Genomic DNA, 65,408 nt, shown 5'->3' on the forward strand with positions numbered 1-65,408 from the left:
ATAATAGCTGTGTCTTACCAGTACTCACCTATGGGGCAGAAACCTGGAGGCTTACGAAAAGGGTTCTACTCAAATTGATGACGACGCAATGAACTATAGAAAGAAGAATGATAGGTCTAACGTTAAGGGATATGAAAAGAGCAGATTGGATGAGGGAAGAAACGCGCCCTAACGACTTTTTAGATGAAATAAAATAAAAGAAATGGGGGCCATGGGCAGGATATGTAATGAGGAGGGAAGATAACCTACGGTCATTAAGGGTTAGGGACAGGATTTCAAGGGAAGGGAAGCGTAACAGGGGGCGGCAGAAAGTTAGGTGGGCGGATGAGATTAAGAAGTTTGCAGGGACGACATGACCACAATTAGTACATGACCGAAGTTGTTGGAGAAGTATGGGAGAGGCCTTTGCCCTGCAGTGGGCGTTACTAGACTAATGATGATGATGATCGTCCCCCTACTTTATGTCCACTGAAAGACGAAGGCCTCTCCCTGCAAATCTACAATTACCCGTCCTGCGCCAACCCATTCCCACTAGCGCCCGCGAATTTCCTAATTTCATAACCTCACCTAGATTTTTAGCGTCCTCGACTGCACTTGCCTTCTTTTGGCACCCATTCTGTAACCCTTATGATGCACCAATGATCTAAACTACGCATTACATGACTTAGCCCGCTCCTTATTTCTCCCTTGATGTTTTTCTCCACATGACTTTCTTTTTGTGTGTTAACGTTACGCCTAAAATTCTTCATTCTATAGCTTTCTGCGCGGTCCTTAAGTTGTTTTCGAGCTTCATTGCGAGTCTCCAAGTTTGTGCTCCATATGTAAGGTCAGGAAGAATGCACTGGTTGTACACCTTTTCTTTTCAAAGATAATGGTGAGCTTCCAATCGGGATATCACCATTTCCGTCATCTGCGCTCCAACCCATTTCTATTCTGCAAATTTTATTCCCATGATCAGGGATTCTGTGAGTAATTTACATAGCTAAAGGTACTTCTAGGCAGACCATAGAGGCTGACTGTTGATCCTGAAATTTCGTTCCTTTGCCTGACGATTTACGATTATCTTTGTCTTCTGCATATTAATCTTCAACCCCACTCTTACACTTTCTCTGTTAAGGCCCTCAACCATTTGTTGTAACTCATCCCCAGTGTTTCTGAACAGTACATTTTCATGCGGAAATGAAAGATTGCTGAGGTATTCGCCGTTGATCCTCACTCCGAAGTCTTCCCACTTTAATAGCTTGAATACTTCCAAGCATGCAGTCAATAGCATTGAAGAGATTCTGTCTCCTTGTCTTATCGCCTCCTTTATGGGTATCTTGCTACTTTCCTCGTGGAGAATTAAGGTATCTGTGGAATCTCTGTGGATATCTTCCAACATAGGGATAACCGACCTGGACTCCTTGATTACGTAATGCTTCTATGACTGCTAGTATCTCTACTGAATCAAATGCCTTTTCGTAATCCATGAAAGCCACATAGAGAGGCTGACTGTACTCCGCGGATATTACGCTTGCCTTGTTTCACTGATTTTATACTGCGTTTACATTTTAATGCTTCCTCAGTCTTTTTCACGTTATATATTCTAATATCCCGCATTTTCTCTTTCTTGGTCGGTTTTGACTGTTCCGTGCGTTCTGTCTGATTTCTTGAATTGGACATTTTCATTGTTTGTCGTTTCTTTATAGGCCCTTTGTTACTTGTGAGAGCTTACCTCCTCCCTGCCTTGGTTCCTGACCTCCCACATCGATTGCTGCCTCTGAAGCCACCCTAGATACGGTTTCATTCATTACCTCTGCGTCATCATGTCTCTGTTCTAAGGCAGCATATTTGTTTGCAAGTACCAGCCGGGATTGGACCGTTTTTGCGCTCACTGCATCTAGGTTCGCCTGTTTCTTCTTGACCAATTTTATTATTTCGCTCTTCGTATTGAGTGTTAGCGTAACCTCACGTTACGCTAACACTTATATATCCTGCACTATGCTGGAATCAACTGGGGGAAGGAAATATATTTCTTGTTTCTCCAGTAGAGCTTTTCCAGGCCCACTTTCTGTTTCTATGCTTCCTGAAGAGGGTGTTCGTTATTCAGAGCTTATTGCTTGCCGCAATTTCTTCCAACACCTCTCCTCAAGTATTCCTAGAATTGATGCTATAGTTGTCGAGTGCTTCTTCATAAACCCGCTTTTTGCCTACTTTTGCATTGAAGTCGCCCATGACTGCAGTATACTGAGTTCGCACTTGTCTCGTCACTAATTCAACATCTTCATAAAACTATTTTATGTCATCATTACCGGGACTGGATGTTTAGGTCTATGCTTTTACTAGCTTTATTATAGACCTCCTATTTAGATTTAATACGTCTATTGCCACCCTCTCGTGAATGCTGTAGAATTCGTAAACGTTGCCCGCTTTGTCCTTATGGATTAGGATATGTATCCCGTATTGCGTCTTCTCAGGGTGTCCTTTATAGGGGAGAATGGGGCCGTTATTCAGCAGTGTGTAAGCCTCACCAGTTCTAACCTCCCTAAGGCCAATGATATCCCACACTATGACTGATAGCTCCTGAGAGTCCTGCTAATCTCCCGGCAAACTGATATTGGCACCGAAAATACATCTTCATGGGCACATTTCTGTAAAACTGCGTCATGGAAGCCTGAAGTGGTCTGCTTTTACCCTAACTGTGTCTAGGTTGGCCTATTTCTTCTTGACGAATTTTACTAAAAACGACTGCGTAGAAATACTAAATGTCCGGGGCGTACCTGCACAGATTGGGCGCATATTTCAATATAATCGATGCGGAAATGCGCATCGAAAAGCCAACATCCTTGGCTTGTCCTGTTCAAGAGCGTTGACCGATAGGAGCCACAGCCATTCTCGTTTGCCAATTTGAGGGTTGTATTGACCGAGAGAGGAACGGGTGGATGTGGAGGCGACCGCGCGGAAATTGTCACGTAGGGTTGAATGCGGTGAAAAATTTTAGACCGGCGGTGGCCGCAGACGCCCGGCGAAGGGTCGCCGAAGCAAGGTGCCTTTTGCAGAAGAGCTCTTTGTTTGGTTCATGGCTGTATACAATCTTGTAACAATGTTGATTTCTCCAACGAACAGACCGGTCATCTCTTACAGCTACGAAGATTTCCAACATGTTCTGAGCAGCAGCCCACGGAACAAACCTGCGTGGATAGATACCCGCGCAGTGACACATAATTCGTCCATCCGCCACAATGGCTAACAAAGGCATTGCTCCTAGAGCAGCACATAGTGACGCAGATTACCACACTGAAAACAACATAGAAATCGCAATGAGCTGCGCTTGAGGATGACAAAGGTCTATGGTCTGTAGAGTGGTTCAGTGGTACCTAGGAAACCACGAGGAACCCCCCAGAATAGTGCGACTATTTGGAGCTCCGAGAATAAGAACGCCGAGATGGGGAATCAGCGCTCCAGCCTGACTTTACTACTTCGTGAACAAAGCTGAAACTGTGTGGTAACTTCTCGGACGCCACCATCCGATCGTCAAAGAAGCTTTCAGTAAAATCCGTCGTTCTCACATACGGCTGCCCGCAATGTCAATTGAGCAGACCTCGTTAAGTGAGAACTATATTTTCGCACCTGAACCCAGACACGCCCACAATGCAGCGGGAGTAGCAGCCGCGACGTAGACTATTCGTAATCAGACAGCCACCTCGCCGATATTGACATAGAGGAAAGCAAAAGGCCAAAGAGGCATAGAAAGAACGTCACGGCTCGACAAATACGCTGTACAATAGTTAGCCATAGAGCGGTATTCAGCGTTGAAGATTCAGCTGGAAATGACTCGTAAATCACGGCACTGCCACGCGTGCGCGAGCTAATATTGGCGTGGTGACACATGAGAGCCCCCGCAGTGGCGTCTGCCTAAGCAGGCGTTTGGTGTGTTGCGACACGATGTACCCGAGCTCATGGGGGTTGGACCCTCCCGCGTCTAACCGTGCGCGGCTTAGCCGTGTCCGGGTAAAGGGGGATCCTAGAGGTTGAGCTGATGCTGGGTGTTCGGACCTTTAAGGGCCCCCGGCGGAGGCAACACACCTCTTTGGCCGCTGCTTCACGTAGACGGCACCCCCGGATTGACCCACCCGGCGGAAATCGGTAGTTGCCTTTTCCTGTCTCTCTCTCCCTACTGCCTTCATCTTTCCCTTACTTTCCAACTTTCCTGTCTTCTTCTGACTTCCCCTTTGCTTCTAATTTTTCCAGGCAGCAAGGGTTAACCTTGCGTGAATAGCCTACCCAGGTCATTTCATATTTGGTTATAGTGGTAATGTACTGCTGGCGTTTGCAGGCCGTGTTTCACAGGTCCTGCAGCGTCCCCTTGTAGTACTCCACGGTGGGTGGCTGGCGTTACTGCCGAAATATCACATATCTTTATGGATAGCTCCTTTCCTCAACTCCCTGATCGCCCTCAGAAAAGATGGCGCACCGATGTAGTTTTTCAGTTTTTCGGATGGCATGTCCACAACTGTCCACGTTCCCATGTTGTTCACTCGGAAAAACCCGGCAAACCAGTGCGCACAGTTTCACCTTTCCTTGCATCGAAGACTTTAACTGATGTTTTGGAGCCGGTTATAAAGCGACCAGGAAGGCAAGCGGTGATCTCCTCCTGAAGCTCCGCGATAAGAAGCAATTCGAGAAACTGCCGAAACTAGGGTCATTTGGGGAGACCCAAGTAAGAGTAACCCCGCACTGTACTATGAACACCACCCGCGGCGTTGTGTCGGACGATGTGTCGGCGTCGTGTTGGAGCTCACTGAGGCTGAACTGTTGGAGGGCTTCAGCGAGGAAAATGTTATCAATGTCAGAAGAATAAAGATGAGGCGAGATGGTAAAGAGATCCAAACCAAGCACCTTATAATCACCTCTGGTTCAAGTGTCCTGCCCGAGTCAATCGAGGCCGGGTACATCAAGCTCCGTGTCAGGCCATACGTGGCCAATCCACTCCGATCTTTCAAATGCCAGCGCTTCGGCCACAGTTCGCAAAGCTGCTGAGGCCGCCAAACATGTGCGAATTGCAGTGCCCACGCACACACCTCTGAATCTTGTGAGAATGCTCTCCACTGTGTATACTGTGATAGGGAGCACGCCGCGTACTCGCGGTCGGGCCCATCCTGAAAAAAGGAAAGTAAATTGTAACAGTTAAAGTAAAGGAAAATATAAGTTTCAAAGAGGCACGCAGGCGGGTATCTTACCTGCCCAAGAAGACTTTTGCCGATGTGGCGCGTCAGGGGGCAGCGTCACAACGGCCTCCGGCGGCTGTCCGACCCACAAGCAGTGAGTCGGCAGTTACGCCATCTGCCCCTGTGGCGGTTGCAGCTAGCGCTGCTCCGTCAACCGAGGAGAAGGGTCCATCGTCCCCGAATGTGGGCGCAGCCGAGGCTGCCTCACCCTCCCAGGTCCCTTCCAGTGCTGGCAACGGCCGGCGCAGCCAAATCCCCCAGAGAGCCCCATCGACCTCCGGGCTGGTGGGCGCAGGGATCTTGCCCTCCAAGGCGGCACTCTCCCTTTGTAACTTCTCGCTCGCAAGAGCACGTGTCCAGCACCTCACAAGAGGCAATGGACACTACACCTATCCCCCCGGCGCGCCAAGCGCCTAAGGAGCGGCGAGGCTCCCTCGAACGCTCCAGAAAGGGCAAAACCCCAATTACAGGTCCTCTAAAGAGCTGTGTAATCTAATCTCTGAAATCTCTAATTAATACTTCTGTTTCTGTACACACAGCACCTATTTGACTTCCACTGTAGATACACAAATAATTCAATGCAACGTCAGAGGTCTTCTTAGAAACCTTGATGATGTGCAGGAACTCATCCACAAACACAATCCAAAAGTGCTGTGTTTACAGAAAACACATCTAAAACCAACGCAGTCAGGCTTTCTGACGCAATTCGCCATTTTTCGCATGGACCGTGACGATGCCAACACCTCGTTCGGCGGTGTAGCAATAATAGCTGATAAGTCCGTTGCATGCCGTGCTATGGAACTTCGAACACCTCTTGAGGCAGTTGCGGTTCGGGCCCTATTGTTTGGAAGACTAATTAGCATTGGTTTTATGTATATACCGCCTAACTTTCGGGTCCATCGAACAGAACTCGAGCGATTAATCGATGCCCTGCCAGACCCATACATACTGGTTGGGGACTTCAATGCACACAATACTCTTTGGCAGGATTCCCGATGCGAAGTGTGAGGTCGAATAATAGAACAAATCATGTTTTCTTCAGGCGCCTGCGTGCTAAAGAAGAAACAACCAACATTTTTCAACCTTGCACATACCACATACAGTTTCATAGACTTAAGCATAGCATCCACGACCTTAGTACCCCGTTTAGATTGGAAAGTTATTCAGAACCCTTATGGCAGTGACCATTTTCCGGTGATCCTCGAATATGCCATAGAACATGATCCTTGCCCACACGCCTCTCGATGGAAGATTGCATCTGCAGACTGGGAAAAATTTAAGACGCTGACGTATATGCCCCGAAACGCTCTTTACGATTTTAATATAAAAAACGCGGTTGCTTATTTTACCGCTTTTATGATTTACGCTACATTGAAGTGTATCCCACAAACGAACGGGACCCCGAAAAAAAGGCGGGTGCCATGGTGGAACGAGGAGGGCAGGAACGCACGGAAAAAAACAGAATAAGGCTTGGGACATGCTGCGCCACTCTCCAACAACTGAGAACCTTATTAACTTCAAACATATAAAGTTCCAAGGAAGACGAACACGGCGCACAGCTATAAGGGGAAGCTGAGAAAAATACGTCTCCGGCATTAACTCTTATAAAGAAGAAGACAAAGTATGGAGTTGGTTTAAGAAATTAGTAGGCCGCCAACCTTACCTCCTGCCTTTGGTCGATGTCCAAGGCAATAACCTTGAAGACCAGGCTAACGCCCTTGGACAGCATTCCGAGCATGTGTCCAGCTCCGAACATTATTCGGAGTCTTTCTACAAACTAAAACAATCTGCAGAAAGCAAGCCGATCAACAGAAAGTGTGGTGAAAACGAACCTTACAACCGTCTCTTCAGTGTTGTGGAAATCCGAGCATCATTAAGCACTTGTCAAAGCTCTGCTCCCGGAGCCGACCGAATTATGTATGAGATGATCAAGCATCTGGACTCTAATGCTCAAATGGCTCTGCTGTCCCTCTTTAACGCTATTTGGACAACTGGGTTCCTTCCACTGGCATGGAGAGAAGCTATCGTAGTAGTACCCATTCCAAAACAAGGTAAAGATGCTTCCTCAGTGGACAGCTACCGTCCCGTAGCTTTAAGAAAGTGTCTTTGCAAATTTTATGAAAAATTGATAAACCGCAGTCTCTTACATTTCCTTGAAGAAAACAAACTGCTCGATCCTTATCAATGCGGCTTTAGAGAAGGCCGTTCTACAACAGACAGTCTTGTTCGTATAGAAGCAACTATCCGCGACGCTTTTATAGACAGACAGTTTTTTCTGTCTGTCTTCCTCGACATGCAAAAAGCATATGATACAAGATGGTGGTTTGGAATATTACGAGATCTTTCAGAAATTGGTATCCGCGGGAATATGCTTAACATAATTGAAAGCTACCTATGAAATCGCACGTTCCGCGTTAGAGTTAGGAATGCTCTGTCCAGACCATATACACAGGAAACTGGGGTGCCGCAGGGGGGGCGTACTCAGCTGTACGCTCTTCATCATAAAAATGAACTCCTTACGTTCAGCAATACCGCACGGTGTGTTCTACTCCCTATATGTAGATAATATACAGACCAGTTTCAAGTCATGTAACCTCGCAATCTGTGAACGACACATACAAATTGGACTAAACAAAGTGTCTAAATGGGCCAGAGAAAATGGCTTTAAAATCAATCCCAATAAAAGCTCATGTGTGTTATTCACACGAAACAGAGGACTAACGAGAGATCCTAATATAGACTTAATGGACCGCGCATACCTGTAAACGCAGAACACAAATCTCTGGGCATTATTCTGGATAGAAAATTAACCTTTATTCCGCACCTAAGATACCTTAAAGGGATACGGACACAAAAATTGGTGGGCGGTTTTCTGCGCCAGAACAAAAGTTGAACTGTTAAAAATGACGAATACAACAAGCTGCTTTGAAAAAAAGAACGAGAAACACCTTTCTTTTGCGATTTTCTGTTGCGCCTTGCCTCCAAGCGGCCGCCGGGGGAAGCTGAAACTTGACGTCATGACACCCCCGCGTGCCCGCGCGGGCGCGGCCAAGGTCAGCCACAGCCGGCGCAGTCTTTCCGGAGTGTCGGTCCCTTGCAGCGTTTGTTTATCGCCGTCGGCTATGTTCGCACGTGGTCTGTCTGAAACATTATCCCCGTCAGCGCTCCATGCAGGTGGTGCATCTTACACGCGTGTTCGCACGGTCGTCGATCGGTATTGAAGCATTCTTCGTAGCGGAAGAAAATGCCCAGACATTACTGCGCCCACGGCTGTTATAACAGCATTATCGGTCGTGACACGCCGTCGAGCACGTTTCCCAAGACAAGAAGGTGCGTGAACTTTGCATGCGTGCCTGTCAGCCACCACACCCAGCATGGAGACTTCTAAAAAATGGCTTCATTTGCGCGGACCACTTCGTCAACGATGCTTATGCGACCAGCCCGGCTGTGCTCAAAAGCCTTGGCATGCCGCTCAAAAGGCTCCTGTTGAGGCAATACAATTCAAAGAGCGGGTGCTTAGTGATGCATTCGTAACTGTTAGCTGTGTTCGCCAACTTTTGTTGTTCTGGCAACAGACCCTCTCTCTTTCGGTGTGCATGTAGCCGCAGCGGTGACCGCAGGAGTGCCTGTTGAAAGAAGGCAAATTACCCTTTCATTGGCTGTGCAAGAACAGATATTCTCGGCTTGTGACAGAAATTGTTTACCCTGCGGATGCATGTGTTTATCACAAAACAAAATAGTCATGTGTGCACTTTCGCTGCGTCTAATATTGAACGACAGCATACGAGCGCTCTTCTAATTGATCAAATATACAAAGCACAGCCAGTGAATGAACGCCAGACAACAGCATACATTTGTAGTAATCTAAAATGCGCAGCACATTTATCTACATTGCCGTTTCACACGTTGCTTTCCAACCTCAAGCAAAAAATTACGGATTTTCATAGGTCTCTGCATAATCATACGTCGGGTTTCATGACCTGGTTGTTCGCGCAGAATTTCCCTGTTAAATGTCACAGCCAAAGACATTCCTTTGTCTATGGCCACAGAATCGATGTAGCTAAGTGATCTGGTCGACGGGACCCTAGCGCAGCCGCCCATCTCAACGAGTTCAACCAGTAAATGGCTTCTAATGGTGTGAATGTGAAAGTAGCCGTAAACACAAGGCTATGAAACGGCTGGAAAATTCTACACATGCCGTGCCTCGTTGCGTAAAAACGAAGTGTGCAGCGATCGAACGCCGACAGCGTAGGTAAGCACACAGCGACGAGCTACGCTACTTACGATTCAGCCGTAATAGCTCCCTTTCTACCTCAACGCGGGTCACGAAACTAAGCATTTTGCATCCTACGTAACATAATTTTAGGAACTGCTGCTGCTGCACTTCAAGTTTACTAGAAAAAGAAATTACCATTTTGCTGGCCCGGACTGCCTGTTGAAGGCCTCCTGCTCTACGTCGCCGCTTGACGCGGAACGCTCGTAACCGTAAGCGGTTATATTTCTTGCTAAGTTGGAACGGTCCCCGTCTGCAGACGTGTACTCATCGTTGGTAGAGGCACCAGAACTCGAATCCATGCTCGCGATTGCGGCGGCGGCGCGCCTCGAATGACCGTGGCCGGCCGGCTGGCTATCCGACGGGGGTGTCGTGACGTCACGCCTTCCAACTCGCTTGGGCCGGGCGGCGTTGCGTGCGCTCACAAAAACGCCAAAAATAAAGCCATCCGCTGAAAAATGAGCGAAGTGACTACTTGTTTTCGGTGTACTCGCACACTGAGGACTAATTTTCTGTATTATCGTAAAATGTTCAGATTTTGTGTCCGTATTCCTTTAAGCACAAATGCCTAAAAACAATGAACATACTGAAAATCTTGTCGCATGCAACAATGTCTACAAAAGCCTTATACGTACACGCCTGGACTACGGGGTAGTGGTTTACCAGTCTGCCACTCCAAGCGCTTTAAAGATTATTGACCCTATTCATCACTTAGGTATCCGCCTGCCTACCGGTGCCTACAGGACGAGTCTTGTAGAGAGTCTCTACATTGAAGCCAACGAGTGGTCGCTTCATCTTCAGAGGTCGTACTGCAGTTTCCTGTACTTTCTGAAAGTTAACGCGAACCGCGACCATCCGTGTTACGAAACCATAAATGACCTCGCATCTGCAACGCTGTTTGTTAATCGGCCTGCAGCTATAGAACCATTTTCTCTGCGCGTTAGAAAACTTTCTGAGGAAATGAAAGTTCCGGCGCGAGCAAAACCTTATGGTCCCAGCAAACCCACTGCCGCCATGGCAGTGGACGCATATAGAATGCAATACATTCTTCGTAGACGTTACAAAACGCGCTCGACAGGCACACATAAGAATGCATTTCTTAGAACTCCAGCACAAGTACCCGCACACGGAATTTTACACTGACGCTTCCAAGTCGCAGGCTGGCGTCGCCTATGCAGCTGTCGGCCCATCGTTCTCCGAATTCAGCGTTATGCACCCGGAAACTAGCATCTGCACTGCAGAGGCTTAAGCAATACTGTCTGCTGTTCAACAAATCAAGAAAACAAAGCTACAGAAAGCCATTGCATTTACAGACTCCCTATCTGTCGTAAAATCTCTGATGTCACTCAAGAACCTCAACAATCTCATACTCATTAATCTATATTCACTCCTGTGCAAATTATATTTGTGTATTAAACACGTCATAGTATGTTGGGTGCCTGGGCACAGGGGCATCGAGGGCAACACGCTGGCTCATGAAATTGCCAAATCCATTACAAAAAAAGCTAGCGACTCTTCCATAGGTATCGCACCTTCAGACCTAAAATTATTTTTGTGCAATAAACTTACAACGCATTGGCAACAGATGTGAGATACTGAAACTTCCAATAAACTCCATTTAATTAAGCCACACTTAGGAAACTCTGCACCAATAACAAAAACACGACGAACTTAAGTCATTCTCTGCCCCCTTAGGATAGGCTATACCTATGGCACCCACTCTTATCTATTGACGGGTAGCGAAACTCCAACGTGTTGTAAATGTGAAGAGACACTGACCGTCCTCCATGTCCTGCTGGAGTGTCGGGAAGCGGAATCTCAAAGGAAAAAGCACTTCCCTCTAGCGTACCGACAGCAGATCCCTTTACACCCTTGTATGTTGCTTGGTGCTGACCCGCTTTTTAACCCAAAAACAGTCTTTAACTTTTTACAGGATGTTGACGCATTACAAATACGAGGCTCACAAGTTTCGTAGCACGGCCTCTAATCAGAGGCTCCCACTGCGAAAACAGCGCTTTGTATAGCACTTGCCTCCGGGCCCTTTCACTTAAGGACCTCGTTGAGGCAGTAGTACTACTGACACATATATATTTTCAGTACCTCGCACCTTCATGGTATAACTTTTAGGTAAACAGCACACCTCACAAGCCATTGTCATTATGTTAACATGTTCACATCCTGCGTCTTGTCTTATGCTTCTATACAGCCACACTATCTCGTCATAGACAGCCACCATACCCTTTTGTTGTTATTTCTCTCACCGAGTACATAACACCATTGCTTGGCGCTCTTTGGCCATGACTGGCCCTTGCGCCACGAAACCCTATACATCATCATCATCACATGAGAACGGTCATATGAGGATGAGGCATTATACAAAAGTCTTTGGTGGAGCATTCAAGAAATTTTCATAAGACGTTGAAGCAACAGTACGGATCGAGCCAGCTGTTTGCTCGCTCGTTCAATAAGAAGCTGCAAAGGAACCGTAAAGGCTGTTTAGCTCGCGGTGACCCGCCGTGGTTGCTAAGTGGCTATGGTGTTGGGCTGCTGAGCACGAGGTCGCGGGATCGAATCCCGGCCTCGACGGCCGCATTTCGATGGGGGCGAAATGCGAAAACACCCGTGTGCTTAGATTTAGGTGCACTTTAAAGAACCCCAGGTGGTCAAAATTTCCGGAATCCTCCACTACGGCGTGCCTCATAATCAGAAAGTGGTTTTGGCACGTAAAACCCCAAATATTATTATTATTGCTCGCGGTGGTTGCCAAATGGTTGGTACATCTGTCGACGCTTCCTCACGTGCACGCTACATTGGGACTAGGCGGCGATAAAAACAGCCGCCCTCGAGGAGCTAAGGCTTTGCTAATCGGAATACCAAAGTGTGATTTACGGCGAGCCTATATACCTCTACCCCCAGTGCATTTGCCGTGTCCATTGGTAAAAATGTAAACCGGTCCAAGAGGTAGTGAACTACCGGGCATTCCCACGGTGGAGGGGGTGCAGTGTTCAAGCAGTGATAATATATAGTTATTAATATTAGTAAATATTATTAAATACAATAACTAAATAAAAGGTCCATGTATTTCGCGCATTTGTGCGTCCACAATTAGAAAGGGTACCGTGGGTCGATCCCGCAGATACCAGGCTAATCCTCGGTGGAGCTGTAGCCTGCAAGCCCTCTGCGCCTAGTAATGACGATAAATAATAAATTGACTGACGTAAATAAATAAATCAAGATGCGTTGTTTCAAGTCGATATTATACTGGAAGCGTTTGTGAATAGCACATGGACTGGCGAGCAGGAGGCATTGTAGTGTACGGAATGGTCAAAATGTATGTACAACTATACACCCTTGACATGCAAGAGGACAGTGCCACTTACATTGGGAATTTTTGTCGTACAGAAGAAAGACGGAGTTGTGATATCCACTGTACACATATGTACAGACCCACCCTAGTGTGATATTGGGAAGTTCATGGCCACGCACTATACATGGTTTAGAGGTGATGACACTACCCTTGTGATCAATGTTACAAATTTCGATGCACACATTTCAAGAACACAGAAGAAACAGCACGCTGAATGTGAGCTAGAGGAGTTTCGTTTCAAGTGCCGCACCAAGCCAAGTAACTGAACTTCTCGAAAAGCGTCATGTTTCAGTTTAACTTTAGCCAACATTGTGCCTAAGGTTGTAATCGAAGCATAAATGTACAGCATAATATTGCAAAGCTATCATCAATAGCATTACTTGATGAAAATAAGGAAACGTACCCTTGTCTAAGCATTTGTGATGCGCTGCAGCTTCGCAGGTCAGCCACCCCCACAGAGTGAAATGGCTCCTCAATTCTTTAACTTGGGTAAGCAAGAATTGGGAAGGCATTTGCCATTCACCTGTTTAGCTACCTCAAATGATATGGAGAAGCATGAGAGGCGTTCACTTTTAAGCAGCTTCTGCAAATCGCACCAACTTATTCACAAACGCTACGCTACTCGAAGCTGTTTCTCCACTTGACCTAACAGAGCATAGTATTTGCGGCGTGTACAATGTATGCACGGATCTTTCATGCAGCTCTGTTCTAAAATTTTTTGCATTAATTTATTGTATTTTAATAGACGCTATTGTTGTTTAGTTTGATGTAATTGTTTACTGTTTGTTGTGCGTATGGGTGTTTTTATGTGTTCTTGGTCTTAAAGAGCTCTATAATGACGCCTCTTCTTTTGAAATTTGCAACTGTTTCTTGATAGCAACACCACTATGCTCTTTGAAGATTCGGCGATTGCGGGTATTTGAAATGAATGCGCAAATAAAAAGCTTCATTATCATATCCTTGACTTTTGATTTGTATAGTTGCAAATCATGCATTGCGATGAATGAAGCGTTATTTCAAGAATGCCTAGTTAAATGCATGCAGCTGCAGTGTTTCTCTCAAAGCATTTATTTTTTTTTCTCAGGGAACAGATGGTTGACTTCCAAATGACTGAAGTAGAAGGACTGATGAGTGTCGATATCAAGACCATAGACGGCAGTACGATATTAATATTTTTTATAACTTTTTTGCTCCAAGAGTAACAAATTTGGATATTGTTGAAACATGTAGGCGGTTTAAAGTGTCATGTGGAGTGCTTATATCAGATATTTCTATATTATGTGCGCTTTCATAAAATTAAAAAAAATTCGTAGTTTATTGATCACTGTAGCCAATGGCGTGACATATACAGTTGTCTTGACCAGCGCAGAGCATATGTGAAGTTTGCGTTATTAGGTTACCTTCCAAAAATAAAAAGCTATCCATAATTTACTGAACTAACTGTAATATCAATATACCAGAACGCCCTACATATTACTAGCACCACTCAATGGAATTATATTCTTGTAGTGATGTATTCGGTCAAGATAATTTTTCATGGGGTGAACAACCTCCGACAGGTATGACAGAATTTAAATTGACAATGCTGCACTTCAGCGGCAATGCTCGCAACAGTCTGTGAATATGACGATGATTGCTTAACTATCTTGCAGAAACCCTAACGCACAAACGAACACCCAAAGGACGATGCAAGATCAGGACGCTCCTCCCCCTCTCCTAGTTATGCGTAGGCGAAAACATCAATCGCGCGGACTCTACTGCTCTCAGGGTCCTCCAAATCCATGTTATAATGATAACAGAATAACATGGTTAAAAAATGTCCTCTTCTCACCCCATATGACGGAAATTTTTTAAATGCAAATTGCTTGCGTCATGATGGTGTCAGCACTCCTGACTCCTGAACAAACATTTCGACGAAGCGAATGTTGCATTGAGAGGAAAGCCTGAGTTTACAGCTATTAATTTCGGCAGATGGTCGTAGTAAGCGACGACGCTCTGATTTACGAATACGTTATGGAGCTCAATTCGCAACGGAAGGAGTGTAAAAATGAAGTTGAGCAAATTTCAAGAAATTTGCGAGAGAGCAAATCAATAATTCAAGTGGTGTTGATCCTTATTTAGGATAGTGCATAACGAAATCATAGCTGTAAGTTAAACTTTTAGTCAGGCTTGACACATTGAAGCCCGAAAGCGTCTGAAATATAGCGTGAGCAGCGTGGGACCACATTTATTGAATGAGGGCTGCTGGATTCAACGCCAACAGAAGGGGGCTGCGCCCTACTATTGCGCCCTACAATCTACTTGATTGTGCGCAAGTTTCTCGCACATGATTTCATCGCGGTTCTGCAGTGCGCTACCTTCGCTGCTAGCTTGATTTAATCACGAAAACATATTCTTCTTTTCCAATTCTAAGCTGGTGCTCTCTGGTCATCACATTGGTGATGTGCCTAAAATTGAAAAGGAAACGACAACACTGGTAAAGCTATTCACACACAAAAAAAAAATTCCAAGCATGTTTTCAGCAATGGAGGGTAAAATGGAACCTGGGGAATGTGTCTAACAGGCAATATATTAAGGTGACGACATTGGTGTCAGAAAGTTTGTAATATAATTTTTTACGCGTAATGCGCGGAATTCGGGGTAACGTAACAAATTTTTGAGATTACATGTAGTGCTAAAATTACCTAGTGTTTCCTCCTGCAATATTTGCTTCAATGCAGATCACTTCACCATATTACAGTGTTATGCAGTTGCTTGTTTTGACAAAAATATAATTATTTATAGCAAAGGTATGCCACTTTGGGGGAATTTGTGAATGTTCGTACCGTTTATGTTTCGTCGTGGTTATAACGTGCATCCAGTATCCGCCGCTATTTATTTGTGTGTCGAACCACGTGCTGGTCGTAAGATGTATCACTTCATGGTGAGCTGAGAGCAACAAAAGACACTCATGTATGGAGTTCGAGAATAATTAGACGTTCTTAGGCATTTGTGAGGAGCCACCCCGCAGGGGCGTCTGCGTAAACAGGCGTTTGGTGTTTTGCGAGACCACGTACACGACCACACGACGGTTGGACCCTCCCGTGAGTAACCGTGCGCGGCTTAGCCGTGATCCTGGGGGTTGACCCGATGCCGCGTGTTCGGACCGTTAACGCCCCCCGGCGGAGGCAACACACTTCTTTCGCCTCTGCTTGACGTAGACGGCACCGTCGGACTGATCCACCCGGGGGAAATCGGTTGTTGCCTTTTCCTGTCTCCTTTCCCTCCAACCTTCGTCTTTCTCTCACTTACCATCCTTCCTGTCTCCTTCTCATTTCTTTATTATTTCCGATCTTCCTGGCAGCAAGGGTTAACCTTGCGTGAGATGCCAACCTGGGTTATGTCATAGGTTATAGTGGTGGCGTACAGCTGGCGTTTGTAGGCCCTGTTTTTACAGGCCCTGCAGCGTCCCCCTGTTGAGCTCCATGGTGGGTGGTTGGCGAAAAATATACTGTCACGTATGGCTAGTTCCTTCCCTCCACTACCTGATCGCTCCCTGAAGAGGAGGCGCACCGAAGAAATCTGAATTTTTTCGACGCCAAAAAAACTTTCCTGTGACTTCATGTCATCCATTCAGAAAAACAAGCACGAACAATCTCCTCTTTTTGTTGTTTCGAAATCCCTAACTCAGGCACTTGGACCAGGTTATAAAGCATCAAAGATGGCTAGCCGTGATCTCCTTCTGGAAATCCAGGACAAAAAGCAACACGCGAAATTGCCTAACATTGTATAATTTGGAGATGTCCCAGTGACAGTGACCCCACACCGCACGATGAACACAACCCGTGGTGTAGTTTGAGATGATCTGATGGAGCTTAAGGACGTTGAACTATTAGAAGGCTGGAGCGATAAAAACGTAATGAGTGTTAAGAGAATTCTGCTAAAGCGCGATGGAAAAGAGATTAAAACAAAACATCTCATTCTTACCTTTGGTTCAAGTGTGCTCGCTCAGAGTATTGAGGCAGGATATGTGAAGACCCGGGTGATACCATATGTCCCGAAGCCTCTGAGAGGTTTTAAAGGCCAGTTATTTGGCCACAGCCCATCCAAATGCCGCGGCCGCAAAACTTGGGCGAAATGCAGTGCTCAACAGCACTCCGCTGAATCGTGTCAAAAGACTCTCCACTCTGTGAACTGTGATGGGGAGCACGCCGCGTACTCGCGGTCGTCCCCATCCTGGAAAAAGAAAATGAAATTGTAACGATCAAAGTAAAGGAAATTATAAGCTTCGAGGAGGCACGCAGGCGGGTATCCTACAAGTCCAAGAACTCTTTTACCGATGTGACGCGCCACGGGTCAGCGACACAAAGGTTTCCGGTGGCTGTCCGACCCATAAACAGCGAGTCGGCAGTTACGCCAACTGCCCCCGCGGTGGTTGCAGCTAGCGCTGCTCTGCCAATCCAGCTGACGGGACCATCGACCCCGAAGGTGGGCGCAGCCAAGGCTGCCCCAGCCTCTCCAGCCCCTTCCAGCTCTGGCAACAGCCGGCGCAGCCAAATCCCTCAGGGAGTCCCATCGACCTCCGGACTGGTGGGCGCAAGGTTCTTGCCTTCCGAGGCAGGAATCTCTCGGAAAAGTTCTCACTCGCAAGAGCGCGTGTCCAGCGCATCACAAGAGGCAATGGACACTGCACCTATCCTCACGGCGACCCAAGAGCCTAAGGGGCGGCGAGGTTCCCTCGAACGCTCGAAAAAGGGCAAAACCCCCGTTACAGGGCCTGGAAAGAGCTCTGTAATCTAATCTCTGTAACACTACTTCTATTGTGGCACAGACAGCACTAATTTCCTTCCAATATGGATACTAAAATTATTCTATGGAACGTCGGAAGTCTTGTTAGAAACCTTAATGATGTACAAGAACTTATCCACAAGCACAGTTTTAAGGTACTGTGTTGACAGGAAACACACCTAAAATCAAAACATACAAACCTTCTCCGACAGTATATAACATTTCGCAAAGATCGCGATGATGCTCTCGCATCATCGGGCGGTGTTGCCATTGTTATCCATAAAAGCATTGCGTGTCAAGTTTTACCGCTACAAACGCCTCTTGAAGCAGTGGCGGTTCGAGCTTTTTTCCTAAACAACCTCATCAGCATTTTCTCGCTTTACATACCTCCCCGTTGAACAAACACGAATTACAGTCCTTTACGGATGAATTGTCAGAACCTTGTGTTGTTCTTCGCGATTTCAATGCGCACAGCTGCCTTTGGGGTGATTCTCGTATAGATGCACGAGGTCGTCTTGTTAAACAGTTCATTTTTTCTTCTAGTGCGTGCCTTCTGAAAAAGAAGGACCCACATATTACTGTCTTGCCAACAAAACCTTTTCTTCAATTGATCTCAGCATAGTTTCCCAGTCTATACTGCCTGAACTCGAATGCGAAGTTACGAACAATTCTTACGGAAGCGACCACTTTCCCATACTGCTAGAACACCTAAAGAAAAAGAATATCCACCCCAGGCTCCAAGGTGGAAGATCAATACAGCTGCCTGGGAGAAATTTCGAACTCTCACTAGTACCTCAAGGGTTGACATGTCTTCTTTTGGAATTGATGCTGCTGTGCAGTATTCACAGCCTTCAATATAGTTACCGCAGCTAAATGCATATCTGACTAAGTGGCTTGGCATGCAGACAGCGGGTCCGGTGGTAGAACGACGTATGTAAGACCGGTCGTAAGAAACGGAACAAAACGTGGGGGTTGCTACGCGCTTCTCCCACTGCAGAGAATCTTATCAACTTTGAGAAAGTAAAGTTCCAAGGCGGCAGAACCCGCCGACAGGCCAGAAGAGAAAGCTGGCAGAAGTTTTTATCCAGTATTAACTCGTTTGCAGATGACGCCAAAGTCTCGAACAGGGTGAATAGGATTAGAGGGCGACAGACATACTCACTCGCTCTGGTAAATACACAAAGCGATACTCTGCAAGATCATGCAGACTCACTTGGGGAGCATTTTGAGCGTGTGTCAAGTTCAAAGCAGTATTCGCAATCCTTTCTGAAATATAAACAAATAGAAGAATGTGAGCCACTCATAAGAAAATGTCGACAGAATGAACCGTACAACCGTCCTTTTAGTATTGCTAAGTTGAGAGCTGCCTTGAGCGCGTGCAAGAGCTCTCCACCGAGATCTGACAGAATCATGTATGAAGTGATCAAAAACTTAAACAATGACACCCAAGTTACACTACTCACAATTTTCAACACTATTTGGGCAGCAGGATACCTTCCAACTGCATGGAAAGAAGCCATTGTGGTCCCTTTTTTGAAACAAGGCAATGATCCTTCCTCAGGGGCAAGTTACCAGCCGATAGCCCTCACAAGTTGCCTTTGTAAGGTGTTTGAAAAAAAATGGATAATCGGCGACTCATTCATTTTCTTGAACAGAGCAAAATGCTTGATCCATTTCAGTTTCGCTTCAGAGAAGGACGCTCCAAAACTGATCATCTCTTACGTATTCAAGGAAATATCAGGGACGCATTTACACGCAAACAGCTCTTCTTATCAATATTTCTCGATATGGAAAAGGCGTACGAAACAACGTGGTGATACAGGATCTTGCGAGACTTATCGGAAATAGGCATTCGTAGAAATATGTTAAATATACTAGAAAGCTATTTGTCCAAACCTACCTTTGCGTTAAAATCGGCAATGTATTGTTGCCACCTTTTATACAAGAAACGGGTGTATTCCAGGGAGGCGTGCTCAGCTGCACGTTCGTTATTGTGAAGATGAAGAAGCTTCGCGCTTCAATACCGCCGGCCATCTTTTATTCTGTCTAGGTAGACGACATTCAAATAGCTTTTAAAACTTTTAACCTCGCAGTGTGCGAGAGACAGGTACAGCATGGCCTGAACAAAGTGTCAAAGTGGGCAGACAAAAATGGATTTAAGAATAATGCTACAAAATTTCTTGTGTTCTTTTTACAAGGAAGAGATGCCTGGTCCCGGATCCTTGCTTAGAACTGTGTGCCCAACAGATACCTTTAAACAAAGAGCACAAATTTCTAGGTGTTATGCTTGACTATAGACTCACTTTCGTCCCACACATTAAACATCTTAAAGAAAAATGTCTAAAAACAATGAATATAATGAGACATCTATCCCACACTACATGGGGTAGTGACAGGAAATGTTTAATGAATCTCTACAAGAGCCTGATTAGGTCACGATTAGATTATGGTGGCGTGGTATATAACTCTGCCGCCCCGAACGCGTCAAAGACCCTGTCCACCATCTACGTATCCGCTTAGCCACGGCCGCTTTCAGAACAAACCCGATTGAATGCTTAGATGCCGAATCGAATGACTGGTCACTCCACCTGCAGAGATCATACATCAGCTTTACATATTTCATTAAAGTGCGCTCTAATCTTGAACATCCATGCTTAATACCGTTGCCGACATGACGTGTGCTACACTTTTCCGCAATTGCCCCTCTATGACACAGCCTTTCTCGCAGCGTGTGAAGGAGCTTAGCGATGAAATGCATATCCCACTTCTCGACCATCGCTTAGTGCACCTAACCAAGCTCTTACCTCCTCGGGAGTTGCACGTGAGAGAATGTGACGTATCCTTTAGAAAAGTTACTAAGCGCGCTCCAGGGGCCGAAATTCCAATGCATTTCTTAAAACTTCAGTACAAGCACTCCTGCGCAGAGTTATGCGCATACGCTTCGAAGTCAAATGCCGGGGTGTCCTATGCAGCCGTCGGTCCATCCTTCTCGGAGTCCGATGTACTGCATTCCGAAACAAGTATCTTTACGGCCGAGGCCTACGCATTACTCTCTGCTGTGAAGCGTATAAAATCAAAAGTTCCAAAATCAGCGATATATACTGACTCTCTAAGCCTCGTGAAGGCCTTAATGTCACTGAGCAAACATAAAAATCCCGTACTTAATGAATGTCTTGTGGTCTTGTGAATGAATGGTCTTGTGTAAAGGGTACTCATCTAACCAGCATATCATAATATGCTGTGTACCTGGCCAGTGGGGGAATCGAAAGTAACGTTCTGGCGGACGAGATGGCCACGTCAAACACATCGCAAGCTGTTAACCCTACCGCTGATGTGCCTGTCACAGACCTCAGGTCTTTTTTACGAAAGAGACTGTGAAACCACTGGCAGTGCGCATGGGACGTGCGAACAAATAAGCTCCACGTGATAGTCACAGTTAGGATTCTGGCTCTCTGCAACAAGATCACGCCGAACTGATGTCCTATTCTGTCTTCTCAGAATAGCACACACATTTGGGACCCAGCATTTTCTACTTACTGAAAGTGAACCTACAACCAGTGGTAGATGCTGGGAGAGGCTGCCCGTCCTCGACGTACTCCTGGAGTGTCGGGAAGCCGAAACTGAGAGAAAGAAACATTTTCCCTTAGCATACCGGTAGTACATCGCCCTTCATCCTGTAATGTTACTCGGCCCAGAACCGCTCTTTGACACACACGAAGTCCTAGGTTTTCTGACAGATGTTGCGTTACATCTTATTAGCCCCATACATTCGTAGCGCCTCCTGTCCTCAGAGGATGCCGCTGTGATAGCTCTTTCGTATAGCACATGCCTCTAGGCTCTTGTCTTAAAAGGGCTCTGGTGAGGCAGCAGTGCTCCAACTAGTTTTACCATCTCATATATTTTCAATTTTGCATCATTCTTTGAAGGTGGCTTTTAATGCTCATAGAACACGTCAATTATCATCGACATGATCTTATTACAGATATATTTTACGCACTCTAGAACGACCATTTTTAATTACCCTTTACAGCCACGCCACAACAAGTTCAGGGAACTCATACCTACAGTGCAAACTCATCACTGCGGACCTGGAGCTCTTTGGCAATACCTGGCCCTTGCGCCAACAAAAACCATGCATTCTTTCATACACGCCGATGAACTTCGTTAGGCAATTGTAATTATTGCGCGAAGAGGACCATGAGCCGAGAACAAATATAACCGAGATTAGTTACACTCAATGCGTACAAGCTTTCCCAACTCTCAGTAATTCTATAAATAAATCCGCTACGCTATTGTGCTAAGGCTCTTTGGGAGCAGAAAGATAAATATTTCACATCACAGAATAGATTTGACACATGCCGCATTAAACAGCATTCACATACAACAGCAAAAAACTTTTCTCAGGGAGTCGTCGAAAACCTGAATCGCCCTTTGTGGAAGTCAGACTGCCATTCAAGTCTCAGTAAAAAACTATATTTTAAGCATTGTATTTTGGTGAAAGCTCAACTATGCTGCATGTTCCACCAGGAGACAATGGCTCAAAGCAGAACAATCTTTTGCGCACATCCTTCGTAAATGGCACATTAACGAGTGCAGAATATTTTTGTAGGATAATTAAAGAATTTTACATGTTTCCCATACTGTTATGGATCCATTGTTTGAGAATATTGTTTCGGTTAGATCACAGAATACGAATACAGCTTACAAGAGACTTGTTGGACTACTACTTGCTGAAGTTTTAAAGTGCTGCAAGTGTAGATTCTATTGAGATGGTTTTATTGTGTGTAAATTGAAAACACCTCTGGACTCTAACAATTTTTTTGCATTTTATTGCTAGTTGTGCCAGCAGAAGATGCACCTAAAGAGTTTCCTCACACTTATCTTGTGTTGATGGCGGATAAGGATTGTCTACTTGTTTCATATGCTATGACAAATAATGGTAAGATTTTTGCCCATCCATAAGCACAGTCAAGGTGAATGTTTTAGAGCCCACAAATGACCGATAAAATGCATAATCTAGTGGAACGTGTGCCATCTTACTGTGTATTGGATGGCGTGACCCATATTTCGCTACTTCTATTACACTAAGGTCTTTTCCGCGTAGAACCCAATTGTGCTCCTTTCGGGTACTTCAACTGCATTTAGGAGGGATTTAGAGGGAGTGGTTGCCATCGTGATATACTCCTTTAGCGAGGCCACAACTTCGACACCCCCTTGTCATTCCTGTACTGCGTTGGTAGAGCAGGGAGGTTTGTTCGCGCGAGACAGATAGCCTCTAGCCAAAATGTGGGCCCGCGTACACTGCTTTTTCCACAACGACAACCAAGCACTGAGAATGGCGGGTTTGACGCAGAACCACAAGTACGCAGGCCACGTATATAGTTCATAAACTTTAGCTCGCCTGCCAACAGTTGCTCCTATCTCCTTGGATGATGTTCTCAGAACACTTGTGCATCCTACTCCGAAGCGTTGAGCTGGTCATAGGATTTGACAAGCCTGGCAGCTTCTGCAATCTTTCGGGAGCTCAGATAACATTACGTTTAGAAATATGTCTTCGTGGTTTTTTAAAGCTTTAGAAGTTTGTAATGACCACATTATTTGCTTCCCTACGATCATATTCACTTGGCCGCTGCTCAGGAATATTTCCAGTCGTGACAATTTCAGTAAGAAACTCCATCCCACTTTTTCGGAAGACTGCATACGAGACCACTCAACACCTTGCAACGAACCTACAAAGCTTTTTCTGAAGTGCTCGTCGCCATTGGCCGGACATCTTTTCTAGTATTACGTCTGGCATCAAAACTGACAGAAATGTGTTCTTAAGAACAATTGAAGTTGAAGAGCGCTTTGTGAATATGGGCGTTTTCTTTTGTTTTCTTAATGAAGTATTGCACTTCGTTTTCTTTCTTACATTGTAGAATGGTACACCCTCGACAAACTGGCAATGCACTCGGCCAGAGTCAGCATACGCACTCGTTTTCAGCAATGACGCCTGTTATACTTATTGTGAAGCCAGCGTGAAACCTATTCTTACGGCGCAAGGCACTCCATTCACAAAAAAACGCTAACACTACAATAGTTTGTAAAGTAACTTCCAGCTAATCTTTATGCTGAATATAATGTTATAAAAATGACAAGCTAATAACAAAAAAGATTTCACAAAGGAAACGCCTTCTCAATAGAACCCCAGATTTTCATGGTTCACATAATGCGCCCGCATGTCTTCTTGCAGGCTCATGTAAATATCCATTACTCCACCATTTTTCTTCAATGCTTGCTAGCGGTACAGCTTGGCAACAAATTGAACCGATCTTTCATTCCTTTAAGTAGGGTGTGATGGAATCTTTTAGTCGTCTACGGAGTGCAATGCATAATGCATGCGTTGTACGAATGCTGCAAAGGTATACCGATCAGAGCTGGTGCCTTTTTATGATTCTAGGATATGTTTGATGTGCAGACTTACCCCCTCTTGCGCAACATTTGCCATCAGTAAAACAAAAGTTTTACAACACCAATATACATACATGGGAGAGCATCTCTCTAATTGTAATGCAGTCTACTTTTCCTCATATTGCCGAAGCGTATGCTCAACACCAGGTGGCATCATTACCTAATATTTAGACAGCTTTTGTTATACTAAACATCTTGGCTTCGGGGATTTAGTTCACGCTACCGATCAATTCCCTCTCTGGATCTATAGACATTTCGACGATATGTACGGATTTTGATGAAAAGATACAACAAAACGCACTGTTTGCGATACAAGATGAACGATGCGCGATAACTGAAGACTAACAATATTTCTCGCGCGATTGATAAATTTATACCACAGAAAGTATAGAAATTTTGTCAAGGTGACCTACACCTTTTTGTAGTCGTGTGCCGTTATGCTTTGCAAATGACCGCTGCAACAGAACATTGTTTACGTAGAGACCCGCTTTAGCCCCTATATTATGATAAGGCAAGTTGCAACTCTTATTCCGAAAGTTTGTTATCGTCAGCAAAATTCTTCACACATTTGACTGAGTTTCGATGAGTTTTAACAAAGGCGAACACAAACCACTCTTCGCTGCGAAGCAGTGAGCGAAATGCTAGTTGAACACAGCGCATGTGTTCTGAGAGAGATAATAAGCAAAATGACACTCCATGAAATGAGTATTATTTCCAAAAAATATTGCTACGCAAGGATGAAAGAAGAGAGGATGAAGGTCGCGAGACGCTGGCTGCTGCGTGTTGTTGGTCCTCAGACATCTCAACTACTCTCACTCATTTTGTATATATATTGTAAATAGAATCTTCTATACTCCCCACATCCCCGTAAAGTATTGGTGAAAGGCGCGGGCCGCCACGGCTGGAAACGGAGCTCCGCAGTGGACGTAGTATCACCGTCAGCACCATGAATGATGGTGAGCGCTCGGGATCAACGTCGTTGTTGCCCTCAAAGTCACCCTCCTCCGCTACGCTGCTGTCCGCTTTGGTTGTAGTTGTGCAACCCAAGGATCTTGGAACTTTCTGCGGGACCGACGCCACCGATGTTGAAGAGTGGGTGGCCATGTACGAACGCGTAAGTGGAATAAACAGACAGGACCCTACGCGTATCCTAGCTAAGCTGTTGTTCGACCTAAGAGGCACGAAAAAGGTGTGGTACGAAAACCACGAAGAGGAGTTTACCTGCTGGGAGGGATGCAAGAATAAATTTCCTGACTTGTTTGGCAAACCAGCGGGCCGTAAAATTGCCGCAAACCAGGAACTGATTTCCCGTGTCGAATCCCCCACAGAGCCCTATGTCTCGTACACCCAGGACGTGCTTGCACTTCGTCGTAAAGCCGATCACGACATGACAGAAGCTGAGAAGGTCGGTCACGTGCTTATGGGCCTTGCTGACGACGCTTTTAATCTGTTCATGTGCAAAAGCTGCTCTACAGTTAATGCAATTATTAAAAAGTTCCGACGATTCGAGCAAGCCAAAAGCCGATGCGTCTTGCAAACATTCGCCAGATTTCCCCAAACTGCCGCAACGTCGACGTGTGAAGAAGATCAGCCCGCACAACAGCATGAGTCGCCATCAGAGTACGTGGTGCGATTCGTTGGATTTGAACTGGACGCAATGGCGCCCGCATCATTCTGTTTGCGTAGCCCTGATGCTACCACATTTTCAGTTCCCCTCGTACAAGCCATCATTCGCCCGGAACTTGAAAACATTGGTTTACATTGTGCGTGTGCTCTCGTCGATCCCAAAGCTAACGAACATCCTTATACAATTTTCATTCCACCCCGTCGCTTCTCGCCGCATTATCGCAATCCGACTGACTGGAGGACTGCGAACGACCAGCCGATATGTTTCACCTGTCGCCACATTGATCACGTCGCCCGACACTGTCGCAAGTCATTGCCCTGTAACACCTCGCACGCCGACCAACCTTAGCCGTTTTGTGGAAGTGCCCACAATGTTTCGTCCACCGCGTATCCAACAGCGCCGACAACTCCGCTAGGAACGCGTGGTACAGCCGCTCACCATCGCCACGCGAACACCAGTTTCGTTGACCACAAACACATTGCCCATCATCCCGTTCGACGGAGCCAAGTTTGGCCACCCTATTTCGGAAAACTAAGAAATGCAGCCCTCAGAGGTGCTACTGCGCAGCTTACTACTGCAGCAAATTCTCTGTTTGAGCCCGCAAGGGGAAGTGTAATTGCCGTTATTATAGATGGCGTACCTGTCCAAGCATTCGTTGACACTGGAGCCCACTTATATATATAATGAGTTCTATCCTAAGCAGTCGCTTGAGAAAGGTACTCAGCCCAGCAGCTGCCCGAGGGCTTCGTGTGGCCCACGGCGGCGTGCTGGTTGTTCTTGTAAAGTGTACTGCGCGTTTAAGCATAGCCAGCCGCCCTACTCCTGTTCTCTTTGCTGTGATCAACAACTGCCCTCACGACCTTATACTTCGATTGGATTTTTATCCATTCATTCTACTCTCATCGACTGCGTGACCGGCGTTCTTTAGTTAGAACTCCCTCAGCTCGACGATGCTCCGTGCACTGCCCCACCGTATGTGTACTCGCTTTACGATGTGTGTCTATCACTTGAGGCAGTATCTTACGACCATATGACCACCCAATCACATGTTCCTGATGGTGAATATGTGCTTCGCTCCATGATTGACCTGCTTTCGTACCGGAATGTTGCTGTACCGCACACGCTGGTCACGCTTACTGATAACGACGCCGTTCTACCTGTTCTGAGTTTCAGCCTGCGCCCTCAAGTGATCCCGGGCGGCGTGATTCCGGGCGGCCAGTGTTTCCAGTGGCTCCAAATTTGACATTGAGAGTATGAATGCCCAGAGTGGTTTATTAGCACTGATATAAGTACGACATACATATGCATACTAATATACATGTATACTGTATCGTCCAACTGCCATGTTCTCAAAAGAGAGTGGCAGTATTGTAAATAAATAAAAATTAGCGCCAATTGCAGCACCGCTCTGTTTCCTCAACGCATGACTTCGGGAAATGATAGCCCCTGACCTCACTTCTGCACAGGCCATGGACGTACGTCTCCTGTTTGAATCGTACAGGTGACATCTTTTTTTTCGTTGACAGGTCATTAGGCCAAAGAAGTGTTCTTCTGCGCCATATAAACACCGAAGACACGAATCCTAGTCGTCGGCATCGCTATCTTGTATCGCATGCTGAACGTCGAGTCATCCAATCAGAAGTGAACAAAATGCTCCGCAAACGGGTCATCGAACCATCAGCCAGTCCTTGGGCTTCGCCCATCGTCCGTATGAAGTAGAAAAAGTATTCCTGGCGTTTTTTGCGTCGATCATTGCCTCTTAAACGAGGTCACGCGAAAAGGGGTCTACCCACTACCATGCATCGATGACGCCTTGGACTGCTGGCACCGAGCTAAATACTTATCGTCCAGTAATCTTCGATCCCGTTACTCGCAGAATTCAGTTGATGAAATGGACCACGAGAAGACGGCCGACATCACACCTGATGGCTTATATCAGTTCAAAGTCGTGCCGTTTGCCTATGCAATGCTCCTGCGACATGCAATGCTCCTGGACCACCTGTCTGTGTTACCTTGACGACGTTATTGTTTTTCTCCCATGCTCCGCAGCCACCTTACCCAACTCACTGTGATTCTTGCGGTCTTCCGAAAAGCCAGCCTCCAACTATACTCTGCGAAGTGTCGATTCGGGCACCGTCAGATTACCGTGTTGGGGCGCCTCGATGACGCATCTAGTGTCCAACCAGATCCAGAGAAAGCTCGCGCCGTACGCAGTTTCCCTGTGCCACGTTCTGCTTCTGACGCGCGCTGCTTCGTCGGTCTGTGTTCTTATTTGCGCCGTTTCGTCAAAAACTTCGCCGCCGTTGCTCGGCCTTTGACAGATCTCAAAAAGAACATGCCATTCTCATAGGACCCGGAGCAGGCTCAGGCGTTCGCCAGTCTCATCGGATTTCTGACCACCCCTCCCATACTTGCCAACTTTGATCCATCTGCACCGACCGAAGTCCGCACTGATGCAAGCGGCCATGTCATCGGTGCTGTTCTCCCCCAACAACAAAATGACACCGAAAGCGTGATAGCACACGCCAACCACCTATTGTCACCTGCCAAGAGAAATTACTCCATCACCGAGTGGGAGTGCTTGGCTCTAGTTTGGGTTGTCGCCAAATGCTGGCCATCTTTTGCGGCCGCACGTTTTCAGTTGTTAGACCACTACGCTCTGCCTTCCCTCCGGCACCGGATTGGACGGCTTGGTCACTGGGCTTTGCGGCTCCCGAAATTTTCATTTATTGTCACTCAAAAGACTGGACGCCTCCATGAGGATGCTTACTGCCTCTCTTGTCGCCCCATGGCTCCTCCTGATCCTGCTGCTCATGATCCGGTGACCTGCGTGATGACTTTTACTGACATGACCGACATGCACGCTGAACAACAACACGACGAATCCTTACCATCCATCATCGCCAGAGTGCAATCTGGCAACACTGACACCACGTGCCATATGTTCATGTGACATTGCGGCATCCTTACCGCTGCAATATCAACCCTGACGGCCCTGCGTTGCTCCTTGTCCTTCCTCGCCATCTGTAATCCGTCGCACTCGAACAGCTTGACGATGCACCGACGGCGGGAAACCTTCCACTTTTGCGTACATACGGCCGCGTACGACACCGGTTCTTCTCGCCGGGTCTCTACCGCTTAGTGCGACGTTATGTAGCAACTTGGCAATTGTGTCAGCGACGGAATCAACCTCCTATGCCATCTGTCGGACGACTATATCCAATTGAAGTTCCCTCTGAAACGTTCTTTCGCGTAGGCCTTGACTTGCTTGGCCCTTTTCGGACGATTACTACAGGGAATAAGTGGATCGCCGTCGGTACTGATTACGCGACAGGCTATGCGAAAACAAAGGCATCGCCGACTAGTTGTGCAAAAGACGTCTCCAATTTTCTCCTTCACGACGTCATTCTCCACCACGGTGCACCTCGACAGTTACTTACAGACCGCGGCCGCTCGTTCTTGTCTCGAGTTGTCGACGACCTCCTCCGCTCTTGTGCCACTTAGCACACGGTGTCCACCGCCTATCACACACAAGCGAGCGGGCTTACGGAACGTCTCAACCGAACCATCACAGAGATGGTGTCGATGCACGTCTCCAATAATCACCGTGACTGGGATGTTACGCTGGCCGTCGTGACGTCGCGTATAATTCATCCCGACAGGACACCGCAGAATATTCACTCTTTTATCTTTTGTATGGTCGCGACACTACGTTGCCGTTTGACACCAACCTCCCTCCTGTGCCACGTGTTGCTACTGAGTGCGCTCGTGAAATCAATCGCGCTCACATTCACGTCATGTCGCCTGATCTCGCTTATTCGCCTCGCAGCATCTGCACACATTACGACCACTGCTATCGCCATGTTCAGTTCGCCTCAGGTGCGTGGGTGCTGCTTTGGTCACCAAGTCGTCGGGTCGGCCTGTCCCAGAAGCTTCTCTCTTGCTACGCAGGGCCTTACGCAGGGCCAATGCCGTTTAGAGAACCGCGATATCTATTATTGATACTGAGCTAATAATTTTTAACCTTAGCACTTCTTTTTTTCTCGCACTATTGCTTTTTAACAATTCTTCTAACAACATTTAGGCCCTAAATAGAAATTCCTCTTCCAAAAGTGACTAGAATTTACCTTTCTCTCTCGAATGCAGCGAATTTCACTAAAATTGGTCCAGGAGTTATCTCAGAAAAGGGTTTCGGCGTTTTACATCAATTTGAGTATACCGCGTCGGAGTTAGGCCCAAGTTAAAGCTTCTTCTTAACGGCTTCGCTATAAAGAAAAAGAAAAGAAAAAGAAGAGCCTCAGCCGACAACACCGCCTCCCCAGATTTCGTCACGATGTCACCGTGACCATCGGCACGGCTCCATGAGCAAGCTGCTCACTTTTGTTATCTTCCTTGCCTTGGTGGCAGCGCTTCGTCTTGATGCCAGCGACGCCCTAAATCTGCATGATCATTGCGTCATGCGTTGCTTCTCTGACCACGCAAGCTTTCGGCGGCACACGCTCGCTGTTATATTGACAATAAGAATTTAAGCTGGTTGCCTTCGAAAAAACAGCCTGAATAAAAATCGAAAGCGGACTGGCCGGCCACAAAGAACATGCTCACGGGGCCATACTATTGATGACAGCACCACAACAGGTTAGGTGCACTCAGGTTGACTTTACAGGTTTGCAAGGAATGACTGACGGGCTAGGTGGTTCATCATCACAGAAATAACAGCGCTTCGTGTTGTTGGCGCAGTTCTTGTGCGGTTCCTCCTTTGTGTCCCGTCTTGAAGTGATGTTCTGTGGCTTTACAATGTTCTTTTTCTTTGTCAGTTGCCTCTTACAGGAGCATGTTTAGTCGAACTTTATTCGCTCGGCTGCATAATCTCGAGGACGGGCTCCAAGCTGCTCATTTTCTTTAGCCATGTAAGATCAATTACTGAAACGTTAACGTAGCTTTGTTAATTTCGCACACAATTTCTCAACTTACTCCTCATCCGGAGGTTACCAGTCTGAACACTCGAATGATAAATGAAGTCACCAGTGCTTGTATTGGTTTATTAGTTTTGTTTGGTGCAGTTAAATGTAGTCGGCATATTGGTGGTGTTGTAGGCTTCTTACTTTGTATGAAAACTTGGACAGGTTTTCTTGGCACAAATCAAGTTCATGAGCCTAAGAGGAATGTTTAGTTCAGGCCCATCTTTGACGCGCCTATTCACATATACGTAAAACGCAAAAACGCTTTTCTGAGACAACCCTTGGACCTATTTTAATGAACTTTATTGCTATTGAGAAAGTAAGTTAAATTCTAGCGACTGTTGATAGCGGAATTTCAATTTACGGTATGAATATTGTGAAAACAATTATAATAAATTCAAAATTTCGTAAATATACACCAACGAAGTTTATAAATTAATAGCTCTGCATCAAGAACAGAGATTACAGTTCTGTAAACAGCATCCATTAGATCATTCAAAGCGGACAAATTCTATATTTCAATTTATATCTTACGGTAAGTTGTTACGTTGTGTATTTGTGTTGTATACTGTATTTCCGTGTTACTGATTTTGTTGTAAATTTATGTGTAACATATGAATTTTGTCCACTTTATATGTACGCTTAGATACAATTCACAGAATTGTGATATCATATTTGATCGCTTTGTTACGGAGTTGTAAAATTGATAGCTTCGTTTTTTGAAAATTCTCAATTTCTGCCAATTTTTAATAAAATATTGATGACCTCAATCAAAAATTTGAAACCAATATTCACTAGCTTTTATCTTTCTGTTAAATGCAACACACGTCATCATGTTTGGCGAGGTGGTTGCTGAGAAAAACGAATTCTGCTTTTACATGAATTTAGAGGGGGGAACCCGAGTCAAAGCTTCCTCTGAAGCACATGTGTCCAACCACGATCTTCTGCCTTTACAATCGACAACTGTCAGAGCTACGGTACATCACAAAGGGTGTGCGAGAACATTGAGCGCGCTCCCGTTTAGCTTTCTGAGCGTTGGTGGCATCAGGCTTGGTGTCGTGCCATCATAAGAAATAAAAACAGCTGCCTAGGGGAAAGCACTGGAAATATTTTCTTTACTTTGTAACATATGGATCAGTGCGGGCATGTACGTTAGAACGAAAATTACTGAATTATTAGGATGACGGTTTCGCTGTATGTATTGTGGCTGTCTGATGTTGAGATCTAAAGAAAAAATACTGTGATTTTGTAACAAATAATGCTTACATGAAATGTGTACTTCGACACAGTAACCGTGGTGCAACTGGCCCCTGGACTTCAGGGATACATTGAACCACGATATGCTGGTTTGATAAATACCAGTGATTGGAATGTGCAGAGCTCTTGAGTTTTCTACATGTCGGCACCGCTGTGCAGTCTTAGGGGCCATTTTTTCCAGGAGCACTACGTTTCAGCTAATATTGAAAGCAACTGTATTCAATATTTGGGGGGGGGGGAGGGAGCTTTTTTTAGCGTCTAATCACGGTTCCAAAGTTATAGGTTAGCTTAAGAGGCGCCTGCGCGTGTTTTCTAATATCCGCTATGTTGTCACGGATTCAATAGCGAAGGTCCATTAGATTGCGCAAGTGCAGCGAATTCTCTATTTCATTTGAGGACCCGTGATTGCGCTGCAATGTGCGGACATCCCAATCTGATGAACCGATGTCTTGATCAGTAGATCAGGTCCAGAGGAAGCACTACAATGCGCGCAGCCATCGTTGTGCTTTGAGTGTTTTCCAGAGCAAGCTCACCTTCTGGAAGTGTTTTGTTCTTCACATCACTACAACGGGTGAGAGTATAGACGTTCTCCATCTTCATTGAGTGAATACTGGCAAACGGACTTTGACATTTTTGCGTGTGCGTTGACACATTTGCCGAAACAATATATTTTTCATAACTTACTTTTTAATTTAAGGGGCTGTAAAAGACAGCAACCCTTGTTAACAGGAGGTCTTAATAATGCACGGTATTTAAATACTTATTAGTCGGCTTTCACCTCACGGTAAGGAATTTCATTAACGATATCCTGATGATAATTAAAAGTCTATCCCCCTGACAACGTTTCATCTGAGTTCCCCTTTGCAAGCTGATACCGACTCGCAGGTGGTTCGTATCGGGGGCCCTTGACATATGTCCAACCGTCAAACAAAGAGTTATTCCGAATGTTTAATTTCAGGAAGGCGTGTTACCCTCTTGCCTTTCATTCCCGTTGGAAAACATGCCTAAGGCGAAACTCCTACGTGAAGAGCGTCGTTAATCCAAACAAACGAGCTACCATATCATCACTATACATCACTTGTCACCTATATCGCTGTCATTTAGGCTTAGCTAAGAAATATTACTAGATATTTACTTATTACTAAAGTAATCAATAATAACTAAATATGAATTTGTTTTCGACGTTATGACCGTCCGAAGACCAGCCTTTATCATAAGGAAATTTCTTCTAATATTTTACCAGTCACAAGACTGAGCTTTCATTTACACATATATATATACATATATATATATATATATATATATATATATATATATATATATATATATATATATATATATATATATATATATATATATATATATATATATATATGTGTGTGTGTGTGTGTGTGGACAAAGTTGATGTGATACCGTTCAAACGGTGTGTACCAATAAATTATTCCTACCAATTGGTGCCTGAATGGTATCCTGTGTACATCGACATCGACAATACGTTATCTGGTAGCCTAACAATCATGTAGTTAGTACGTCCCATAACCGCCACGCTTTTTCTCACGTACTCTAGACGTACCATGTACGTGACTTCAAGTCGTTGTCGTTTGGATCAGTTATAGATGTTGAAGAGACGTTCGTGGTTCGCAGGGATGGTGTCAGAACGCATCACACCAGAGCAAACATTTGCACAAATTGAATGTTGCATTGAGAGGAAAACTTGTGGTTGCAGCTGTTAATTTTAGCGGAGGGTCGTAGCCAGCGACGACTCTTAGATTTACGAATACGCTATCGAGCTGAAGTCGCAATGCAAGGAGTGCCAAAATGAAGTACAGCAAATGTCAAAAATTTTGCGGGAGAACAAAGCAATATTCTAAATGATGTTGATGCTTCTCTAGAATCGTGCACCTCTATATCATACCTTGAAGTCAAACATTTAATCAGCCTTTCGGCATTCAGACCCGGAAGCAAATGGAAGATTGTGTGTGCCACGTGGGACCAAATTTATTGAATGAGGGTTGCTGGATTTTTCACCATTCTAATGACGCTGCGCATTCTACTTGATTGTGCGTAACTTTTTCGCACGCAAATTCTAGACGGTTCTGCAGCACGTTACATTCACTGGCAGCATGGTTATGTAAAAAAAAACATTTTCTGTCTTGCCTAACTGTAAACTGGTGCTTACTGTTCGTCACATTGGTGATGTGCCTGAAATTTAAAGGAAACGACATCCCTGCTGAAGCGCTTCAGAAAATAGAACTTCCGAGGATGTTTTCAGCAATGCAGACGAAACAAAACCTGCGGAATGTGTCTAATAGGGAATATATTTATGCTGAGCTGACTGGTGTGAGAAAGTTCGTGATGGAATTTTCTAAGCGTACTACGCACAATTCGGCATCGACATAATTCATACTTGAAATCACATGCGGCACAAACTTAAATATTTTTCCCACTACCAAAATTTACTTCGATGCACGTGATTTCGCTTATTACAGCGTTAGGAAAGTGTTAGTTTGGCCAAACAAGAATTATTTTCGTAAAAGGTACCCACACCACTTGAAAAATTTTGAAATTTCGTAGTCTTTCTGTCTTGTCGTGGTGAGAACCTTCCTTCAGAGTGTTCACGGCTGTTTAAGATTAACGAGCCACGTGCTAATTCCGCAACATACCACTTCATAACGAACTCACAGCAATAAAAGTACGGACTTAGTAGAAGTAGAAACAAGGAGTTGCAAGACAAATTAGTCGTTCTTGTGATCCATTACGCCATTATAACTCACGCGCTTAGAGGACGATGAGAAGAGCAGAAAAATAACAGAGATTAGTTGAAATAAATGCATACAAACTTGCCCAGCCCACAGTAATTCTATTTGAACATCCGCTATATTATTATTGTAAGGCTGTTTAGGAGCAGGAAGGTTACTTTTTTTCTGTCATTGTTGAATATACCTGATGCATGCCGCAGTAAACAAGGATCACATACAACAGCGAAAAAGCATTTATCAGAGAGACGCCGAAAACCTTTAGCATGGGCATTCAAATCTTAGCAGAAAGTGTACGTTCTATATTGCATTTTGCGAAAGCTGTTTCATTCGGCACGGGCCACTGAGGAGAATATGGCTGAAGGCAAAACAAACTTTGGCACACATCTTTCGAATAAGGCACCAAAACTTGTGTAGAATATTTCTTGTCACCGAAGAATGATAAAACATGACAGGTTATCATATAATGCGGTGTACATAGTTTAAGATAGGGTGTCAATTACAGCTCACAGCTTACAAGGGTCCTATCACATTCGTACGGAGGAAAAATTGATACGAGCGGCAACTGTACAGTTTACAGAGAGAGTTTATGGTGTAAAAATTAAAAGCACTTCCTGACTCTTACAAACGTTTATTGCATTTTACTGTTTGTTGTGCCAGCTGACAGTGTACCAGAAGAGTTTTCTCGCACTTACGTTGTGTTGAAGGCTGCTCAGGATTGTCTGCTTGACACTTATGGTGAATCAAGTGAGGGTAGGAGTCTTGCGCATCGTATAAGCACAGTCGTAGTGAATCTTTGATAGACCACAAGTCCCCCCAAAAGCGTATCATCTAGTGGAACGAGTGCCATTTTTGTGTTTATTAGAAGACGTGACCCATATTTCCTTCCTTCCTTTACCCAGACGTCTTTTTCGCATGGAACATAATTATGATCTAGCCGGGAACTTCATTTGCATTTATGAAGGAAGTGGAGGAAGTGCTTACTATTCTGAGATACTCATTTAGTCAGGCCACAACTTCGACTACGCCTCCTCATTTCTGCGGTCTGTTAGAGGAGTAGGGAGGTTGGTACTCGCGAGGCAGATAATCTCTAGCCAAAATTTGTACTCTCATAGACTGCCTGTTTCCCAGCGGCAACAAGCCCTGCGAAGAACAGTTCTGACAAAGCAACATAACAATGCAGGGCAGATTATTTATTCATAAACTGTATCTCATCTCGCGACGCTTGTTCTTTGTGCTAGGATGATGTCCTCATGACAATTAAGCATCGTCCTCGACTGCGCTGAATAAAGAGTTGACCATAGGCTTTGGCAGGCCTGGCAGGTTCTGCTATCTTTTGGGAGTTCAGATAATATTACGTCGGAAAATACGTCTTCTTAGTTCTTGAAAGGTTTAGAAGTTTGTATTAAACATAGTATTCCCTTCGCGACGATCATATCTACTTGGTCCTTGCTTAATAGTATATACAATGGTGACGGCGTCGGTAAAAAACTCCGCTGACCTTTTGTGGGTGACTGCATACGAGACCATAGAACACAAGATGTTGAAGTCTCAAAGCTTTGAAGGGGTCGTCGCCATTCGCGGGACGCCTTTTCCAATATTACGTGCAGCATTACGATTGGCAGAAATTTGTTCTCTCGTATAGTTATAATGAAAGATCTCGTGAATACGGGCATTTTTCTTCCGTTTCGCGAATGAATTACAGCGCTTTGGTTTCTTTCCAACTTTTCGGAACGGTTCACCTTCGGCATACATGCAAAGCACTCGGTCAAAATCAGCATACGGACTTGTTGTCAGCGATGAGGACTGTTATACTTGTTATGATACCAGATCGAAACTATTTTCAGTGTCAGGGGGAGCATGCGCAAAAAAGGGTTAACTCTAAAATTGTTCGTAATGGCAAATTCCAGTCAATCCTTGTGCTGAATATAATGTTTCAAAAATGGGCAAGCCGGTACCTAATATGATTGAGGAAGTAGAAGCTGTCTTAACATGACCCCCCTTTCACCATTAACATAGCACTCACGCATACCTTCTTACGACCTCAGGTAAACATCCATTTCTTCACCGCGTTTCTTCATTGATTGCAAGGGCTACAACGTTCCAATAAATTGAACTAGCCTTTCATGTCCTTAAATAGGGTATCATGGAATTTCTTATGCATTTACGGTATGCAATGTACAATTAATTGACGTCGTACGTTGTACACATGCTCCAAAGTTAAAACGACCAGAGCTGGTGCGTTCTTGTGCTTCTAAGTTAATTTAATGTGTAGCCTTAAGCCAATCTGGCACAAGATTTCTTACGAGCAAAAGCAAAGCTCTGCACAAGAATTAAACGCGCATGTACCAGCCTGTGTCTGTCAGTAGCGCAGTCTACTTTTTCGCCTGATGTTACAGGGTATGTGCCGCACCAGGTTGCAGCATTATTTATTATTTAGGCCACTTTTGTTATCTCAAACCTCACTGGTTTGAGGATGCAGTTCACGCCATTCATGAATTCCTTTTTTTTGGCTGTGTAGATGCCTCTAATGATATCTAAATATTGTGATGCAAACATGTACTAAATAAAACGCAGTTTCATACGCAGAAAGAACAATGCGTGATGACTAAAAAAACAAAAATATCTCTGATGCGATCAACAATGTTACACGGCAAGCACAATAAAAATTTTGCTCAAGGTAGCTTGTACCTAGTTGTAGTGTGCTTATTATGCATAGATAATGACAGCTGCAACAGCACTTTGTTCACGACGTGTCCCTCTCTAGCCCCTATATTCTGACAATGTAAGTCACAACTCTTGTTTCAAGCATTTGTTATCGTCAGCAAAATCCTTCACACATTTCGCAGGGTTTCGTCTAGTTGTTTTGTAACGCGAACACAAGGCAATCTAATCTGCGAAGCTATGAACGAAATGCTATTTTGACCCATCTGGAGGGCTCTAAGATAGTTACAAGAAGATATAATTTGAAAAAGTTATCAACACCTGGAAGAACAATTCACTTAAATGACAAGGCTGTAGCAAAGAATGACAGAATGTTTTTGTGAAAAATTCTGCGGAAGCTTCTAGTGATGACCTTCCCTAGAAAGAAATTTCTCTTTTATAAAGTCACCCTAATCTTGATCTCCTTGATATATTTCATGGCTACAAAAATATAAATTCTCCGGTTAGAAAGTCCCAATATGATGTGCTTTCTAAATATGTTTAAAATTTACAAGTCATGGAGTATTATTGCCATACGTATTATACATCCTGTGGGACAAATGCTGCGCAGAACAACATATAATGTATACAGTGTTAAAGTGGTAAGGCAAACGTAAAAATGAAAGCCTATTCTGTAATTCGCAAAACGCTGAAATTGTCTGCATTTATTAAAATGTTCGATGTTTATGTATATGTTGAGTGCTAGTAACGATGTTTTTGTCCAATGGCAAGTCCCCATTTCCTAAACGAGTGCCAAATACCAGGTATATATTTCAACTTTCAACTTTCCGTCGTGGCAGCAAACTGCCTGCCATGACTAAATAGGCACTGAAGATAATATACATAATAGTGCAGCATTCGTTCGATGTCTTAGGCAGTGTTAGAAGTGTGTTATTCGAGAATAGAAAGAAAACTGAATTTAGTGGAAATAAAGAATTGATGCCTTTCCGGGCTGGATTTGAAGATCTGCACTGCCCTAAATTGAAATCGCATCAACTTGCCATCATTCTTACAGTCAGAACCACAAGTAATTGCCAAGCAATCGCACAAAGACGCAGCATGCGGGTGGGATTGAAGTCGTTCACATAAAATCTCAGTTACCGGAATGCTTGTTATCTTTGCGATCACTGGGCTTCCATTGCTAGACACTTGGTTAAATTGCCTCCACTAGAAAAAACAATCGCTGAACAAACGTGTCCCTTCTGGAGTACATTACAGATTGAACTGCAATTACATACGAGCGCATTCGCGCTGAAAGCAGGTACGACACTAGAATATCGCTCCTTGCCCGCTAACAATGGTTATAGTAAAACTGTGTTACGCTGCAATGCCGCCCCATGTTGTTATAGTTGCTGGTTTTCCGCGTTTTTGTATTTACCAAAGACTGCTATTGCTGCTTTATGGATTCTTAGCCTCGTATTCTGAAATGCAACACAAGGTAAAGCCCACTATGGACATGATTTAAATGACGGTTGTCGAGAGCTCCTTGTAGGCGTTCAAGGCGGGCGACAGTTATACTTAGTCAAGCATGGGGTTAAAGTTCATATGCATTTCAGAATACAGGAGTTACGCTCCATATCACAACGTTGAAGTTGCTTGGGCGTATGATTTTCAGTGAAGAACAGTGTTATCGCTTCCAAAATGTGCCGCGTAACAACATGAATAGCTTGTCACCGGAAGCGGCTTTTGTTATGTTCCGAATGTCCATGTAGCAACGTATCAAAAACAAAAATGGTTTTTGGCAATTTGGCTTTACGCATTGTATGATTTGTTCTTTCTTTTCCTTTCTCCGATGCGGCAAAATTAAACAGAAAAAACTGTTCTTAAGCTATTGTCATCTTGCGCCTCACACCATTTTTATTAGAGACTATAGTACTAGGCATGCTTACATGGCTTGGTTGCATCAATTTATTTTTTTATATGTTCTGGATTTCTTCGTTAATGCAAGCAGTGTATATAAAACAAACTTCTAATTAGTTTTTGTATAAACCCTGATAAAATTTGTCAGCAGTTCATGTCGTGCGCCTGTTTCTTCATTGCAGCGGCCATTGAAGTTTCTTACCCTTTTGAGTATCGTTTACTGCTGCTTTCAGGATGGCAAAGGTGTCTGCTTTGGGGATTATCCGGAAACAATGTTAGCCAAGATACTGAGTGCTATAAGGCCCGGGAATCGTTTTGCCCTCCAGACATGTACGATATGACGGAAACTGACGGTCCGTGCCAGCAATTCGATCGTGACGATGACAGACTGAACAAGAAAGCAGAGGAGGAGAAAGAAACTCGTTAGCCCCGTGTGCAACAAACTTTTGAAAATAAACCAACATTGTAAGTGTGCCCGCAGCCTACCTATAGCACAATCGCAGTACTTTTCTCACTGCTACGGATATGATGCGATTTTTCCTGTGATCACGTAACTTCTGGTATTTCAACCAACAGCTGGTACAACGAATGCTGAACGCGTAAGACTATGTTTAATTGCAGACGAAATTGGCCGGGAAGAGAAGCCGCGTAAACAACCCAAATGAAGGGCAATGCTAAACGAAAGCGGGAATGAACTGAAGGTTGCACCTGCTAAGCTTAGACATTTGGTTTTTCTTCGAAGAAATGCTGTTATAAGATATTCAAAGGCCAAACAAGAGGAATAAAACTTGACGGCTTTGTAAGTTCCAAGTGCCAGATACAGTAAAGTTGCAATACCGTTTCAATATAACGCATCGCAGCTAATTGTGAGTCCACTTCTCTCACTGCTTGCATTCCCGAGAAGAAATACTCCATCACTGATAAAATAATGATTTCGCTATGAGTTATGTATTGCACAGATTTTATCAATTCTTTTCGATGCTCACACTTTCATGTTGAAAATTTTCATGCAACAATTTCATGAAAGGTGCCAAAAGTCCAAACTTTTTTAGCCCCGAAGAAGCGAGTGACCCGTTACACCACCCAACTACCGCAGCCCATTACGAGAACTAACGTTTAGAGAAATATTACGTCACACACTGGAAGCACAAATGTGCGAACCTAAGTTATGCATATAACTTGATGGTAATATGCGGAAGTTTACTATATGAAGTAGCCATTCTGCAAGAACCGCACACGATTAAAAACAATCTTGTGTAGCACAAGAGCTAAATGCCTTCCCTACATGGGCAGCTTCCGTAGCTATCACGGCTTGATATAGTGCAGAGCATAGATATGCCACACATTGTGTTTACGTGCATGGAGAACAATAATCAATAAACTATGATTTCTGTCAAAGTAAGTCTAGTGAACCGGAAAGAAAAAACAGTTTAGGTTCACGCTCCGGTCCGATGGGCTGCTACCCTATACTGATTCAATTCATCATCGTCATCAGCCTGGTTATGCCCACTGCAGGGCAAAGGCCTCTCCCATACTTCTCCAACTACCCCAGTCATGTACTAATTGTGGCCGTGTTGTCCCTGCAAACTTCTTAATCTCATCCGCCCACCTAACTTTATGCCGCCCCCTGCTACGCTTTCTTCCCTTGGAATCCAGTCGCTAACCCTTATTGACCATCGGTTATCTTCCCTCCTCATTGCATGTCCTGCCCATGCCCATTTCTTTTTCTTGATTTCAACTAAGATGTCATTAGCTCGCGTTTGTTCCCTCGGCAAATCTGCTCTTTTCTTATCCCTTAACGTTACACCTATCATTCTTCTTTCCATAGCTCGTTGCATCGTCCTCAATTTAAGTAGAACCCATTTCTTAAGCCTCCAGGTTTCTGGCCCGTACGTGAGTCTTACCAGTACTCACCTACGGGGCAGAAACCTGGAGGCTTACGAAAAGGGTTCTACTCCAATTGAGGACGACACAACGAGCTATGGAAAGAAGAATGATAGGTGTAACGTTAAGGGATAAGAAAAGAGCAGATTGGGTGAGGGAACAAACGCGAGTTAATGACATCTAAGTTGAAATCAAGAAAAAGAAATGGGCATGGGTAGGACATGTAATGAGGAGGGAAGATAACCGATGGTCATTAAGGGTTACGGACTGGATCCCAAGGGAAGGGAAGCGTAGCAGGGGGCGGCAGAAAGTTAGATGGGCGGATGAGATTAAGAAGTTTGCAGGGACGGCACGGCCACAATTAGTACATGACCGGGGTTGTTGGAGAAGTATGGGAGAGGCCTTTGCCCTGCAGTGGGCGTAACCAGGCTGATGATGATGATGATGATGACGTGAGTACTGGTAAGACACAGCTGTTCTACCCTTTTCTCTTGAGGGATAATGGCAACCTTCTGTTCATCATCTGAGAATGCCTGCCAAACGCACCCCAGCCCATACTTATTCTTCTGATTATTTCAGTCTCATGATCCGGATCCGTTGTCACTACCTGTCCTAAGTAGATGTATTCCCGTACCATTTCCAGTGCCTCGCTACCTATCGTAAACTGCTGTTCTCTTCCGAGACTGTTAAAGATTAGTTTAGTTTTCTGCAGATTAATTTTTAGACCCACCCTTCTGCTTTTCCTCTCCAGGTCAGTGAGCATGCATTGCAGTTGGTCCCCCGAGTTCCTAAGCAAAGCAATATCATCAGCGAATATCAATATCATCAGCGAAGTTACTAAGGTATATTCCATTACCTCTTTTCCCCAATTTTTACAATTATCCCCAATTACAGGTAAGCTAATAATATCAAAACGATCATAAGCGGTTATGAGAATTACAAGGCTAGGCGTTTTGCCTCCGCATCTTAAGCTTGCTGAATCGCTTTAGGCGGTCTGAAGGTACCACTTTTGCCTTGACCTTTCACTGTAAAGGCTGTTATAACGTGATCTCGCTTAAAATACTGGGCTCCGCTCTGATGCGCCAGCGCTGTCAGGATTCCTTAGCACGCCATTTCGCAGCTGAATGCAGTATGACAATGATTACATGAAGACAATGAAATGACATTTGTAGGTCGATGACGGTAGAATCACGATGAGAGCGTGGCGTCGTTATATTGAAGATAATGGGATCGCTGGGAGCGTATGACGACGATGGCTTGGCGATGATTTATATGACGACGACTGCGTAAGGACGATAGCGTCACGATGATGAGATTACTAGGATGGCGTGGCGATGACAATACGACAAAATAGGGCAATGAAACTGAACAGACGATGGTGCGACTCCAACGACTCGAGATTAAACGCAAGAGGATGACGACACAATCATGATTCAGTTACCACAGCTTCATCACCGTAAAGTGACGAAGCAGTTATATCGATAGAACGTTGCCAGCATGTCGGCATTGTCGTGACGTCGACTATAAAGATAATGTTGTGGCGGTAAAAGTATGGCGATTACAGCATGACGGTGGCAACGCCACACGGTTGGTATTACACAGCTCTAAAATGAGAACAATTGCGTGACGACGTCTGTACGAAGACGAAGTTGTGGTGATGACAGCATGGCTACAATTAACTGACGAGGCTTTAATGACGGCCCTAGAAAGACAAGGACGGTCATAACGAGCACAACGACTGTGACGGTGGCGACGAGGCCATCGCAACACCAAATGCAAGACGACGACGTGCCACTCCTGCTTGGCACAGAATGGCTTGAACCACGCAGGGCATAACCTTCGCATGTGCTCAAAGGCTGCACTTCAGCAATTTAATGAGTGGGCCCGAGTTCGCATACGGCCCGTTCATGGCATTAGTAGGAAAGGATTTGATTGCCGAGCATCCTATTTCAAGTCACTATAAATGTTGATGTAAAGTTCAAAAAAGACTTGTTTAAATATTGAAGTTCATAAAAGCTTTGTGAGTTCACCCTAACCTTGTAATGACGCATTCTTTCCATGGTTCCTTTAATAAAAATATTGCATGTATCAGCAGTAACGGTTAATTTTTGTTGCACATTGCAAGCAGATGAAATAGCTTTGATTTTCGTGTCTCATGCACTGGAAGGCTCAGATCCCCTCTGTCAAAGAACGAAAAGACATGAAGGTGAATATAAAGAAGTTGTGACAAGAAAACTAGGGAACTATTTTTTCATTTTTCAGCATCGCAGCGCGGCAGAGTGCGGAACTTCAAATGTTAGGGTACGACATTGATAGCAGAGAAGTGCATTTTTCGCAGCGCTGTTCATTTCGTTCTTTCTTTTTTGTCACAGTGCTTATGGATGTGTCTACCTGACACCAGTGAACAATAATTGTCCTAGCTAGAGTTTCTTTTCACGAAAGCGCGACCTCAGTGCGCAGCTATTACCACGTTGCCGCTAGATGACGTGGCGTGTATTAAGGCAGCACGAAAGAGGTGCCCCGTCTACAGCACACGCCTCCTACATCATGCTAATGCATTGTCCGGTGAACCTTCTGTCTTCATGCCTCGCTCAAAGATGACTACCACTCAGGAGTTCGAAGAAAAATATTCGCCACCTCGCCTTAGCCGTTCGCCAGCGTTCTCCTAGACCAAATACGCATGAGAAGTAACCAACGCATGGCGCTGAAAGGGACCTACAATAATCACAATGGTATATATGACATAACATCACAACCTACCTGTTATCACCAGTTACAAATCCATGATAAAAAGGAATTCTAGTCGCCGTAAAGTCGGAAGTCATCTCAAGATCATGGATGGGCCGCCACTGTTTTACACTGAAGTCGGTACAAGAGTCATCGTGGTGCTACACTGTAGACTTGCATAAGTTATGTGAAATTATATAGCGCGAAAACAACACGCCCCCATGCATCATACACAATACTGAATATTTTCCCAAAATATACAGAAGATATAGACAAAGGCATGTTTGTTGAAATTTTGCGCAAACAGGCTGTTTGCTGTCAACATGTCAACACAACAGTCTAGTCAAAAAGTGCATTTGAGCCTCGAATGAGAAGATGATGAATGGTATTTTTTCAGGATACACGTTCGACGAACAGTATCAGAATGGAAATCCCTTCCCCAAAGCATTCTTTTGCACCCGGATTCCGCCGAGGAACTAGATCATTTTCTTTTCCAATCTAGGTCCTTGTATTATAGTAACGATATTGTTGTAAATGTACATTTGTGTATAGGTGTGTAATCACTGTTATCCTGAATTTCATTATTTTGCACTGTAGCCCCTTTTGCACGGGCCTCCTTGACTTGAAATATTCTCTAAATAAATAAATAAATTAGTGCTCGAATAATTAAGCTCCCACACGACTACAGTCCTTAAGAGGCCACAGAAGTATAAGTGTAAAGCAATAAAAACAAACAGCTGCATCAACAATAAGTTTTACTTCTGCAGCTACAACATAGGCTGTTTCGTGTAGCGTAAACAGTACCTAATATGCTGAATGTATACGCAGAAGTATACTTGGCTATAAATACTTGCCTGCGTTTCTTTGAAGCTTTCCAGTGCATATGATGCTTATTCTAGACACTTGTATGTTTGTCAGTAGTACTTCTAAGTTTAGGTAAAATGATTTCAATTCACCTGCCCAATGATCGAACTCCTACTGATAGCATTATAATTTTGACTTGCTGGTTGAACATATTCCGACCTGAACCGCACCAACCAGAATGAATAGAAGACAGCCCACTATACGGACAAAATACATAGGATGAAACAGAACACGAAGAAAGCGACCCAAAAGTATTAAAAGTAAATTTTAACGCCTCTGGAATTAGGCATTGTTGGTTAAATATTATATTAAAATTACACTTCGGCCAAAGAGAACGCTCTGTGTGGTGCTGTTCAGATCAAATTCCTTTATTGAGCAACACTGCAACAAGGCGCAAACACCTTAACAAGTGCAAGCAGATAGCTTAGTACTATTTGCGAAATAGTATTCTACTTTAACGGAAGAAGGTAGGCAAAATATTCAAAGAAATTTTATTTTTCGTTTTTGTCGTAACCTGAAATACGCTGCCTTTTCTGAACAAGAATCAATCGCTTATCTCACTGCTACTTCCTTTCGCCCAGAATATGACTCACTTCAAAACCTAAACAGTGGTCCACCACGTCGCCGTTCCCAGCTTTCTTTGCGGAATGTATCTGTAATGCAAGCATCAAAGCCGTATGGAAAGGTTATCATTTTCATGCTGGAGCGCATTCGGCGCTCCAGCACAAGACTGCGAAAACTGAAGAAAGGCAGCAACGGCATCAAGCTTTATGTCGGGAAATAGATATCTTGCTGGGGACGTCTTAGCGATGACTTCATTGGCCAGCTCGAGAAGTACTATGGTATGACGTCACAGAAGAAATAGTGGCAGTTTAGCGGACGTGCCCGAAAGGCTGTCCGGTCGACATATTTTCACGAAGCATCAGGGGATACCAAACCATCCCACTGCCTTTGCTCCAAAGACGCCGACAGCTGGGACAAATTCCACGAAGGTCAGTTCAATCATGAATCATGTGTTCATAACAAACATTTTACAGCATCAGTTCCTTAGGTAGTGAAGCCTATTTATCAGTAGCGAACTAAGTCCAAGCTGCATGCAAAATGCTCCATGGAAAACACAAATCCCCACCGAGTCTTTCAATAATATCGTCTGCGAATTCGCTCAAAAATGTTTTTATTGAACATCAAAAACAGAAAATGTCCACGCTTGATGCTGTGCTCACATTTATTGATGGCAGTAGAGCGCAAGCCATGGTGCTGAGCTCATTTGGAATTTCACCGGGGCACTCTACGGAGCAGGGGCTACGCGAAATTGATCTGCTTCGACAGTACTTCGCTGAAGGACTGCGCAGCAGGCGAAAAAAGAGGCTCGGAAGGAAAGATGCGTAACCACAAAAAGAAGAAGTGATTGTGATGAGGAGTATCTGACTAGTGCCTATTGAAACGGTTCATCAATTTGGTATTCTTTCATTGTACGTTTTAATAAAGCACATTTTTCACTTTAAACTTAAATATCCCTAAACTTAATCTTTTAAGAGGAAGCTTTAGCTCAAGTGCTCCTATCTAAATACATGTAAAAGGAGAATTCGTTTTTCTGGGCAACCACTGCACCAAATTTGACGAGGTTTGTTGCATTTAAAAGACAAACTTAAAATCTAGTGACTGTTGGTTTCGAATTTTGGAGTTAGATCGTCAATTTTTTATTAAAAATTGGCAAAAATCGAAAATTTTGAAGAAACGAAACTATCAAGTTTACAACTCTGTAACTTAACCACTCAAATGATAATACAATTCTGTGAATTGCATCTAATAGTACATCTAAAGCGGACAAAATTGATATGTTACACATGAATATAAAAAAATTTAATCACAGAGAAATACAACTTTTGCAAAACCGTTGTAACCAAGGTAACAAATTCATGTAAGATGTAAAATGACATATTGAATTTGTCCGCTTTGAATGATCTAATGGATGCCGTTTACAGAACCGCGATATCGGTTGTTGATGCAGAGCTATCAATTTATAAACTTCGTGCTTCTATTTTTTTCAAACGGTCAAATATTTGAAAATCGTTTTGAGAAAATTCAAGCCCTAAATCGAAATTCCGCTTCCCACAGTCACTAGAATTTAACTTTCTCTTTCAAATGCGACAAATTTCATCAAAATCGGTCCAGGGGTTATCTCATAAAAACGTTTTTGCGTTTTACATGTATTTGAATAGGCCGCGTCGGAGTTGGGCCCGAGCTAAAGCTTCCTCTTAATGCATTCGTTCCTTCACATCAGCAACCGCAGATGCTAAGAACATAATTTTCAACCAGTATTTAGACCAGAGACAGGGAAATTTACTGTAGCTGAATTTTTGTTGTATTACGAAACACCTTTGTTGAACAGCAAATTTATTTTCTGGTACTGAGTTATAATTTAGTACCTGCCGTAAAAATATACAAAAAAGGGCATGGAAAGATTTAGTAATCAATCTGCCGCAGTGAGAAAACATGTTTGCAGCTTGCAGTAGTGGTTCGACGCTAGAGTCAACAGCGGAGCTTGTGATCACCTAGCTTTTACGTAGCTTCACATAGTTGTATGTAGATCTTGCGAGGAAATTCAAGGTTTTGCGAAATGGTTAGTAGGTTTGGCCAAGTTGTTTCTAGGTTTGCCAGGTTATTGTAGACCGAAAAAATTTCCCAATTTTATGGTAAGTCTGCTGGTAATGTGTGACTGAACGCTTTTCCGTAAATAAAGAACGGACATTTCCGTCAAACGGACATTTCCGTCGAACGGACAGCCGTTGCAATGAGCCCGTAGTACAAAATACGAGCGCTTTCGTATCTACAAAACGGAAGACGCTGCATGCTGAATGGGTTTTATAACCGTTAAAATACAGGTGCTTCGTATATTCAGAAGACGGAACACACCGTGTCCTGAATATGTACTATGACCGGTAAAGTATGTACAGGTGCATCCCGTATTCAGAAATTGAAAGACTCTGGATGGTAAATCTGTACTATATACATTGAAGTAAAGGTGCTTCGCGTATTTCGTCCCTTAGAGCATATTCATTTTTTTGGGGAAATGTACTATGGGGGACAAAACTGCCCAGGACGCGCGAGCATCGACCAAATTTTATTGGTGTGCTATCTGCTAGGATCAGCTGCGCTAACATCTACGTGCAGAACCTGCATACGCGACCCACTATTTCCAGCGGTCTTGAACGCAGAGACTAAATTGCGTCAACGCTCAAATCTCCAGGGTACTTTTGTCCACGATAGTACATATGCTCTAATGCATATGTCATGAAGGCAGCACATAGCGGAAGCAGCAGGTCACCATTGAAAAAATTTTTTGCCAAGAGACTCACACAGTTGAAACGATAGCACACTTTGTACGTTGTGAAATAAATGCACTACATTGCATATAAACAAAAAGATGCAAAATGTCTGTCCTCAAGTGCTTCAGATCACTTAAGCAACATTATTTTTTTCAATCACTTGTCTTGCACGGTTTACTGGTGAAAGTTGTTCTTGACCCCGAATGTCTTACAAGGATAAACTTGCTGCGGTTAGAAGAAACAGGTAGTATTCGTGAATTTTCATAATAAAGAAATAGGCAAAGAAGGATCTTTGCAGAACACATGAAAGTTGTAACTTATTTGTTAGAAAAACATGTACGCAGACCAACATTGTTGCAACTAGTGATGTTGTTATAGCCGACATTTCAACAAAGGTACTTGTCAATAGTGTAGCAACTGTTTTCTTTGACAGCGTTTTTTGTGCATGGTTCACTGGCCTCTACAATCATTGGGGGAGGAAAAGCTGGTGCTTATAATAGGTAGAAAGAAGTCTAAGGGCTAAAATAAAGGTAGGAAGGGTGTGCTTACAAGTGGTGATCGTGATGGAGCTGGGAGGAGCACTGTTGTCAGTTCTTGCAAAGTGTAGGGGGTCCAAAACAAAAAATTGTGTACACATGTAAGCAACAATTATTTCAGCAGACCTAGTCTTCCCGGAAGTCGAAATATATATTAAGATAAACTTTGACCATTTGAAGAAAGGCCACGAAGAATTAAGTAAAACAAATTTTGTACCACGATGCGTCTTCTTAAGATCAGCGGAAATGGCAAATGAAGGCACATGATGAATACACATTTTGTATATTCCACATGTGAAGAAAAATATATTCACCAAATATTCAAAAATAAGGACATCATAATAGAACAGGACAAGGCCAAAAAACAGTAAAGAACAGCCTGTGAAATAAATTATATGGGCAATATCACAACGAGGTGCAAGAATACGAAACATTGAGCGCTGTTTGTTTTCATGGCGATGTTGATGGTTTCAGTTTCTGGCTTCCTGTGGAACCTTTGTCTTACTTGAACAAGTAAATGGTTCATATTTAAACAACTGTAAGTTCGAATGCTACTGTGTGCTTCAGAGTCATTATAGTTGAAGAAAATATTATGGGTAGTCCTGCTGGGTGGCCCTTCATTCAGCAGTAATATCCACAGGTGTAAGCTCAAAATTTACTGGGCTAAATAGACCTTAGGTCCTGGCAAACTATTAGCAGTTTTCTTACCCAGACGCCTACACATAATAAATGATGGCAGGAGCGCAAACTAACTACATTATGCTTGTTGCTACAACCAAAGAAGTTTGGTAACAATTAGTGAAAGAAACAAACAGCATTCCAAAATACAGGTTCTAGTCATCCCGAAATGTTGCAAAAATTACCGTACACCCCCACCATACACACAAAAATTATAAGCCACACGGACTCTCATGGTCTCGATCCTGCTATTATAACTCTAAGCATTAACTGAGGAGAATAAGGGGATCTGAGCCCACAATTATGTTTGTTAGAACATGAAATGTGCTTTAGATTAATGCTACATTCAAACGAAAGAGCAGACAGTTTTTGATGTGGTGACCGATGCATACGAAAGCTGATAACATTCTGTGTAGCAGAACGTTGCCGATGAGGTGTTATGCGCAAAAATACAGTCTTTCATGGAAGAAGACATCCTGCGGTCAAGCGTTGTGCAGTCGTGCCAACCTCAGAGATTCAAAAACACCAAACTGGAAGGAAAAGTGTTAAAGTTATTAAAAATACTAACTATTATTTGATTATTCACTATGTCTACTGATCGTTAAGGATTTACAGACTGTTCCCTACGAGTTCTGTAAACAGGCACCCTGCCTTTACAGTCGTAGCAGTAATGATCTGTGGGCCAAACAAGGAGAAAGGTTTATGAAGTCCACGCAATAGTATACCTTACGAATTACACCCCACTTGACATTCCAATCTGCGAGAGCAGGAGGAGGAAAAAACCTATATTCTCGTGGAGGATGCATACTCCAGAATAGAAGGAATTAGTTCACCCTGACCATCGTTGTTGCCGATGCTTGTGCACTAGCATTTATACATAATGTGACAGTTGCAGTCGTACATCCTGAAGTTGTAGTTTCTGCAAGACGCTTCCGGTTTACCGACACACAGCTGAAATACATTTAGGGAAAGTTAAAAATGTAATTAGGTTTTCTCCTATGAAACAAGTTAAATGCAATTTACTGCTATTACGTGATGCGCTATATGCCATGCCGAACAATGAAACGCCTTTGAAGGACATGAATCGGCAACTGGGCCGTGGCGAGGTGAACAGTGTGTTCTTTGTAAACTAGTGTGCCTGTATAGCCTAATGCGGTGGTGAGTGCATTTAGTCTCATTTGTGAAGGTCTCTAAGATAAACTGCACACCGTAAAAACGTCTGTACGGTTTTGCGAAATGCAATACTCCTCTTTTTGTTGTTAATGGTAACGATCCCCAAGGCCCAATACAAGACCCATTACATGTACACTATGTCGCCATTGCTAAACAATCAAAGCGAATAGCAGCACTCTAAGTGTTATGTGCGCTCTGTCTCACATGTTCTGTCAAAAATTGTTAGCGTGGGCTGCTGAGGATGACATAGAAACTGATTTCTGGAGCGATATAGAATGTTAAGTACTCTGATCTCAGTGCTTTCAGTGCTTTTTACGCATCGTCGGGTATTATGGTAAAAAAGGAGGAATAAATATATACTTCACCTCGCAACCCTCACGAGGTACTTACTAATCTGATAATGAAGGATTCCATATTTAAATCAGAAGACAGATTTTATTCCACTGAAAAAAGTGGCATCATGCCGATGATTCTTGCATGTGGTGCTTAGTTTGTATTAATTTCAGTTGGAATGTGTATGCATCGTCAGTGATATCACGTGACATGTCTTAGATTGACTGCTTTCCCATTTAGGCTAATTCGCATTCGCAAATAGCCTTGTAGATGACACCAAGAACTTCCTTAGCAGCTGTATATCTTTAAAATTTGCAAGATACAAGGCTCTTGAATGAATATCTCACCCTAGGGTGTATGCCGGCCTCTGATCTGATCAGCAAGTCTCCGGAAATCATCTACAAGGCTTCTTATGAATGTATGTTTTTTTTTACGGGAGAAACAGAAAATTTTAACAGCTGAATTGTGCAGCATTAAAATGATGTCAGCAACAAGCCAGCATCAAAATGCAGCGAATCAGGAAGCATTGTCGCTCGAAAGGGAAAGCGTATCAAAGACAAGAATTATTGGGATCATTTAAAATTCTAGAAAGGAATGAAATCTCTCTTCTAATCTATATCTGAACTCTTTGATTATTCGGTCTACTACCACTACCTTCACCCGATACGTCCATGAACCTTATCCAATCTACGTGAAATTATCCTGGATGATTTGTTGAGACATAGTTACTTGCGCTAAAAAGACTAATGGAAAAAAGGTGGGACCGGACCGACCGCTAGACTTAAACTGACAAGCTTTATTCAGATAAAATCATGCAAGAAACCATTTTATGCTCATTAAATGCGCATACGGACGCATACGAGAAAACCACATGCGCAAAGAAGCCAATCGGTGCCCACAGCAAGCCATTACAAAGCATCGATCAGGTTCTTCTCAAGATACAATTTTTGTATCAGTAAGTGCCAGTGATGCAGAGTTTACAGATTCTTCAGAAGCTTTTGAAATGCAATGTGCATCAAACATTTCCCTGGTGAACCATCTGAGCCCTTGCGTGTTGTGAAAACACGAAGAGCATTTTCATGTTCATCTACGGCATTGATCAGCCACGTGGCCAACGCCTGCCACAGAGTTTACAGCATTCCTGTTGTCGCTAAGCCGATCATTCATGCACCTGCCTGTTTGTCCGATATAGCACATTCCGCAGCGAAGTGGAATTTAGTAGACAATCGCGACGTTGCTGTCAACAACGGGGATGACATGGGCTTTAATGCATGTACCTTAACACCTCGCGTATTTTACCAGTCTGAACATTCTTGTCAGCTAGAGTGGCGCTGAAAAAACAGCACCCACACTGCGCTTGTTCGCCACCTTCCTTAGGCGGCGGGATACGCCGTGTACGTATGGCACGGTCATAGGGCGCCTCCTAGGGTGTTATTTATTACACCAAGCGGCTGCTGGGTGAGCTTTTACCTCTTTTATGAGGCTCTCAGTGACTGCCCTACGAAAAGAACTCGCTTGTTGCTGAACGCCGCAAGAAACCTGGTGCACAAATTTTACTAGAGCAATTTTCGGATAGTTAGCGGCCATAACTCTTTTACTAGATTGGAATGGGCCAAAGGGTAGTCAACCAAGGGCTTCTCTATCCTAGGGGAGTCGATCCATGAAATGGAACTAATATTTCTAGTGATACGGATATCTATGAATTTTAGGTGACCATCTACTGGAAACACGTGTGTGAACTGAAGACCTACTCCACACTTTTCAAACATGCCCAGAACGTTTTTAACAGCGCGGGCCGTCCCCTCACTATTCACACCTGATGTGTGAAGGTGTGAAGCTTAACTGGAGTGGACACGCTGTTAAAAATGTTCTCGGTGTACTTGAAAAGTGTGGAGTAGGTCAATTTCACACACGAGTTGCCAGTAGATGGTCGCCTAGAATTCCTAGATATATGTATCACTATAAATGTTTGTTCCATTTGTTGGATGTGCTCCCCTAGAAGTAAGGAGTCCTTGTTTGACTACCGTTACGCCGTTCCAAGCTAGCAAAAATTTTTAGGGCTGCTAAATTGCCTGAAAGCTGCTCTGCTAAAATCTGTGCACCAGGCTTCCGGTGACGTTCAGCAATAAGCGAGCCTTTTACGTAGGGTCGGGTATCCCGATGGCTCCTCCGTGTCAATCACTGAGAGTCTCATAAAAGCGGTAAAAGTGACCCGGTAGCAGCCCTGTGAAATATTGCACTCCGTAGAGGCGCCCTTGGCCCGTGCCATACGTATACGGGGTGTCCAACTGCCCATAATAGGTGATCAACAATTTTTGCGCCAGTGAAGCTCGTAATAATGTGCAGGCTGGTAAACAACGCGTGGAGTCAAGGGACATGTATTAAAGACTACGTCACCCACTTTGTTGTCTGTAACGTGGGGCTGGTATACAAAATTACACTTCCCAGTGGAAAGTGCTGTATTGAACAAACACGCACTTGCCTGAATAACCGGCTTAGGGTGCGCATGAATGTTGTAAACGCTCTGGCAGGCGCAGGCCACTTGGCTAACAACTACCGTAGATGCACACGAAAGTGCTCCCCATATTTTCACAACACGAAAATGCTCAGACGGTTCGCCAGGCAGTTAGCAAAATATGTAAGGAATATTGGATTTCGAAAGCTTCAGTTGAATGTATAAGTGCACCATTCCTGGCACTGACTGATAAAGAGTTGTATCTTGAGATTAATAGGATCAATGCTATATAATGGTTTGCTGTGGGCACCCATTGCCTTCTTCGTTCATGTGGTTTTCTCCAATGTGGCGCATTCGGTGATGAGTCCGCCTGCGCATTTGATTGAGAAAACGGTGGTTTCTTGCATGTTTTTTATCTGAATAAAGCCTGCCAGTTAAACTCTAGTGCTCTCTCTGTACAACTTTTTTCCTTTAGTTTTTTAGCGCTAATACCTATATCTCAGCGTATGGATCAACTAGGCTAACTTCCTGCGTTAATCCTGGGCAATATTCAAGCCTTCATAAGCTGCTCTTTTCACTGCTGATTCTCTGTGGGAAAGAGGTGTCCATATGGAGACCATACCATCTAATTATTTTACCATTTTTGATAAACAATAAGAGAACAATTTCACATCTAAATTGCATTGAGCTTGAAAACTTCTATTTTTGAAACTGTTGATTTCCTCCCTTTCTTCTATGACTCACGTGGTTACCTAAGTAGGTAGAAAAGCTGCAGGAGAAAGGTGGTGGCGCCGAAATAGACTTGTGCCCCAGGCGTCCTTTTCACGATCACTGGAGCAACTGCTTGTGATTTTAGTTTCTGTAGTCAACGCTGTGGCCTTAGCATCATTCTCGAGGGCCTGGCCATGGCCAAGAAACCTTGTCTCCACTGGCTGAATAAAAAAGTATAATTTTCTGAGCTGAGTCTTTTTTTTATAAAAGAAACCATTTAATTTATAATCGTAACTTTGCGACACAAAATTGCCGTGTGACTCGCGACTCAAGGCAGTTTACGTGTATTCGCGGGCTTCTTTCTTGGAAAAACACTTTATGTAGCACACAGTGAGCCACAGAAAGCTGTATCAGGAGACTTTCATGTTGCTCTACAAATTTCTCATTAACATTTTTTCACCTTTTATTTAAGAACTTTAATAATTAGTAATAGTTATGTATATCGACAGAATGCAAAAAATAACCTGAGCATCTCGAAGCAACCGGAAACAAAAGTAACTTATCTAGCTACACGGCACTTAGATCAGAATCAGTTTTATTCATGACAAAATTGGGAATAATTACATGTTAGATATAAGCAGAATATGGATTTATTGAGCAATAACAAGGCTTCGCATTATTCAGCAAAAACTGAAACTGCAAAGGCAGCCGGGACACTCTGTAGATGAAAAAAATATTGAAATTTTCATAATCTTGTCATCTGCGTAACTTTTGGCTATGGATGCTTCAAGTGATTCCTTCAATAAGGCAGAAGCAGTATTGAATTTAGATTGTTTTGCAGGAAGGGCGCGCAATCTAGAAAATCAAGCAAAAGGTCAAGTTGTGTTTACTGTTCAGATGTTTAACTAAGAAGCTTTGAAACACGAAAAGAGAATACAACACCTAATAAACAATGCAAAGTTTGAGAATCTCTACTGAACAAGAAACCACCTCTTGAAAATCCAGCAAGAAGCTACCAGCTTATGTGGAATTCACTCTTGCTGGGTACTGCAAGTGAAGAAGTTATCGCAATGCTTGGGCACCATACGAACGTAACAGTTTTCAGTAATATCAGTAATAATGCCAGTAAATTTCAGTAATATATTATCACCACTAAATGATCTGGTCTTGGAAGATTCTTGATCTGATATCCTCAACAACTTCTTCTTTTGTTCAATGTTTTGAGCTCATTCTGTATTCTCAAAAGCCGGTTCTCAGAAAGCAAGCTCGCTGCCAGAATTTCTCTAAAGCCAACATCAGCTTGAGTCTCAAGATAGGGTTGGCCTGCAGATAAAGTGTGCAATGCATGGCAAATATCATGAACACTCGTGCGTGTTAACCATTGGGCTCACTCATGAAGACATGAGATTATGTGATGCAGACACATAATGAAGTGAAGCTGGTTCTGTGAAGGGTTTCATGCTTCCGAGGCTTGTTCTGCAGTTGTGAAAGCTGTCTCTATTACACAAACAAGCGATGAAAATAAAAAATAGCTTCAACATGCTAACAATACGTTGGCCATTTGCACGCAATCAGCATACTTTTTGGCTCCTTGCTTGCCTCGTGCAAATCTACTATGCCACAGTACTTGCTTTGTCCATTACGAGCCACTTTAAACTGCAATGTGTTTAGAACCCTTGCCCTCTGTTTTTCTGCTTTGGAAACAGTTTATCATGTGTTGAATTTGCATTGAGAAAGGGGACGCAGAACACAGGGCACTCCTGATCGCTAACATATTTTGCTGCATGCGACTCGCAGTGCTGCACGCAGGTGAATCGAATAGAAATGTAGTGTCATTCAGCAGTTCATCCTGTAAGCAGGGCGTATGGTGCATTAACTAGTGCAAGTGATCAGATGATATTGCTGTCGTAAAAATTTTTCTTCGTGCTTTCCATATTTTAAGAGATGTTGTCTGTACAGGTACTGTAAGCGCTTTTACGACAATCTGAGCCCATATATGATAGTGTTTTTTACGTCTTTTCAAGTTTATCAGTGTTTCCAGTGCGTGCCCCTTACTTTATCGACGCTGTGGGCACTGCAATGGGAAAAAATTCTAGACATCTCCTCGAAACAATCCTCTGGCCTGCTTAGGTCGTTTGCGGCACAAGAGAAAAGTATTTCAGGGGAAGAAATGCCACACTACCATGCAAAGGAAGCGCTGCTGCAAAGTAGTGAAGCACAAACTTCCGGGACAAGGTTGGCTTCAGCCGATGGAGCTTGATTCACCTCCTGTAGTAGAGACCAGTAGTGTGAACTCTTTTATACTGGCTTTCGCTTGTGGTCGGAACCTTGGCAACAGCTCACACCTTACTTTTCTGTACTTGCACTGTCATGTTCGCGCGTCCAAGAAAGGAAGAAGCGATAAGAAGGCTGCGTAGTACTTTATTGGGCTGCAGCTCGAATGCTGACTGCACTCATGCAGGTGCTCGCTTTTTGTAAAGCGCCCGGTTGACGTCACTTGGCGCGTCACTTATCACGCCGGCAACAAAACTGCGGCGGCTCGTATCACTTTCTCCACTGCAATTTGTAGAGTCAGGATGGCTGGTATCGGTCAGGTGGCTTCCTGACTCGTTGAAGTTACCGCTTAGTAGGGCTGTTTCCACTGACCATGGATGCACATCTAGTTGCAGAGACAGCGGCTGATGGCCGTGGACCAACTGCAAGGGCTGGATAACACATTGCAGCCTCCTCCTGCACCGCAAAAGGAGATGTCGTCGCCGCTGCAGAGGCTCGTAGCAAGTGGTCGATGTGTCACCTCCACGTACAGGGTCTGTGGGGTGTTTGCAATTTGACCGGGTACGACACTAGCCCCGTCCGCTGCAAGATGGTTGAGTTGAGCCATTTTGGTCCACTCCGGAAATTGCGCACGAAAACATCATCTTTCACTCGAAACACAGTATGATCGCTATTTCGACGCATCATTTGCTGCAACTGACTTGTGCTGATAGTATGCGATAAAGCAGGCTTCATTGCATCCAAACGAGTGCGCAATCGACGACCAAGAAAAAGATAAGACGGTGTCTCGAGTGTCGTCGCATGTGGCGTGTTCCGCTACACCATCAAGGACTTGGACAATGTTTCTTCAAGATTTTCTGCTGCAGGGCCTTTGCGTAGAGCGTTCTTTAAGGTCTGCACGAACCTTTCAGCCAATCCATTGCTGCTCGGGTGATAAGCAGAAGTGAAAACTTGCCAGACGGCATGCTCTTTCATAAACGCTTTGAGCTCGGACGATGTGAACTGCGTACCGTTATCGCTTACAATTGTCTCCGGCGCGCCGTATTGTGCGAACAATTCGCGTAAACTTGCAATGGTTGCTTGCCCGGACACACTTGTCATGACGTACACCTCTGGCCATTTTGAGTGCGCGTCTACAACAACTAACAGCATATGATTACCGAATGGGGCCGCAAAGTCAATATGTACACGTGACCATGGTTGCGTAGGCCACGACCACGGGCGCAATGGTGTCTTTAGCGGCATGTTGTGCTGCTGCAGGCATGGCATGCCATGTCTCACTTGATTCTCGAGATCTTTATCCACGAATGACCACCATACGTAGCTTCGGGCGAGTGCCTTGCTTCGCACAATACCTGGGTGTCCCTGGTGTATCTCCTCCAGGACTGGCTGTTGCAGCTTTGGCGGCACGCCCACCCGCATTCCATGCATCAGGCGCCCTTCATGGATAGTCAGTTCACTGTGTCTGTCAAAGCAGGGTTTCAACTCTTTGTCATCAACATGCGAAGGCCACCCTTTCCTGGTGAAGTCCAAGACAATGCTGAGAGCAGGATCACGAACTGTGTAACGCGCGATCTCCTTGCTCGTCACAGGAAGGGATGCTAAGCGAAGCGTCAAAGAGTCTCACCCGTGCTGTCGCCGCCCTCACTTGTCTCTAACGGCAGACGCGAAAAACAGTCTGCGTCTGCATTGTCTGTTGACTTTCGATAGACAACGTCGTACTTATAAGCGGAAAGATTTACAGCCCATCGTTGTAGTCTGGCGGCTGCTATGGTCGGGAGGCCACTCTTCGGCCCAAGAATTGCTTGTACCGGCTTATGGTCCGAGATTAACGTAAATTGTCGACCATAAATATACATATGGAACTTCTTATTACCAAAGACTCAGGCATGCGCCTCATTTTCCATCTGGCTGTAGTTTTCTTCAGCCTTTGACAGCGTCCCAGAAGCGTAAGCCAATCTGACCAATCTCACTGGAGCAAACTGACTGGAGGCTGCCATCTCGGAAGTGTTGTCGCCTTGTGTTGTAGGTGCGCATGCGTCCAGCAGTCCTCAGAGCGTTTCCTCGGTGCTTGGTTGCTCAGCTTCAGCGCTTCTTTCCTGTGTATTGCCTTGCTTCCGCCATCCTCGTCGCCAGTTGTTATGTTCGCGGGTCCAAGAAAGCAAGAAGCGATAAGAAGGCTGCGTAGTACTTTATTAGGTGACAGCTAGAAAGCTTTCTGGCTGCACTCATGCAGGTGCTCGCTTTTTTTAGAGTGCCTGCTTGCGTCACTTGGTGCGTCACTTATCACGCCGGTAACAAAACTGCCGTGGCTCGTATCATGCACCACGTGCAGAGAAGGTCACATCTCTCTGTGTTGATTCTGTGGCTCTTTTTTTCCTAAGTGAGCTGCCTCCACATTCTATCAAATCAGTAAAAAATACAGTTGACACATTTTTACTGCTGCTGCCTGACAGGCTAGTTGCCAGACGTGTGAAACATGTTACCAGCCAGAATGCAACAATAGAAGCATAAATTGGCAAGCTACACTACGAATTCAATTTCTGCGACATGATACGGTTATGCAGTATGATTAGTGTAGCCCGTAGCGCTGTTTTTCAAGTAAAAGGTAATTGTCAAGTGTTTATGACGTATTTCTAGTTATTTTGAGTCATGAAACTGCACAATAGATGCTCCAAATTTACACATTGATGGCTTTTGATTGTCTATGTGATTCATTTCCTACTTACACATGCAGTAACCCCACTGCAAAAAGAAAAAAAGAGAAAAAAAGATGCCGTTATAAACATCCACATTTGCTGAGGGCAGGATCAATGGCAATAGCACGAGGTTGCAGCTACATAAATACACCGTTTTCACACAGCAAAATCTTTTAGCAAGTAATAAAGAGGTATGTTGTGCACCTGTGCATGATCAGTGCTATCTTTATACTTGAGACTGCACTGAGGGTGCTGCTTGGTACTGTTTGGCAGTTCGGCTCTGCTTTTCTGCTATGCAGAATTGTTTAGGTGCTAGCAGCTTACATTGCAATAAAATGGACCTCAGAGCACTGGTCGTCCACACATATATATTGAGACTGCAAATACAACGCAACAGGAACACTATGTAAATCTTAGAGAAAGAACGGATATATTGTGATTATAATGTGATGTGATACCACAATAAAACAGAAATCAACGAAGAGAAGTGAAAGGCGCTTCTGTGCCACCAAGGTTATAGGATAGGCGGCAGTTAAGAAGTGTCCGCGACACAGTCAAACAAGGCAACCCCATGTTTCCTCGTGTGTGTTTAAAAACGGCTCCACAGAAGGTAGCGACTGGAGTATTTCTGCCCATTGGTTTATCTCAACGCAATTTGAAGTGTCAGAAAATATAAAGAGAGAAAACTGTATTATAATCTAGTCGTGAACAACAATACAACGTGGAATGCATTGTGAGGCCACATACTATTGAAAAAAAATATTGGCATTACGTTTATGCAAATTGGTAAGCTGCATGACAAGTTTCACATGGTAAATTTTCATGGTGCACGAGTGTGCAGGGCTTTATAAATAAAGTCAAATAAATTTAGTGCAGAAATCACACTGTGATGGCAGGCAATGTTTTCTCATATTATAGGAGGTGTTGCCTTAATGTTACAACAAAAGATGACATTCTTGAATCAGAGCCTTGTATATTTTAGTATGCAGGGGCACCGCTTGGTTAAACAATAGGTATGTATACAAGTATTACCCCTGCTATTCTGCCATTCTTTAAAAAGAAATAAATTTTCTCCTCAAAGCCACAATCATACAAGATTAGAACTAAAGCATAAATTTCACATAATGAACACCTCATTCGAACTTCACAGTAAATAGACCTCTGTTGATGCCAGGCTTCTACAACACTGAACCTTGCTACATGCTTTACACAGAAATTATACTGGTATATCACATGACTCTAAAGTTATTTAGGTCTGCAGAATTGTAGAACACATTTACAATTTTCCCATTTCATGTGTAACAGCTTAATTGATTTGCTTCCACAACTTGCGAAGTGAAAATTAAGATTACCTCTCCTTGTTTAGCATTTTCTCCTGCTAGATCACAATCGAATGGCATCAATATAATAACATAATAACTCATAGAACCTATATTTCGCCTATAAAGACCTTCGCATACTGCCACGGATGCACTCTAACATATATCTTGCAATAATGAAAAAAGTGCTTCTCCACCAGCATCCAACGTCACAAAAGTGATAACAGGCACAGCTAAGTAGATTGTCATGATTCGGGTGGCAAAAAAGTTCAGAAAAAAACACTCACTTTGAGAGCAACAATACTGCGATAACTTGGAAGAGATGGGCCCATTTCAGGCGGCAAACCTCTTCTCAGTTCCAGCAGGGCAACAGCAACTACTCACTGAGTAAAAGAAAATGGTTATTAGTACTGATAAGTGACCTTGTTCCTGATGAGTATCAATACAATCTCATTTCCATGCATATCTACTCCTCACTTTAGTAATACAAATAAACAATTTGTAAAATAGAGTCAATGATGATTGCATTCACTTCTCTTGTACGTGCAATTTTTGTTTGCAGCTGATTTAAAATTTCAGCTTGGTTACTGGTGCGAATGCCTTGACTGGCCAGACATCATCCGAAGCAAAACATGTTGCTGCTCTGCAAGCAGTTGTATGAAGGACACATACAGCAGAGCAGCCAGAGCGAAGAACCTTTTTTGTCACTACAATAAAAACGTGCATGCAAGCAAGGAAGTAACGATTACATGTAGTGTGCCACTGCTATTACCTCGAACGTTTAGCTCCGCATTCTAGCGGAAGTTCTTGCCATATGGGATACAGTATACTCTCAAGCAGGTACAAGCGTCCTTACAAGTGCACAACTTAATGCAGTTTGGTTCTACGCCTTAACGCAAGTGAGCAAGAGGTTAGACATGTCTAACGGAAAGTTGCGATCGCGATCTACCCGATTGCGCTACCATTGAAATTGACCTGAAAAGAGAGTTTGTCCTTTTCCCCATTCCTGCGTCATTTTGCCCTAAGACGCTGCTTAGTGGCCTTTTGAAACAATATTTCTGTTCGCGATACTGGTTTTATTCGCGACCCTGTGCACGCGAATGTCTAGTGTCGTAAATGGCATGCTTCGAGCTCCAACATGAAATTCAATTTGTTGAACGCCCGAGCGCCGTATACAACCAACAGCAATTTAGGAGAAATTATAAGAAACCTACCCAGCGTACTTTACCATACGCAGAACCATGCCCACGTAACAAAATGAATGATATTAAAATTGAAGCCTTGTAGCTTGCCATTTAAGAACCACCAGATCGACACGAGAAAGAACACAGTCTGGCACATATTTCACCACAAGAAGTCCTTTCTCAGGTTTTGCCAACCGTAGTTACTTCACGTGTCGTCACTGTTTCTCACAGAGTTGTCACCGACAGTACAAGGCCGTCTAGAGACGCCGCGCCTTGAAGTACAGCTCCGGATGTTGTAGTCTCGTCTTAGCAGTATTTTTTTGTAACGCCGTCACTGGTTGCACTGGCATTGTTGTGAAAAGCAGCTGCTCACACTGGCGTCCCATATATTTCAAACAGAAATGCAGGTGTATAGAAGACACCAAGAGTGGCCATTCAAGGAAACGGTGTTTTTGACGGGGCTTGAAAGTACGCCAATTCAAACCGTTTTCATTTATCGATGATTTTTGCTCAAAAATTACGGAAAAATGGAAATGGCGGACAGAAAAGTGCATTCTTGAAAGGAGACATGATGCTGCGGCACAATAGCTAATATGAGTTTGTTCTACTGAGAAGGGGAACTTTTCTATGAGCACCCAGTACGTTGCTATTTACGAGAGTGAGATTAGTGCTTCAAATGGCGTCTTTTTTCACGTATATTTATTTGGTTTGATTATTTCTGTCGGTGTCTTCGTCTGTCTTTTCTAATATTCACATAAAGACAAGTTTTTAGAGAGAAAGATCCGCCACCAAATTAACACAACATTGCATTTTTCCATTTGAGCTGCTTTCCACATCAGATTTCGCCGCATCATGTGTACAGATCTGATGTGCCAGACGCACGGCGGCTACTTTTACTACATAGTGGTATTTTTGAGAATGTGACCGAACGTCAAACCCATGTCTCGAGTGTTAAATAGCTAATAATCCCGAAAAATACAATTACGACTTCCATGAACTCAAGATCCTCCTTGATGTGGTCAGTCGCCAGCACGTTCGGCGAAACCATGAGAAGGTTACCGCTGTCGTCTAATATTTACTACTATGGCAAATACTAAATAAATCATTTTCGATGCGTTAGCTTACTTCCAGGCTTTGGCTGATAAACTATTCATGGATTCATGTATAATTCAGCCATCTTACACGGGTAGCTTGCACTGCGTTTCCATGGAAGAACAAGAACGGCTCTGACATTAAAATATTCAGGAAATGTCAGTCGAAAACCTCTCTGACGTCTTTCCGTGTCCCTGCGTCATATGTGTTGACGTATAAACCTCGGGTTACCGACTTCAAAATCTTTCAGAACAATGAGTCAGAAATAATTAAGCTCACCTCTAATAACATATGTCACACGTCATCCATGAGAATTAATAACGACAAAGCAGGGAACAAAAGTAAAAATATATAAGTAATATATTTGCACTAATGTAATGCTTTGCTATGAAGGGAACATAATTGAAAAATCAGACAACCAGTGCTAAATGTAGTAGCCAAGACAACATTTTGAAGTAATATTTGGTCACGTAAAATGGAATATCGTACACATCTTTCTCAATAAATTTCTAACGCAGTCATTTTATGCAATGCATAAAGACGCCAAACGTAATATACGGGCGTCTAGCATAATATACGGGCGTCTACATAGGCAGCAGCAGTATAAATTACTTCACAGTCAAATAAGGCTTAATCGTGTGGGTGTAATTAGACGGTACGGCTAGTATTAAAGAAGACAATATTAAGGCGGAACTTGGGCACCATGTCTACAAATACCATAGTGGCGCGTAACAAATAGTTACTGCATTAGCAATCTGCGTCTAGTGCCTAACTTTCTAGGTACCTGTTTGATCGATACGATTTAAAATGATTTTGACTTTTTCAAGTTAACACTGCTCGTGGAAACGGCACACTGAGAGTAGTGTGCCACATCTGCAAGCGAACGGCAACAGGCAAAACAGGCCAGGGCGGCGTGCAACGTATCCTATTTATGGTGCTTTCTGTGATATAAAATTCATAACAAAGTAAGTAAAAGTGGTAAAAATGCAAGGAAACAATTCCACATAATATATATCCTGAGTTGGAGTTAATACATTTTTGCATGACTTAATATTATTCTTTTAATCTTGAAGATGAGGGAGGCAGGGAGAAATAGGTGAAAAGCACACTGAGTAGCTCCGGCCTGCGTGAAGATGCACTTTGGCAACCGCAGAGCGTCCCGAAAGGTACATAATCAACATCATAAGGTGGCATGTACCGCAAAACACACGAAATATACAATAGAAAAAATGACAGCATTACCAACAACAATACAACCCATTTTCGTTGGGACAAAACATTTTAAAGAACACATTTAACAACTTACGTTGTGGCACTGAGCACAATAAAAACCTATATAAATATCATGTCTGCCAACTGCTGACTTGAGAGATAATTGCGCAGCGCTAAAATGTTTTGGAAAAAATAACGTCGAGAATGTTGCGTCAGCAATAAGTGAATATAGGTACACAACGTATTGCCACTGCCGAAACGAATTATGCATACCGCGTGTGTTGCAGCAGAACCCCTCTTTTGCGTTTCTATAAAAATGCTCTGCATCATTTCCTGTGGCCTCTGAAATAAATGACGCGTTCGCGCGTGCTAATGCTGAGAAACGCGTGAGGCAGCAAGGGAACTCCTTCCTCATGATTTTTTTTTCAGAATGTCCTGTGGCATCTTGTTGCCCGACCTAGAAGTACGTAAGGGGCCTCGGAGACAAGAAGGGTGGTGCTACGGTGCCTGCGACCGCTGAGAATTGCTACCTGGCTGCCAAACACTCAGTGGCACACACTGGGAAACCCACGTTGGCAAGATCGTCACTAAAGAACAGCATACTCCCAGCAAATCCATGGTCCAGCGATGAAAGCGTTGGTGTGAAGGGTGCTCTTTAATAAGCAGTACCCACCCTGAACATTTGTGTCACAGCCTGCAAATTTGTCTGCTTGCTTATCTCGAGGATTGCTAACACGATAGTTAGATTCCAATAGGAATGGAAGAAATTTGGAGGACATCTTGTTCCGCGTCTTTTTAACACTCGGTAAATAAGAATCAGGTCTAAAACAATACAAGCAGTCAACCATTTTTCTCTGAATGTGCTATTTGCAGCCGCAAGCGTCACAAAGGAGACTCAAAAAGCAAGGTTTGTAGTCTGCATCTCAGGATGTCATTCGTTATTGAAACGAAAACCGTTAGGCCAGCTGACACTTTTATTCACTGTGAAATTTCTAAGTGGAAGTTAGACCACTGTAGTCGAGATCCTGCGCATTAGAATGTCTACAGTGTCGTAAAACACAGGCATGGAGTTCCCACATGACATTCAATTTCTTGAACATTCTCTCGCCATATACAACCTACAGCAATTTAGGAACAATTGTAAGAAACGTGCTCAGCCTACTTTACTGTATCATACGTACAACGTAGATGTTACAAAGTCAACGATACTATGATTTAAGCCTTGTAGCTTGCCGTTTAAAGAGCACCAGATCGAAACAAAAGAAGAACACACTCTCACGCATATTTCACCAACCGTAGTTACATCACGTGTCCTCACTGCTTCTCAGACAGTTGTCGCCGAAAGTAAAAGGTGTTCTAGGGACTCTGCGTCATAAGTGCAACTCCAGATGTTCTAGCCTCGTCTGAGCAGTGTTTGTTTTCTTACGCTGGCACGGATTTCACTGGTATTGTTTCCCAAAGCAGCTGCTCATACTGACCTCCCATATGTTTGAAACGGAAGCACCACCATGTAGAAGACAGCAAGAGTTACCATGAAAAGAAAGGGTGTTTTTGACTGCGCTTTAGGTTATGTGAATTCAAAGAGTTTCCACTTGACCGTCCTTGTTGCGTAATAATTACGAAAGAGCGTGAGTAACGGACAGGAAAGGGCATTCTTCAAAGGTGACACGATGCGGTGGCACGAAGGCTAATTTGGTATATTAAGGAGGGTGG

The 65,408-nt window shown here is 43.9% G+C and overlaps 1 protein-coding gene across 1 annotated transcript; it reads left to right on the plus strand.

Moving 5' to 3' along the window:
- The first annotated feature begins 13,937 nt into the window (after positions 1-13,937).
- On the plus strand, positions 13,938-39,652 carry LOC142569019 (uncharacterized). Its single transcript, XM_075678544.1, has 3 exons — positions 13,938-14,005; positions 22,452-22,553; positions 39,459-39,652. The coding sequence occupies exons 1-3, from the start codon at positions 13,939-13,941 to the stop codon at positions 39,650-39,652; spliced, it is 363 nt and encodes a 120-aa protein (XP_075534659.1). The 5' UTR covers position 13,938.
- Positions 39,653-65,408: the final 25,756 nt, after the last annotated feature.

Source organism: Dermacentor variabilis, unplaced genomic scaffold, assembly GCF_050947875.1.
Source record: "Dermacentor variabilis isolate Ectoservices unplaced genomic scaffold, ASM5094787v1 scaffold_33, whole genome shotgun sequence".
NCBI lineage: Eukaryota > Metazoa > Arthropoda > Arachnida > Ixodida > Ixodidae > Dermacentor > Dermacentor variabilis.

What these genes read in the sequence shown, in the direction of transcription:
- LOC142569019 (XM_075678544.1), top strand. Translation starts at nt 13,939, where the DNA reads ATGGTTGACTTCCAAATGACTGAAGTAGAAGGACTGATGAGTGTCGAT. An exon ending in TATCAAGACCATAGACGGCA is followed by an intron (nt 14,006 to 22,451) that starts GTACGATATTAA and finishes TTTTATTGCTAG; the next exon opens with TTGTGCCAGCAGAAGATGCA. An exon ending in ATATGCTATGACAAATAATG is followed by an intron (nt 22,554 to 39,458) that starts GTAAGATTTTTG and finishes TGCTGCTTTCAG; the next exon opens with GATGGCAAAGGTGTCTGCTT.